This window comes from Arachis ipaensis, chromosome B6 (genome assembly GCF_059453495.1).
Source record: "Arachis ipaensis isolate K30076 ecotype BB chromosome B6, ASM5945349v1, whole genome shotgun sequence".
Lineage (NCBI taxonomy): Eukaryota > Viridiplantae > Streptophyta > Magnoliopsida > Fabales > Fabaceae > Arachis > Arachis ipaensis.
In genome coordinates this window covers 109,702,554-109,774,642 of record NC_142441.1, presented here as the reverse complement: position 1 = coordinate 109,774,642, position 72,089 = coordinate 109,702,554, and the positions used below count along the sequence as shown (strand labels likewise).

Below are 72,089 nucleotides of genomic sequence, written 5' to 3'. Positions count from 1 at the left end.
CCATTATCAAGAGCAACCTAAATACAAAACATTTAGTCACACAAAGAGGTGCTGGGCACCAATGTCTCAAGAAGAAATGTGAACTAAAATGCCTGGAGTGGATATGTGTAGTGCACTGATAAGAAAAAGAAAATGCCAAAGGCTGGTGCAACACATGACACTAAGCAAACAAGGAGCAAAGAAGCTCTAAGAAAAAGAAAAGAAAAACAAAGAAGAGAAAAGTGCCAAGGACATAAGAGTAACAAGAGGCCATAGCAGTGTTTGATGGATGCAATGAAAAAGTGATAATCTTACCTGATAAGAATGAAAAAGTGATGCTGCAACTTTCTGCATAAAACCCTTCTGATGAACTTAAAGTGCTTACTAATATAGCCAATGGGATTGCTTTCTGTTCATGCTTTTTTTTTCTCTCAAATAACTCAGGACTTGCTTAGGGACAAGCAAGTATTAAGTTTGGTGTTGTGATGCCAAGGCATCTTAGGCTAGTTTCACTAGCATTTTTCTGTTAGTTTTAGTGGTTTTATGCATTTTCTTGAGCTTAAAGTAACCAAGAATGGTTAAATGAATAACAAAGCAATGAACCATCCAAACAGTATGATTTTGATGCAAATTCCATGAGTTTTTAGTTATATTACTTGAATGCTATGAATGGAAGATTTCTCATGAAATTTTGCAAGACTTTGATGCAATTGTTTGGATGATTTCAGGGAAGAAGAGGCTAGGCAAAGAAGCAACAAAATCAATAAAGGAAGCTTGAATATCACATGTGGAGTTTAAGTTCCAGTTTAAGCTTAAACTGGAACTTAAACTACCAAGCCATATAATGCTGGAAATGGCGTTTAAGTTCCAGTTTAAGCCTAAACTGGAGCTTAAACGCCAGAATCATGAAGGCTAAGAAATGCTGGAATTGAAGTTTAACCTCCAGTTTAACCTTAAACTGGAGGTTAAACGCCAGAATGAAAGTCTCACCAAAGAAGCATTTCCACGTTTAACCTCCAGTTTAACCTTAAACTGGAGGTTAAACGCCAAAAATGGGAAATGCACCAGGGAGCCATTTCCACGTTTAAGCTCCAGTTTGACCTTAAACTGGAGCTTAAACGTGTTCGACCAAGTTTTCTCCTCCAGGGTTGCTTTCTCCATTTCCACGTTTAAGCTCCAGTTTAACCTTAAACTGGAGCTTAAACGTGTTCGACACCTCCAGGGCTACCTTTCTCCTCTTCCACGTTTAAGCTCCAGTTTAACCTTAAACTGGAGCTTAAACGTGTTCGACCTCCAGGGCTGCCTTTCCTATCTCCACGTTTAAGCTTCAGTTTAACCTTAAACTGAAGCTTAAACGTGTTCGACTGAGTGACCCTCCTGGGCTGCCTTCTTCCATTTCCACGTTTAAGCTTCAGTTTAACCTTAAACTGAAGCTTAAACGTGCTTCCACAAAAGGCATCACTGGAAGTGTCTGGCGTTTAAGCTACAGTTTAAGCTTAAACTGGAGCTTAAACGCCACTATTGGAAAAGGTTTCTGGGCCAAAAATATTGCAGTTTAAGTTAGCTTTTGAGCACAAACATTAACTTAAACTTACTCTGGTATGAAACCCAATTGAATATTATGGTTTATGGGATTGGGCCTGAAGGATTGATGAGTCTGGAATTTCAATTTGTTGAGTCATGTGTCAGTACTTGATTATCACTAAGTTGGCTCAATGAATGTTACAGAATGTGGATCAGCAGCCTCATCAAGATTATGGATCATAAACCTAAAGCAAAAGGAAAGCAGGGAGAGGCCTCAAAGCCCAAGAAACACAACAGAAGCTCAATATAGAAAGTGTATAAATAGGATAGAATTGAAGTTAGGAGTACTTTTTTTACCTTTCATTTTTGGCTAGTTTTCATACCTTTGTAATTGAATTCAGAGCTATGACTCACTAAACCCCCTTTCATTGGGTTAGGGAGCTCTATTGTAATTCAATGAATCAATAATAGTTTATCTTCTTCTTCAATCTTTTCTCTTGAATTTTGTTAGAAAGCTTCTCGATCTAATTCCATTGGGTAGTTGTCTTGGGAAAGAAATTACCCATAATTGGAATCCTTCGGAACCTTGGGAAAGGAATGGAGGATTCATGCTAGAGAAGCTTTCTCACAGTGAATTGGATTGGGGTTTGGATGGATATTGTGACATGTAATCCTACCAAATTGTGGTTCATGAAACTGTGTGGTATAATCAGTGATCGAGCATCATCTCTTCTTATGAACATTTAAACCAAGGGATTGGGAATTTGTTTGTTTTTAGAGAGAATTGGTGAGCAAAGGGATTGGGATCCAATCATATAAGATTGCCAAGCAAAATTCAATGAACGCATTGGTTGAGGAAGAGATAAACATGTTTTGATTCGGAGATCTCAATATCTCCTATAACCCAATGAATTCCCCATTTCTGATTTCCACTTTCTCTTTACATTCTGCAACTCAATTCATTGCAATCACCCCCATTCCCTTTTAATTTCAGCAATTTAGCTTCTGCTCTTTGATTCACGCAATTTAAGATTCCGCCATTTCAATTTCTTGCCATTTACGTTTCCCGCCAATTTTACATTCCGCAATTCTCATCTAATTCTTGATTCCGCTCAACTAGACTCACTTCTAATCCGAATTGCTCATTCAACCAATCCTTGTGGGATTCGACCTCACTCTATTGTGAGTTTTTACTTGACGATAACCGGTGCACTTGCCGGAAGGAATTTTGCCGATCGTGCAATTTCCTAAATCGTGGCATAACTAGTTTATGCGCATCAACATGCTAATGTTTAAGTGTGGGGAGTTTGATAAACCACTATTTTGTGGTTTATCTTGTGCTAATTTGTGTGGTTCTTATCAACTATTCACTCACTTATTCATACTATTTGTATGGTTTTACAATTCCTTTCTAGTTTTATGCTATGATTGAAAACCTGCTTCCTAAGCCTTTAAATTGTGTATTTTAATTTCTCCTTTATACCAGTCGATGCCGTGATCTATGTGTTAAGTGTTTCAGGATTTATAGGGAAGGAATGGCTTAGAGAATGGAGAGGAAGCTTGCAAAAATGGAAGGAGCACAAGAAATAAAGGAGACAACCAGCGAGAAGTGACGCGCACGCATGGCTCACGTGTGCGTGCGAAACAGATAAAATCACAGCGACGCGTGCGCGTTCCTGACGCGTACGCATGGAAGTGAATCTGCACAATGACGCGAGCACGTACCTGACGCGCACGCGTGGAAAGGAAATTCGGCCAGCGATGCGCACGCTGATGAGCGGATATTTTATACGCTTTTTGGGGTTAATTTCATATAATTTTTAGTATGTTTTAGTTAGTTTTTAGTTTATTTCCATTAGTTTTTAGGAAAAATTCATATTTCTGGACTTTACTATGAGTTGTGTGTTTTTCTGTAATTTCAGATATTTTTCTGGCTGAAATTGAGGGAGCTAAGCAAAAATCTGATTCAGGCTGAAAAAGGACTGCTGATGCTGTTGGATTCTGACCTCCCTGCATTCAAAGTGGATTTTCTGGAGCTACAGAAATCGAAATGGCAAGCTTCTAATTGCGTTGGAAAGTAGACATCCAGGGCTTTCCAGCAATATATAATAGTCCATACTTTGCTCAAGGATAGACGACGTAAACTGGTGTTCAACGCTAGTTCTCTGCCCAATTCTGGCGTCCAGCGCCAGAAAAGGATCAAAAGTTGGAGTTAAACGCCAGAAATGGATCCAAACCTGGCGTTGAACGCCCAAAACAGCCTTATGCACGTGAATTGCTTAAGTCTCAGCCCCAGCACACACCAAGTGGGCCCCAGAAGTGGATCTCTGCACCATCTATCATAGTTTACTCATTTTCTGTAAACCTAGGCTACTAGTTTAGTATTTAAACAACTTTTAGAGACTTATTTTGTATCTCATGACATTTTAGATCTGAACTTGGTACTCTGTGGCGGCATGAGTCTCTAAACTCCATTGTTGGGGGGTGAGGAGCTCTGCTGTGTCTCGATGAATTAATGCAAGTATTTCTGTTTTCCATTCAAACACGCTTGTTCCTATCTAAGATGTTCATTCGCGCTTAACTGTGATGAAGGTGATGCTCCGTGACACTCATCATCATTCTCAACCCATGAACGTGTGCCTGACAGCCACCTCCGTTCTATATCAGATTGAATGAGTATCTCTTAGATCTCTTAATCAGAATCTTCGTGGTATAAGTTAGAATTGATGGCGGCATTCATGAGAATCCGGAAAGTCTAAACCTTGTCTGTGGTATTCCGAGTAGGATTCGATGATCAAATGACTGTGACGAGCTTCAAACTCATGAAGGCTGGGCGTTAGTGACAGACGCAAAAGAATCAAGGGATTCTATTCCAACCGGATCGAGAACCAACCGGTGATTAGCCGTGCTGTGACAGAGCGCGTGAGCGTAGTTTTCACTGGAAGGATGGATGGTAGCCATTGACAATCGTGATCCACCAACACACAGCTTGCCATAGGAGGACGTGCGTGCGTGAACCAGAAAACAGAGGAAAGCAGAGATTCAGAAGACAAAGCATCTCCAAAACTCCAACATATTCTCCATTACTGCATAACAAGTAACCTTTAATCCATGCTCTCTTGTTTATTCGCAATTCAACTGATCAACACAATTGACTTCCTAACTAAGATTTACAAGATAACCATAGATTGCTTCAAACCAACAATCTCCGTGGGATTCGACCCTTACTCACGTAAGGTATTACTTGGACGACCCAGTGCACTTGCTGGTTAGTGGTACGAGTTGTGAAAAGTGTGATTCACAATTCGTGCACCAAGATTTTGGCGCCGTTGCCGGGGATTGTTCGTGTTTGAACAACTGACGGTTTATTTTGTTGCTTAGATTAGGAAAAATTTTTCTTTTTGGTTTAGAGTCTCTTATTATTGTTTTTGGTTAAAATTTTAGAATCCTTATTTTCTCTTTCAAAAATTCTTTTCGAAAATTATATATTGAATTTTTCTTGTTTGATCTTTAATTTTTCTTGTTTTGTTTCTTTTCTTGTTTTTCTTGTGCTTTTTCAAAACATTAGTTTTTAAAAAAAAAATTTCATTCTTAGTTATTAAAAATACTTCTTCAAAACAAGTGTTACATTCACTGCCCAGTTGGATAGAGCGTTGGTCTATGTTCTTGGTAATTGGGTATCTTCTTTTTAAAATCTTTTTCAAAAATAATTTTTCTTTGAATAAATCTTGTGCCAAACTTTAAGTTTGGTGTTTTCTTGTTGATTTTTCTTAAATTTTCGAAAATTTCTTGTGGTCTTCTAAAAGTTTTAAGTTTGGTGTTCTTTCTTCATGTTCTTGTGTTCTTGTGAGTCTTCAAAGTGTTCTTGAGTTTTCCTTGTGTCTTGATCTTAAAATTTTTAAGTTTGGTGTTCCTTGGTGTTTTCCCTCCAAATTTTCGAAAACAAGGAGTACTAGATCTAAAAATTTTAAATCTTGTGCTATCTTATTGTTTTTCTCTTTCCTCTTAAAATTCAAAAATATCTTTTCTCTCTATTTTAAAGCATTTTTTTCAAAATCTATTTCTAAAATTCAGATTTTTATTTCAAAAATTTAAAACCTTTTTCAAAAATCATCATATCCTTTTCAAAACTTCCTAACCACTTTCTCTCTCCTCAGTTTTTTTGAAAATATTCACCCATTTTTATTTATTTTATTTTAATTTATTTTATTTTCGAAATAAATAAATAATTAAAATAAATAAAAATATTTTTTCTATTTTACATCATCTCCCTTTCTCCATCATGGACCTAAGTGGAAATGAACAGTCCAGGAGGACTCTGGGGTCATATGCTAACCCCTCTACTGCTTCATATGGGAGTAGTATCTGCATACCCTCCATTGGAGTCAGTAGCTTTGAGTTGAATCCTCAGCTCATTATCATGGTGCAGCAAAGTTGCCAGTATTCCGGTCTTCCACAGGAAGAACCTACAGAGTTTCTGGCACAGTTTTTACAGATTGCTGACACAGTACATGATAAGGAAGTAGATCAAGATGTCTACAGATTATTACTGTTTCCATTTGCTGTAAAAGACCAAGCTAAGAGGTGGTTAAATAACCAACCTAAGGCCAGCATAAGGACATGGAGACAGCTGACAGAAAAATTCCTGAATCAATACTTTCCTCCAAAACGGATGACACAGCTAAGGCTGGACATCCAAGGCTTTAAACAAGGAGATAATGAATCTCTTTATGATGCCTGGGAGAGATACAGAGAGATGCTACGAAAATGCCCCTCTGAAATGTTTTCAGAGTGGGTTCAGTTAGACATCTTCTATTATGGGCTTACAGAAGGAGCTCAAATCTCTCTAGACTACTCAGCTGGTGGATCTATCCACATGAGAAAGACAATTGAAGAAGCTCAAGAGCTCATTGATACAGCTGCCAGAAATCAGCATCTGTACCTAAGCAGTGACCCTTCCATGAAAGAAGACGTTAAAACAGTAACTGCTGAGTTTAGTCGTGCTGAACAAGCTGCTGAATTCAATCAGCAATTGGACTTTCTAACACAGGAGTTAGCCGAACTTAAAGACAGACTACAAGAGACAAGGATGGCTAATATAAATATGGAAGAACAATTGAAGCAAACAAAGAAGCAGTTGTCAAAACAAATAACAGAAGAATGCCAAGCAGTTCAATTAAGAAGTGGGAAAACATTAAATATCCCACCTCAAGGCAGCAGGAAGCCAAGAAATGAGCAAACCACCCAAAATCCATCTGAGGACAGTAAGAGCCCGTGGAAAAATAATTATGGCGTTAAAACGCCAGAATTTGGGTGGAAGGCTGGCGTTGAATGCCCAGACCATGCTTAGAACTGGCGTTCAACGCCAAAAACAAGGCAGGACTGGCGTTCAACGCCAGAAATGGGCAAGGATATGGTGTTGAACACCCAAAATGGGCAGGATCTGGCATTGAACGCCCAAAATAGGCACAGTTCTGGTGTTCAGACGCCAGGAACAGACCAGGAGTTGGCATCTAACGTCACTCCAGTTTCTAACTCTGGCACTCAATTGCCAGTGAGGGATCAGACACACACAAATGCTGATAACAACCCCTCTAAAAAGGCTTCTTCAACCACTTCTGTAGGCAATAAACCTGCAGCAACTAAGGTTGAGGAATATAAAGCCAATATACCTTATCCTCAAAAACTCCGGAAAGAGGAGCAGGATAAGCAATTTGCTCGCTTTGCAGATTATCTCAGGACTTTTGAAATAAAGATTCCGTTTGCAGAGGCACTTGAGCAAATACCCTCTTATGCCAAGTTCATGAAAGATATCTTGAGTCATTAGAAGGATTGGAGAGAAACTGAAAGAGTTCTCCTCACTGAAGAATGCAGTGCAGTCATTCTGAAAAGCTTCCCAGAAAAGCTTAAAGATCCCGGGAGCTTTATGATACCATGCATATTAGAGGGTAACTGCACCAAGACAGCTCTATGTGATCTTGGGGCAAGCATCAACCTAATCCCTGCATCCACTATCAGAAAGCTTGGCTTGACTGAAGAGGTCAAACCAACCCGGATCTGTCTTCAACTTGCTAATGGCTCTATTAAATACCCATCAGGCATAATTGAGGACATGATTGTCAAGGTTGGGCCATTTGCCTTCCCTACTGACTTTGTAGTGCTGGAAATAGAGGAGCACAAGAGTACAACCCTCATTCTAGGAAGACCATTCCTAGCAACTGGACGAACCCTAATTAACGTCCAAAAAGGGGAGATAACCCTGAGAGTCAATGAGGATGAGTTTAAGTTGAATGTTGTCAAAGCTATGCAACATCCAGACACATCAGACGACTGCCTGGGCGTTGACATTATTGACTCCCTGGTGGAAGAGGTCCATATGACTGAGAGTCTCGAATCAGAGCTAGAGGACATTTTTAAAGATGTTCAGCCTGATCTGGAGGAACCAGAGGAAATAAAAGAACTTCTGAAAACTCCTGAGGAAGAGGAGAAACTTCCTAAACCTGAGCTCAAACCACTACCACCATCCCTGAAATATGCATTTCTGGGAGAAGGTGACACTTTTCCTGTAATCATAAGCTCTGCTTTAGGGCCACAGGAAGAGAAAGCACTAATTCAGGTGCTAAGGACACACAAGACAGCTCTTGGGTGGTCCATAAGTGATCTTAAGGGTATTAGCCCAGCCAGATGCATGCACAAGATCCTATTAGAGGATGATGCTAAGCCAGTAGTTCAACGACAGAGGCGGCTAAAACCCGCCATGAAGGAGGTGGTGCAGAAAGAGGTCACTAAGTTACTAGAGGCTGGGATTATCTATCTTATTTCTGATAGCCCCTGGGTGAGCCCTGTCCATGTTGTCCCTAAGAAGGGAGGAATGACAGTGGTTCATAATGAAAAGAATGAACTGGTTCCTACAAGAACAGTTACAGGGTGGCGTATGTGTATTGACTACAGAAGGCTCAATACAGCCACCAGGAAGGATCATTTTCCTTTACCATTCATCGACCAGATGCTAGAGAGACTAGCAGGTCATGAATATTACTGCTTTTTGGATGGCTATTCAGGTTACAACCAAATTGCAGTGGATCCTCAGGACCAAGAGAAAACAGCATTCACATGTCCTTCTGGAGTGTTTGCCTACAGAAGGATGCCTTTTGGTCTGTGTAATGCACCTGCAACCTTTCAGAGGTGCATGCTCTCTATCTTCTCTGATATGGTAGAGGAGTTTCTGAAAGTCTTCATGGATGATTTTTCAGTATTTGGAGACTCATTCGGCTCCTGCCTTAACCATTTAGCACTTGTTCTGAAAAGATGCCAAGAGACCAACCTAGTTTTAAACTGGGAAAAATGTCACTTTATGGTGACTGAAGGGATTGTCCTTGGGCATAAAATTTCAAACAAGGGAATAGAGGTGGATCAAGCTAAAGTTGAAGTAATTGAAAAATTACCACCACCTGCCAATGTTAAGGCAATCAGAAGCTTTCTGGGGCATGCAGGATTCTATAGGAGGTTTATAAAGGATTTTTCAAAAATTGCAAAATCTCTGAGCAATCTGCTAGCTGCTGACACGCCATTTGTGTTTGACACAAAGTGTCTGTAGGCGTTTGAGACCCTGAAAGCTAAGCTGGTCACAGCACCAGTTATTTCTGCACCAGACTGGACATCACCATTCGAACTAATGTGTGATGCCAGTGACCATACCATTGGTGCAGTACTAGGACAGAGGCATGACAAGCTTCTGCATGTCATTTATTATGCTAGCAGTGTTTTAAATGATGCCCAGAAAAATTACACAACCACAGAAAAAGAATTACTTGCAGTGGTTTATGCCATTGACAAGTTTAGATCCTACTTAGTAGGATCAAAAGTGATTGTGTACACTGACCATGCTGCTCTTAAATATCTACTCACAAAGCAGGATTCAAAGCCCAGGCTCATAAGATGGGTGTTGCTTCTGCAAGAGTTTGATATAGAAATAAGAGACAGAAAAGGGACAGAGAATCAAGTAGCTGATCACCTGTCCCGGATAGAACTAGTAGCAGGAGCATCCCTCCCTCCTACTGAGATCTCTGAAACCTTTCCGGATGAGCAATTGTTTGCTATTCAGGAAGCTCTGTGGTTTGAAGACATTGCAAACCATAAGACACAAGGTTCTCCTTCTGTAACCATGGAGAGGAAGCATGAAAAGCTTCTCTCACTGCAGAGTCAACCAAAGCCCCCACAGTCAAACTCTAAGTTTGGTGTTGGGAGGCCACAGTCAAACTCTAAGTTTGGTGTTGGGAGGTCCCAACATTGCTCTGATTATCTGTGAGGCTCCATGAGAGCTCACTGTCAAGCTATTGATATTAAAGAAGCGCTTGTTGGGAGGCAACCCAATGTTATTACATCTATTTATTTTCCATTGCTATTTTATGTTTTCTTTAGGTTGATGATCATGTGAAGTCACAAAAACAAATGGAAAATCAAAAACAAAATGAAAAACAGCACACCCTAGAGGAAGATCATTCTAGCATTTAGACGCCAGAAACAAGCATCTGTCTGGCGTTTAACGCCAGAAACAAGCATCAGTCTGGCGTTGAACGCCAGAAACAGGCTACATTTGGGCGTTTAACGCCAGAAACAGGCAGCAGTCTGGCGTTAAACGCCAGGATTGCACAGTAAGTGCATTTTGTATGCCTAATTAGAGCAGGGATGCTAAATCTTTGACCCGACTGGATCTGTGGACCCCACAGGATCCCCACCTACCTCACCATTCAAATTCAAACCATCTCCCTCCCAAACCCACCCATTCACACACTTCCATCTCCTCCATCCTCTTCACTTCTTTCTTCTTTTGCTCGAGGACGCGCAAACCTTTTAATTTTGGTGTGGTAAAATCATTGCTTTTGTTTTTCCATAATTTAGTGGTAGAGCAATTGACTGCAGATCAAAGAGCTATGAGGAAGAGACATAGAGGAGATCAAGAGCACCATTGGTTCTTCAAGAAGAGGAAGATGCCATCCTCATTAAGGTGGACCCATTCCTTAATCTCCTTGTTCTTATCTTCCTGTTTTTCGTTTACTATACTTCATGTTTAATTATGTTTGTGCCTTTACTATATGATCACTAGTATCTATTTTGATTTTATCTCCAATTAAGTTATAGTCTATTTTTCTCATCATCAGCAAACATGAATAAAATAGTAGATCTTTTGAATAAGAGGCAATAAATTTCGAGTTTTTAATAAGAAAAATTCTAATTAGTTACATGTGGTGGCAATGCTTTCTGTCTTCTGAATGAATGCTTGAACAGTGCATATGTCTTTTGAATTTGTTGTTTAAGACTGTTAAATATGTTGGCTCTTGAAAGAATGATGAACATGATACATGTTATTGATAATCTGAAAAATCATAAAAATGATTCTTGAAGCAAGAAAAAGCAGCAAAGAACAAAGCTTGCAGAAAAAAAAAAGCGAGAAAGCAAGCAGAAAAAGCCAAAGCTCTTAAAACTAAAAAGGCAAGAGCAAAAAGCCAGTAGCCCTTAAAACCAAAAGGCAAGGGTAATAAAAAGGATCCCAAGGCTTTGAGCATCAGTGGATAGGAGGGCCTAAGGGAATAAAATCCTGGCCTAAGCGGCTAAACCAAGCTGTCCCTAACCATGTGCTTGTGGCGTGAAGGTGTCAAGTGAAAACTTGAGACTGAGCGGTTAAAGTCAAGGTCCAAAGCAAAAAGAAGAGTGTGCTTAAGAACTCTGGACACCTCTAATTGGGGACTTTAGCAAAGCTGAGTCACAATCTAAAAGGTTCACCCAACTATGTGTCTGTGGCATTTATGTATCCGGTGGTAATACTGGAAAACAAAGTGCTTAGGGCCACGTCCAAGACTCATGAAATAGCTGTGTTCAAGAATCATCATACTGAAATAGGAGAATCAATAACATTATCTGAATTCTAAGTTCCTATAGATGCCAATCACTCTGAGCTTCAATGGATAAAGTGAGATGCCAAAACTGTTCGGAAGCAAAAAGCTACTAGTCCCGCTCATCTAATTAGAATCTGAGCTTCACTCAAAAACTCTGAGATATTATTGATTTTCAACCTATTAGTCTTCTATTTTATTTGTCTAGTTGCTTGAGGACAAGCAACAGTTTAAGTTTGGTGTTGTGATGAGCGAATATTTTATACGCTTTTTGGGGTTAATTTCATATAATTTTTAGTATATTTTAGTTAGTTTTTAGTTTATTTCCATTAGTTTTTAAAAAAAATTCATATTTCTGGACTTTACTATGAGTTGTGTGTTTTTCTGTAATTTCAGGTATTTTTCTGGCTGAAATTGAGGGAGCTAAGCAAAAATCTGATTCAGGCTGAAAAAGGACTGCTGATGCTGTTGGATTCTGACCTCCCTGCACTCAAAGTAGATTTTCTGGAGCTACAGAACTGAAAATGGCGCGCTTCCAATTGCGTTGGAAAGTAGATATCCAGAGATTTCTAGAAATATTTAATAGTCCATACTTTGCTCAAGGATAGACGACGTAAACTGGCGTTCAACGCCAGTTCTTTGCCCAATTCTGGCGTCCAACGCCAGAAAAGGATCAAAAGTTGGAGTTAAACGCCAGAAATGGATCCAAACCTGGCGTTGAACGCCCAAAACAGCCTTATGCACGTGAATTGCTTAAGTCTCAGCCCCAGCACACACCAAGTGGGCCCCAGAAGTGGATCTCTGCACCATCTATCATAGTTTACTCATTTTCTGTAAACCTAGGCTACTAGTTTAGTATTTAAACAACTTTTAGAGACTTATTTTGTATCTCATGACATTTTAGATCTGAACTTGGTACTCTGTGGCGGCATGAGTCTCTAAACTCCATTGTTGGGGGGTGAGGAGCTCTGCTGTGTCTCGATGAATTAATGCAAGTATTTCTGTTTTCCATTCAAACACGCTTGTTCCTATCTAAGATGTTCATTCGCGCTTAACTGTGATGAAGGTGATGCTCCGTGACACTCATCACCATTCTCAACCCATGAACGTGTGCCTGACAACCACCTCCGTTCTATATCAGATTGAATGAGTATCTCTTAGATCTCTTAATCAGAATCTTCGTGGTATAAGCTAGAATTGATGGCGGCATTCATGAGAATCCGGAAAGTCTAAACCTTGTCTGTGGTATTCCGAGTAGGATTCGATGATCGAATGACTGTGACGAGCTTCAAACTCATGAAGGCTGGGCGTTTGTGACAGACGCAAAAGAATCAAGGGATTCTATTCCAACCAGATCGAGAACCAACCGGTGATTAGCCGTGCTGTGACAGAGCGCGTGAGCGTAGTTTTCACTGGAAGGATGGATGGTAGCCATTGACAACGGTGATCCACCAACACACAGCTTGCCATAGGAGGATGTGCGTGCGTGAACCAGAAAACAGAGGAAAGCAGAGATTCAGAAGACAAAGCATCTCCAAAACTCCAACATATTCTCCATTACTGCATAACAAGTAACCTTTAATCCATGCTCTCTTGTTTATTCGCAATTCAACTGATCAACACAATTGACTTCCTAACTAAGATTTACAAGATAACCATAGATTACTTCAAACCAACAATCTCCGTGGGATTCGACCCTTACTCACGTAAGGTATTACTTGGACGACCCAGTGCACTTGCTGGTTAGTGGTACGAGTTGTGAAAAGTGTGATTCACAATTCGTGCACCACACGCGTGACCGACGCGTATGCGTGACATGCGCGATCTACAGAAAATTCAGAAAATATTGGGGGCAATTTCGGGCCGTGTTTTGACCCAGTTTTCAACCCAGAAACACAGATTAGAGCTAGGAAACATGCAGAGACTCAGTGGACATTCAAACATTTTCATTACGCATAGTTTTAGTTTAGTTTTGGAATCTTAGAGAGAATACTACTCCTTCCTCTAGGTTTCCTTTGCATTCATAGTTTAGAGTTTCATGCTATTGCTTTTGGATACTGAGAAGACTTATTACCTCCGTGGATGTTTCATTGTTCTAGTTTGTTTTCTTACTCTTCTACCTTTTATTGCCATTAACCCTATTTGGATAAGTATGTTGCCTTTTAGGATTTATTAATATAAGAACCTATTTTATTTTTAATTGCTTTTTAATTATTGTTTATCATGTCTTTCTTATATTCCCTTTTTAATTCTGTGAAGTTTACAATCATGATAATGGAGTAGTTCCCCAACTTGATTGGGAGTTGATTAAAAGGAGAACCTTTAGTTGGAATACTCAAGTGTTAATCCTCGCGCATAGTTGATGACTGACAACTCTAATCTCTAACTCTAATCCTTCCTAAGGAGAGGATTAGGACCTGAGGATATAGCTTGTTAGTTAGTTACTTGACTTTTCCTTATTCATTAAGGGATGACCAGGTAGATCAACAATGTTTTAGGATTATACTTGAGGAAATCCAACAAGGATAGAAATTCCAATTAATCATCTCCCGGTCAAGGCTTTTAATTGAATTAAATAAATTCTATAGTTAATTTCCACTGCTTAATTTTATAATCATTTATTTTCCTGCTTTTCAAACTCAAAATTTCTGGGAAAACCTCTAACCAATAAGCTGCACTCTTTTGTCAACTCGTTGGGAGACGACTTGGGATTCATACTCCCAGTATTTTTAATTCTAATTTTGTGACAACCCTTTTAAATTGATAAGTGGATTTTAGCTGGTTAAAAACTGTACTTGCAACACATTTCTTTTATTAATTTCTTAACTGGTCAATTTCTGCCTGCATCATGAGCCCCTTAATGCTCACCAACACGTTCTCAGCAATTCCAACCACTGTAATAATGCTTTTATCTGCTAACACAAAACGAGCTACCAACCTTTTTAAGGGAGGGAGCCTCAAAGCATCATATATAGACAAAGGCATAATACTCACGCACGCTCCTAAATCGCACATGCAGTCAGAAAATATTATACCCCCAATGGTACAGTTAACCATGCATGGACCTGGGTCACTACATTTTTCAGGTATGCCCCCCATTAAAGCAGATATGGAACTACCTAAAGGAATAGTTTCTAATTCATTAATCTTGTCCTTATGTATGCACAGATCTTTTAGGAATTTTGCATATTTAGGTACTTACAGAATAACATCAAAAAGAGGAACATTTACCTCAACCTTTTTGAAGATTTCTACCATTTTGAGATTAAGTTCCATCTGCTTTCTGGACTTCCTTGCAAGGTGTGGAAATGGGATATGGATGGCATCTCCTACAGCTTCTGCGTCTCTTGCAGCTTCTGCGTCTCTTGTAGCTTCTGCGTTCCTTGGTGCTCCATTCCTGGGGTGAGCTACTTCTTCTTCAACCAAGTCTTGTACTTCATCTTCTTCTTCAACCTCCTCCACTTCAACCATATCCTCCATTGAGGCGTGTTCTTGTGAGCTTGGCTCCTCAGGATTCCTCTCTTGCAGTGTGGTTCCGGACCTCAAAGTGATGGCATTGATGCCACCCTTGGGGTTGGGTAATGGTTGAGAAGGAATTCCACTGAAGCTTGAAGGCTGGTTGTTGGAGTTATTCATTGATCCAATCTGTGAGGCAAGAGCTTGTACAGCAGAGGTCAGACCGTTTAAGGTGAAGCTAAGCGAGCTCTCCATGGCCTTTTGCCTTTGCTCAATAGATTGAAGTAGTTTATCATGAGAAGAAGAAGGGGGATAGGTGATCTGAGCGGCCTGCTGTTGGTTGTGTGGTGCCCGAAATTGTGATGTCCAGGCTCGAATAATCCCTGGCAACGTGAGCAACTTGGTACGCGTAATCGTGATTACACTTTAATTATGTAAAATTCATGGCTCTTTCTTTCCCTGGCAATGGCGCCAAGAACATGGTGCCAATACCATGGTTCACAACTTCGATACAACTAACCAGCAAGTGCACTGGGTCGTCCAAGTAATACCTTACGTGAGTAAGGGTCGAATCCCACGGAGATTGTTGGTATGAAGCAAGCTATGGTCACCTTACAAATCTCAGTTAGGCTGATATAAATTGATAATGGTGTTTTCGAATAATAATTAATAGAATAGGGATAGAAATACTTATGTAAATCATTGGTAGGAATTTCAGATAAGCGAATGGAGATGCTTTTCGTTCCTCTGAACCTCTGCTTTCCTGCTATCTTCATCCAATCAGTCTTACTCCTTTCCATGGCTGGCTTTATGCAAGGGCATCACCGTTGTCAGTAGCTACATCCCCTCCTCTCAGTGAATAATATGCTCATGCACCCTGTCACGGCACGGCTATTCATCTGTCGGTTCTCGATCATGCTGGAATAGGATTCACCCTCCTTTTGCGTCTGTCACTAACGCCCAATAATCGCGAGTTTGAAGCTCATCACAGTCATTCAATCATTGAATCCTACTCGGAATACCACAGACAAGGTTTAGACTTTCCGGATTCTCTTGAATGCCGCCATCATTCTAGCGTACGCCACGAAGATTCTGATTAAGAGATCTAAGAGATATTCATTCTAGCTTATTTCATGTAGAACGGAAGTGTTTATCAGGCACGTGTTCAAAGGGGAGAATGGTGATGAGCGTCACACATAATCATCACCTTCATCACGTTCTTGGGTGCGAATGGATATCTTAGAAGCGAAATAAGATGAATTGAATAGAAAACAGTAGTACTTTGCATTAATCTTTGAGGAACAGCAGAGCTCCACACCTTAATCTATGGAGTGTAGAAACTCTACCGTTGAAAATACATAAGTGAAAGGTCCAGGCATGGCCGAGATGGCCAGCCCCCAAAACGTGATCACAGGATCAAAATACAATCTAGGATGCCTAAAACAATAGTAAAAGGTCCTATTTATAATAAACTAGTCACTAGGGTTTACATGAGTAAGTAATTGATGCATAAATCTACTTTCGGAGCCCACTTGGTGTGTGCTTGGGCTGGGCTTGAGTGTTGCACGTGTAGAGGTCCTTCTTGGAGTTGAACGCCAGCTTTTGTGCCAGTTTGGGCGTTCAACTCTGGTTTTGGCTCCTTTTCTGGCGCTGGACGCCAGATTTGGGCAGAAAGCTGGCGTTGAACGCCAGTTTACGTCATCTATTCTTGGCCAAAGTATGGACTATTATATATTTCTGGAAAGCCCTGGATGTCCACTTTCCAACGCAATTGGAAGCGCACCATTTCGAGTTCTGTAGCTCCAGAAAATCCACTTTGAGTGCAGGGAGGTCAGAATCCAACAGCATCAGCAGTCCTTCTTCAACCTCTGAATCTGATTTCTGCTCAAGTCCCTCAATTTCAGCCAGAAAATACCTGAAATCACAGAAAAACACACAAACTTATAGTAAAGTCCAGAAATGTGAATTTAACATAAAATCTATTAAAAACATCCCTAAAAGTAACTAGATTCTACTAAAAATATACTAAAAACAATGCCAAAAAGCGTATAAAATATCCGCTCATCACAACACCAAACTTAAATTGTTGCTTGTCCCCAAGCAACTGAAAATCAAAATAGGTTAAAAAGAATAGAATATACTATAAATTCCAAACTATCAATGAAACATAGCTCCAATCAAATGAGCGGGACTTATAGCTTTTTGCCTCTTGAATAGTTTTGGCATCTCACTTTATCCATTGAGGTTCAGAATGATTGGCATCTATAGGAACTCAGATTTCAGATAGTGTTATTGATTCTCCTAGTTCAGTATGATGATTCCTGAACACAGCTATTTTATGAGTCTTGGCCGTGGCCCTAAGCACTTTGTTTTCCAGTATTACCACCGGATACATAAATGCCACAGACACATAATTGGGTGAACCTTTTCAGATTGTGACTCAGCTTTGCGAAAGTCCCCAATTAGAGGTGTCCAGGGTTCTTAAGCACACTCTTTTTTTGCTTTGGACCTTGACTTTAACCGCTCAGTCTCAAGTTTTCACTTGACACCTACACGCCACAAGCACATGGTTAGGGACAGCTTGGTTTAGCCACTTAGACCAGGATTTTATTCCTTTAGGCCCTCCTATCCACTGATGCTCAAAGCCTTGGGATCCTTTTTATTTGCCCTTGCCTTTTGGTTTTAAGGGTTATTGGCTTTTTGCTCTTGCCTCTTGGTTTTAAGAGCTTTTGGCTTTTTCTGCTTGCTTTTTCTTTTTTTTTTTTCTATTTTTTTTCGCCTATATTTTTTTTTTGCAAGCTTTGTTCTTTGCTGCTTTTTCTTGCTTCAAGAATCATTTTTATGATTTTTCAGATTATCAAATAACATGTTTCCTAGTCATCATTCTTTCAAGAGCCAACATATTTAACATTCTTAAACAACAACTTCAAAAGACATATGCACTGTTCAAGCATACATTCAGAAAACAAGAAGCATTGTCACCACATCAATATAATTAAGCTAAGTTCAAGGATAAATTGGAAACTCATGTACTTCTTGTTCTTTTGAATTAAAACATTTTTCATTTAAGAGAGGTGATGGATTCATAGGACATTCATAACTTTAAGACATAGTTACTAACTACTAATGATCATGTAATGAAGACACAAATACAGATAAGCGCATAACATAGAAAACGAAAAACAGAAGAAATAATGACAAGGAATGAATCCACCTTAGTGATGGTGGCGTTTCCTTCTTGAGGAACCAATAATGTCCTTGAGCTCTTCTATGTCTCTTCCTTGTCTTTGTTGCTCCTCCCTCATTGCTTTTTGATCTTCTCTTATTTCATGGAGCATGATGGAGTGCTCTTGATGTTCCACCTTTAGTTGCTTCCAATAATTGTGTGGAAGAAAATGTATCCCCTGAGGTATCTCAGGGATCTCTTGATTTGCAGTCAATTGTTCTACCACTGAGCTATAGACCCGTGATGGAAGCTTTTGTCTTCCCTTTCCTCTTTCTAGAGGTTTCTCTAGCCTTAGGTGCCATCAATGGTTATGGAAAAAACAAAAAAGCTATGCTTTTACCACACCAAACTTAGAATGTTGCTCGCCCTCGAGCAAAAGAAGAAAGAATAGAAGAAGAAGAAGAAGATATGGAGGAGATGGATGGGTGTGTGTATTCGGCCATATGGGTGGGATTGGGTGGTAGAGAGATGTTGAATTTTGAAGGTAGAGGGTGTATGGATGTGAGTGGTAAATGGAAAACAAAAGGGATGATCATGAATGGAAAGAGAGATGATGAGGTAGGTGGGCATCCTATGGGGTCCACAGGTCCTGAGATGATCCTGTGGGGTCCACAGATCCTGAGGTGTCAAGGCATTTACATCCCTGCACCAAATTAGGCATGTAAAATGCCTTTGCACACAACTCTGGGCGTTCAGCGCCAGGTTGGTGCCCATTTTGGGCGTTCAACGCCCATTTGCTGCCATTTCTGGTGTTGAACGCCAGAACCATGCTTGTTCTGGGCGTTCAGTGCCAGGATGCTGCCCATTCTGGGCGTTCAGCGCCAGAACCATGCTCTGTTCTGGCGTTTGAACGCCAGACAGATGCTCCTCCAGGGTGTGATTTTTCTTCTGCTGTTTTTGATTCCGTTTTCAATTTTTTTATTTATTTTGTGACTCCACATGATCATGAACCTATAAAGACATATAACTAAGAAAAACATAGTTAGATAAATAAAAATTGGGTTGCCTCCCAACAAGCGCTTCTTTAATGTCAATAGCTTGACAGTGGGCTCTCAATGAGCCTCACAGATGTGCAGAGCTTTGTTGAGACTCTCCAACACCAAACTTAGAGTTTGGATATGGGAGTTCAACACCAAACTTAGAGTTTGGTTGTGGCCTCCCAACACCAAACTTAGAGTTTGACTGTGGGGGCTCTGGTTCACTCTGCCTTAAGAGAAGCTTTTTCTGCTTCCTCTTCATGGTTGCAGAGGGAGATCCTTGAGTTTTAAACACAAGGGAGTCCTCATTCCATTGAAGGACTATTTTACCTCTGTTAACATCAATCACAGCTCTTGCTGTGGCCAGGAAAGGTCTTCCTAGGATGATGGATTCATCCTCTTCCTTTCCAGTATCCAGGACTATGAAATCAGCAGGGATGTAAAGGCCTTCAACCTTTACTAACACGTCCTCTACTTGTTCATAAGCCTGTTCTCTTGAACTGTCTGCCATCTCTAATAAGATTTTAGCAGCTTGCACCCCATAGATTCCCAGTTTCTCTATTACAGAGAGGGGCATGAGGTTTATTCCTGAACCAAGGTCACATAGAGCCTTAAAGATCATGGTGCCTATGGTATAGGGTATTATGAACTTTCCAGGATCCTGTCTCTTCTGAGGCAATGTCAGTTGATCCAGATCACTTAGTTCATTGATGAACAAGGGAGGTTCAACTTCCCAAGTATCAATGCCAAATAATTTGGCATTCAGCTTCATGATTGCACCAAGAAACTTGGCAGTTTGCTCTTCAGTAACATCCTCATTCTCTTCAGAAGAGGAATACTCATCAGAGCTCATGAAGGGTATAAGGAGGTTCAATGGAATCTCTATGGTCTCTAGATGAGCCTCAGAATCCTTTGGTTCCTCAGAGGGAAGCTCCTTATTGACCATTGGACGTCCCAGGAGGTCTTCCTCCTTGGGATTCACGTCCTCTCATCTCCTCAAAGGTTCGGCCATGATGCTTATGTCAATGGCCTTGCACTCTTGATGCCAAGGCATCATAGGCTAGTTTCACTAGCATTTTTCTGTTAGTTTTAGTTGTTTTATGCATTTTCTTGAGCTTAAAGTAACCAAAAATGGTTAAATGAAGAACAAAGCAATGAACCATCCAAACAATATGATTTTGATGCATATTCCATGAGTTTTAGTTATATTACTTAAATGCTATGAATGAAAGATTTCTCATGAAATTTTGCAAGACTTTGATGCAATTGTTTGGATGATTTCAGGGAAGAAGAGGCTAAGTAAGGAAGCAACAAAATCAATAAAGGAAGCTTGAATATCACATGTGGAGTTTAAGTTCCAGTTTAAGCCTAAACTGGAGCTTAAACGTCAAAATCATGAAGGATAAGAAATGCTGGAATTGAAGTTTAACCTCCAGTTTGACCTTAAACTGGAGGTTAAACGCCAGAATGAAAAGCCTCACTAAAGAAGCATTCCACGTTTAACCTCCAGTTTGACCTCAAACTGGAGGTTAAACGCCAGAAGTAGGAAGAGTACCAGGGAGCCATTCCACGTTTAAGCTCCAGTTTGACCTCAAACTGGAGCTTAAACGTGTTCGACAGCTTTTCTCCTCCAGGGTTGCTCTCTCCATTTCCACGTTTAACCTCCAGTTTGACCTCAAACTGGAGGTTAAACGTGTTCGACACCTCCAGGGCTACCATTCTAAGCTTCCACGTTTAACCTCCAGTTTGACCTCAAACTGGAGGTTAAACGTGTTCGACCTCCAGTATGCCTCCACCCTTTTCCACGTTTAACCTCCAGTTTAACCTTAAACTGGAGGTTAAACGTGTTCGACCTCCAGGGCTGCCCTTCCTATTTCCACGTTTAAGCTTCAGTTTAACCTTAAACTGAAGCTTAAACGTGTTCGACTACATGACTCTCCAGGGCTACCTTCTTCCATTTCCACGTTTAAGCTTCAGTTTAACCTTAAACTGAAGCTTAAACGTGCTTCTACAAAAGGCCTCACTGGAAGTATCTGGCATTTAAGCTGCAGTTTAAGCTTAAACTGCAACTTAAACGCCACTCTTGGAAAAAGGTTTCTGGGCCAATAATCTTGCGGTTTAAGTTACTCTTTGAGCACAAACAATAACTTAAACTTACTCTAGTATGAAACCCAATTGAATATCATGGTTTATGGGATTGGGCCTGAAGGATTCATGAGTTTGAAATCTCAATTTATTGAGTCATGTGTCATTATTTGATTATCACTAAGTTGGCTCAATGAATGTTACAGAATTTGGATCAATAGCCTCATCAAGATTATGGATCATAAACCCAAGGCAAAAAGAAAGCAAGGAGAGGCCTCAAAGCCCAAGAAGCACAACTGAAGCTCAATATAGAAAGTGTATAAATAGGATAGAAGTTAAGTTAGAGAGGACTTTTACTTTCACTTTTAGCTAGTTTTCCTTTTCTTTGTAATTGAATTCAGAGCTATGATTCACTAAACCCCCTTTCATTGGGTTAGGGAGCTCTATTGTAATTCAATGAATCAATAATAGTTTATCTTCTTCTTCAATCTTTTCTCTTGAATTTTGTTAGAAAGCTTCTCGATCTAATTCCATTGAGTAGTTGTCTTGGGAAAGAAACTACCCATACTTGGAATCCTTCGGAACCTTGGGAAAGGAATGGAGGATTCATGCTAGAGAAGCTTTCTCACAGTGAATTGGATTGGGGTTTGGATGGATATTGTGACATGTAATCCTACCAAATTGTGGTTCATGAAACTGTGTGGTATAATCAGTGATCAAGCATCATCTCTTCTTATGAACATTTAAACCAAGGGATTGGGAATTTGTTTGTTTTTAGAGAGAATTGGTGAGCCAAGGGATTGGGATCCAATCATATAAGATTGCCAAGCAAAATTCAATGAACGCATTGCTTGAGGAAGAGATAAACGTGTTTTGATTCGGAGATCTCAATATCTCCTATAACCCAATGAATCCCCCATTTCTGATTTCCATCTTCTCTTTACATTCTGCAACTCAATTCATGCAACCACCCCCATTCCCTTTTAATTTCAGCAATTTAGTTTCTGCTCTTTAATTCATTGCAATTTAAGATTCCGCCATTTCAATTTCTTGTCATTTACTTTTCCTGCCAATTTTACATTCCGCAATTTCTCATCTCAATCTTGATTCCGCTCAACTAGAACACACTTCTAATCCGAATTGCTCACTCAACCAATCCTTGTGGGATTCGACCTCACTCTATTGTGAATTTTTACTTGACGATAACCGGTGCACTTGCCGGAAGGAATTTTGCCGATCGTGCAATTTTCTAAATCGTAGCATAACTAGTTTATGTGCATCAAGTTTATGGCGCCGTTGCCGGGGATTGGTTTTCGATTGACAATTCTCAAATTGGAAGCTAACTAGATTGAGCAATTTTCTCTTGCTTTGTTAATTCTGTTCAAGATACTTGTTGAACTTTAATTTCTGCACTCGGTTACATGCTTTCCTTCTTTATGCCTTTAAATTCATGCAACTAACTCACTGACTCACTAACTGTTTGAATTAATTCCTCAATTGATCTAACCATACTCTTCCATTAACCAAGAGTATTTCACTTGTTTGTGTTTGAGCTGTGTTCTTGTATGACAGGTAGGAGAGGAGAGACATCAACTCCTCCATATACCGAACCAGAGAGGACCTATCATAGACTTAGAAGGGAAGCAAGAGGGAAGAGAGTAGCGGGAGAAGAGGAATCTGAAGGAGAATCTGAGGACAATTTTGAGGAAGCTTTAGATCTCAACATGGATAGAGAAGTTCACAACCATGAGAGAGCTGATGGAAACGATGCCATTCCTGAGAGGAGGGTTCTTAGTTCATACATAAACCCAACCTCTGGGAATTGTGGTAGTAGCATCCAGAAACCACCCATTCAGGCCAACAATTTTGAGCTCAAGCCACAGCTAATATCACTAGTGGAGAATCATTGTTCCTTTGGAGGAAGTGCTAATGAAGACCCAAACCAACATCTCACAAAATTCCTGAGAATTTATGACACTGTGAAGTTCAATGGAGTCCAGGAAGATGCCTATAAACTGCTTTTGTTCCCATTTTCACTTAGGGACAAAGCAGCTAAGTGGCTGGAATCATTCCCAAGGGGGAGTCTAACAACATGGGATGAGGTGGAAAGCAAGTTTCTGGCACGTTTCTACCCTCCACAAAAGGTCAATAGGCTTCGATCTGAGGTTCAGACTTTTAGACAACAAGATGGTGAAACTCTCTACGAGGCATGGGAGAGATTCAAGGACTTGACAAGGAAATGCCCACCAAACATGTTCCATGATTGGGTGCAATTGCACATCTTCTATGATGGGCTCTCTTATGAATCAAGGAAGGCTGTAGACCATTCATCAGGAGGTTCATTGAACAGGAAAAAGACTGTGGAAGAAGCCATTGAAGTGATCGAGACAGTGGCTGAGAATGAGTACTACTATGCATCAGAGAGGCACAACACTAAGGGAGTCATGGAGCTGAACCATGTTGATACAATTCTAGCCCAAAACAAGGTGTTTGCCAAGCAACTAGCAGAGCTTACCAGGCAATTAGAAACAAAGCAAGTGGCTGCAATACACACACAAGATCAAGAGGAAGTAAGCATTGAAGGAGGTGATTGGGATGAGGCCAACTATGTGGGAAACCAACAAAGGCAATCATATGATCCACATTCCAACACTTACAACCCGGGCTGGAGAAACCACCCAAACTTTGGGTGGGGAAACCAACAAACCCAACCACAAAACCACAAACCTTACAACCACAACCAACATAACAATTCCACATACCAAAACTCCAACCAAAGATCATACCAAGCCACACAAAACACTTACCCACAACCATCATATCATGGCCAAAATAATCAACATACCCAACCTAATCCGAACCAACAATTTCAAGATCAATTAAACCGGATAGAAGGAATGATGGCAACCATGAGTCAAGACATAATTGAATTGAAGAGCTTCAGGGATGATGTGAGAACTACCTTAAGAAACCATGGTAAAAAACTCAAGAGGATGGAATCTCAAGTAGGAGAGCTATCTCAACAGGCACCCAAATCAACTGCAGTGTTCCCTAGTGACACAGAAAAGAATCCTAAAGGGGAACAAAAGAGAGTAAGATGGGAAGAATGCAAGGCCATCACCATATTGAAGGAAGTCTCAGAAGAAGAAGGAATCAGGCCCTCAGAGCAGGAACCAGAAATCTTGAAGGAAGGTGTGGAAGAAGTTAAGCAGGAAGGTGGAACTGAGCAAGCCAAGGAACTGCAAAAAGGCATGATGGAAATATACCAACCAAAAGCACCATTTCCTGAGAGGTTAGGAGGAGGTGAAAAAAGGAAAACCTATTCAAGGTTTCTAGAGACATTTAACTCTCTTCATGTCAATATTCCCTTTCTTGAGATTCTTCATCAAATGCCCACACACATCAAGTATTTAAAGGAATTGTTAAGCAAGAAAAGAGTTTTGAAGGGAGGACAAATGGTAACAATGAACAAAGAATGCAGTGCTCTCATCAAGAAGGACACACTCTCTAAGAAAACGGACCCAGGAAGTTTTCATATCCCTTGCATCATAGGGGAAACAAAAATTGACAGAGGATTCTGTGATCTAGGAGCTAGCATAAATGTGATGCCTCTAACTCTTATGAAGAGGCTACAACTGAATGAGGTGAGATCCACTGATGTAATCATACAACTGGCTGACAAAACTCAAAAGCAAGCTGAAGGGGTAGTTGAAAATGTGCTGGTGAAAGTGGGGGATTATTATTTCCCCACAGACTTTGTCATTGTGGACATGGAGGAAAGCTACTTACACCCTATAATTCTGGGCAGACCATTTCTAGCCACTACTAGAGCGCTCATAGATGTAGAACAAGGAGAGCTAATTCTGAGAATACATGATGAACAGCTCATTTTCAAAGTTTTCAAAACTGCATCTGAGCCTGAACCAGAACCTGAAAAGCTTAAGGATGATAGTAGCCATCTGTGTCTGGAGGAAAGTAATCCAGCAGCTGAAACTCTAAAACAGTTCTTGGAAGGCAAACAAGAGCTGCAAGAGTTAAAGCCACAAGAATCAGTGGAAACAGATCAGAAGGATCCTCCTGACATAAGGGTCAATGAAGAAATCCTCAAGAGAAAGGGAAGAGTGATAGGGAGATTGCCAAGAGGGTGGAGAAACAAGAAAATTCCCACTGAAGGTTTTTCTCCGGGAGATAAAGTGATATCAAGTCATTATCTGGAAATTCCACCTGACCTCAAAACCATTCCTTCCCAGCTCCCTCAAGTGTTCACAATCAGGAAAGTTCTTTCTATGGAACATTTAGAGGTCATGAATGAATCAAGTGGGGACGTCTTCATAGTAAGAGGAGAAGACGTCAAGCACTACAATCCACCCTAACAAGGGACAACCGTCAAGCTAGTGACGTTAAAGAAGCGCTTCATGGGAGGCAACCCATGTTTTAATATCCTTATATTTTTTTTTTGTTTTGTTGTGCATCTAATAAAGCATGGTTTCTTATGCATGAACTTGTATCCTCAGGACAACTTCTTAAAGAGTGCACTGACATTTTGCATATAAAATAAGTTTGGTGTGCCTGAAAGCACCCCAAATTTTATTCAAAATGCATTCAATTTTTAGTGCACAACCAAAGATTTAAGTTTGGTGTTCCTCTTTGAACACGGTTTATGAAAAGCAAGAAGTTCCTCTGGATTTCAAAATTCATGACAAGTATACCATTCACTTGTTTTAATACTTTGGTTTCAATTACTTAGGGTAGTAACTTTGTTTAGAATCAAAGAGCCAAGGTGACTATGATTTATTAGAATTATGCACACTCATTAAGGACAACCAATATGGATTTCATGTCATTAGGAGACTTTACCAAACACTAAGTTTGGTGTCCAAATAATAAGTGTGCATACATGTAGAAGTCACGGCTATAAGCTCATAAAGACAATCATTGATTTACATGTGCAAGTACTATTCATAATTCACATGGACCGAAACATGATAGCAAACTTGTTTGTTGTGCAGGTACAAAAGAAAAGACAAAAATGGAGGAAAAAGACAAAGGGAGGTACGTGCTTGGTCAAAAAGAAAATTCACAAATCTTTGAAACTAACACATGGGAAAAGGAAGTTCTGCAAGAAAAGAAAGCTACATGTACAACCTAATGCACCCAGAATACTTCCAAGAAAATGAAAAGCAAATCGTCCTTCTCCACAATTCATATATTTACCATCAAGCCACCCTTCACAAACCACCCTAGCCGTCCATTTTTCACTCATGGGCACTATAAAGAATCACTTGGGGAACGAGTCTCACACCACCAATTCTCCTTCATACACATTTTCCTTCATCATAGCATAACTATCTCTTGCCGAAAACAACCTTACCACACTTCCAACAACACTTCTTGCTTTACCTTGTCAACTTTAGCTTGTCACTTACCAAAACTAAAGAACCAATGGCAGCTTCATCTAGCCACAAAAGAAGAAAAGACAAGCAGCCAATGGAGGAAAACAGGGAATTCGATGCATGGAGATACAGATCAGTTTTCCATGAGATTCAAGCCGAATGGATGAGACCTAAAACGGTACTAGCTGAGGTTCCCTTTGACCTTGAAAAGGATGAGTTCCCAGGTGTTTGGGAAAAGATCAAAAAGAGGAAGTGGGAGCTCCTGACTAAGCCAATCACTAAAATCAACATCAACTTGGTGAAAGAGTTTTATGCAAATGCAGTAAGGGAGGATCCAACCAAGAAACCCACATACAAAAGCTATGTGAGAGGGGTGGAAGTTGACTTCAGTCCCAAAGCAATCATGAAAACTCTTGGCCTGAAAAACATACATTTCAGCCAAGCAAGTTATGAAGAAAGGATGATAGGAGAACCTGACTATGCAACTATTGCTGAAGACCTTTGTGCCATCAGAGCTGAATGGGTGAGAAAAACAAGAGGGGCTCCAAGAGTCTTGAGAAGGGGAGACCTAACACCTGAAGCTAAAGGGTGGTATGCAATAGTTAGGAGATCCATCCTACCCACTGCAAACTCTTCAGAAATAGTCCCTAAAAGAGCCATCTTGCTACATTGCATTATGGTTGGAGGGGAGATCAAAGTTCATAAACTCATTGCTGAACAGATACAAGAGTTTAGTGAGAAAAGTGACCCTGAATCCTGGCTCCACTTCCCTAGCACTATCATTAGACTATGCATCGATGCCCAAGTACCACTTGAGGATGAAAGACCTAATTGGTTATATCCTGGATTGGCCATAACTGCGCACAGAATGACTCTTGGCCCAACCCCTCCAAGACATACAAGAAGAAGAAATGAAGAAGGGCAACAAGTGGAACCCGAGCAAGAAGCAGAACAAGAAGGACAAGAAGGAGAAGACAGAGAAGAAGAGCAAGAAGAGCAAGCAATTCCAGAAAGAAGACAAAGAATTCCCAGAGACCCCATGGATATGAGCAGAATGCAGGAAATCATGGAAGGAATGTCTCAACAATACATGAGGTCTCAGGAGAGACAAGAGGACTTTCACCTAAAAATGATGGATATGCAAAGGAACTTTGAATCAAGATTCTTCGATCTGCAAAGGGAACAAAATTTACACTTACAGGAATCCTTCAGCCACATATGCCAACACCAAGATGCCAATGTCTTGGCAATCAAGGAAGCCACCACTTTACAGAATGCAAGATACTCAGTCCAAGCTGATTACAACATCAGTTCGCAAATCAAGCTTAACTACATAGGGGAACATCTACATAAGATGGACCCAGCATTCCCAGCTTTTGATGAGTATTTCAAAGGGAGGAAAGAAGGAGAAATAAACAAGGCAATGATCCTTGAAAAAGGAGTGGAAGAAACGATGAAAAAGGCTGGATTCTGGAAAAAGCTCATGAGAAAAGACAAAGGAAGCACAAGTGGTCAAAAAGAGGCAGGAAGCAAGAAGAAGCAGGATCCTAAGAATTAAGAAGAACCAAGCAATAAATAAGAGGTGGTCTCGTTCCTTAATAATCAAATGATAATTGGTGAATTGTCTTTATGAGCTTTCTTTCATTATGAGTCATTTAAGTTTTAATGTGAAGTTTCTAGTATGTGTGTTTGTTATTTGCTTTGAATAAAGTGAATGCCTGGATGTTTGGATATAACTTCACCTTCTTAAACAAGTGCGTGCCATGCTTGTTCTGTGTCCAAAAATAAAAGAAAAGTTTGAACAAAAGTAACTTGGCTAAATTAGTGACAAATCAAGTAGAATTAAGTGGTGGTATGCATGCTTGATTGTTTAGTCAGATCACTGGAATTAGAGTGTAGAATTATCATTTTTTTTATGTAGAAAGTGAAAATTGTCTATGGATCTTGATGAATAAATGTCTTTGGCCATGAAAAAGAAAGAAAAAGAAGAAGAAAAAGCCAAAGGGCAACCAAAAAGCAAAAAAATTGAGAAAATAAGCTAGGTACCAATGGTTTGAACTTCTGAGACAAATGCCTGTGGTGTTTATGTATTAAGGATATGCTTGGATGAATAGGTTCTGAGGAGTGTTTCAACACTTGGTAACTTGGGTTAACTAACCCGGGATTATCAACCAAAAGTCCATTATCAAGAGCAACCTAAATACAAAACATTTAGTCACACAAAGAGGTGCTGGGCACCAATGTCTCAAGAAGAAATGTGAACTAAAATGCCTAAAGTGGATATGTGTAGTGCACTGATAAGAAAAAGAAAATGCCAAAGGCTTGTGCAACACATGACACTAAGCAAACAAGGAGCAAGGAGCTCTAAGAAAAAAGAAAAGAAAACAAAGAAGAGAAAAGTGCCAAAGACATAAGAATAACAAGAGGCCATAGCAATGTTTGATGGATGCAATGAAAAAGTGATAATCCTACCTGATAAGTATGAAAAAGTGATGCTGCAACTTTCTGCATAAAACCCTTCTGATGAACTTCAAATGCTTGCTAATATAGCCAATGTAATTGCTTTCTGTTTCATACTTTCTTCTCAAATAACTCAGGACTTGCTTAGGGACAAGCAAGTATTAAGTTTGGTGTTGTGATGCCAAGGCATCATAGGCTAGTTTCACTAGCATTTTTCTGTTAGTTTTAGTTGTTTTATGCATTTTCTTGAGCTTAAAGTAACCAAAAATGGTTAAATGAAGAACAAAGCAATGAACCATCCAAACAATATGATTTTGATGCATATTCCATGAGTTTTAGTTATATTACTTAAATGCTATGAATGGAAGATTTCTCATGAAATTTTGCAAGACTTTGATGCAATTGTTTGGATGATTTCAGGGAAGAAGAGGCTAAGTAAGGAAGCAACAAAATCAATAAAGGAAGCTTGAATATCACATGTGGAGTTTAAGTTCCAGTTTAAGCCTAAACTGGAGCTTAAACGTCAAAATCATGAAGGATAAGAAATGCTGGAATTGAAGTTTAACCTCCAGTTTGACCTTAAACTGGAGGTTAAACGCCAGAATGAAAAGCCTCACTAAAGAAGCATTCCACGTTTAACCTCCAGTTTGACCTCAAACTGGAGGTTAAACGCCAGAATGATAATGCCACTCAGGAAGGAGTTCCACGTTTAACCTCCAGTTTGACCTCAAACTGGAGGTTAAACGCCAGAAGTAGGAAGAGTACCAGGGAGCCATTCCACGTTTAAGCTCCAGTTTGACCTCAAACTGGAGGTTAAACGTGTTCGACCTCCAGTATGCCTCCACCCTTTTCCACGTTTAACCTCCAGTTTAACCTTAAACTGGAGGTTAAACGTGTTCGACCTCCAGGGCTGCCCTTCCTATTTCCACGTTTAAGCTTCAGTTTAACCTTAAACTGAAGCTTAAACGTGTTCGACTACATGACTCTCCAGGGCTACCTTCTTCCATTTCCACGTTTAAGCTTCAGTTTAACCTTAAACTGAAGCTTAAACGTGCTTCTACAAAAGGCCTCACTGGAAGTATCTGGCATTTAAGCTGCAGTTTAAGCTTAAACTGCAACTTAAACGCCACTCTTGGAAAAAGGTTTCTGGGCCAATAATCTTGCGGTTTAAGTTACTCTTTGAGCACAAACAATAACTTAAACTTACTCTAGTATGAAACCCAATTGAATATCATGGTTTATGGGATTGGGCCTGAAGGATTCATGAGTTTGAAATCTCAATTTATTGAGTCATGTGTCATTATTTGATTATCACTAAGTTGGCTCAATGAATGTTACAGAATTTGGATCAATAGCCTCATCAAGATTATGGATCATAAACCCAAGGCAAAAGGAAAGCAAGGAGAGGCCTCAAAGCCCAAGAAGCACAACTGAAGCTCAATATAGAAAGTGTATAAATAGGATAGAAGTTAAGTTAGAGAGGACTTTTACTTTCACTTTTAGCTAGTTTTCCTTTTCTTTGTAATTGAATTCAGAGCTATGATTCACTAAACCCCCTTTCATTGGGTTAGGGAGCTCTATTGTAATTCAATGAATCAATAATAGTTTATCTTCTTCTTCAATCTTTTCTCTTGAATTTTGTTAGAAAGCTTCTCGATCTAATTCCATTGAGTAGTTGTCTTGGGAAAGAAACTACCCATACTTGGAATCCTTCGGAACCTTGGGAAAGGAATGGAGGATTCATGCTAGAGAAGCTTTCTCACAGTGAATTGGATTGGGGTTTGGATGGATATTGTGACATGTAATCCTACCAAATTGTGGTTCATGAAACTGTGTGGTATAATCAGTGATCAAGCATCATCTCTTCTTATGAACATTTAAACCAAGGGATTGGGAATTTGTTTGTTTTTAGAGAGAATTGGTGAGCCAAGGGATTGGGATCCAATCATATAAGATTGCCAAGCAAAATTCAATGAACGCATTGCTTGAGGAAGAGATAAACGTGTTTTGATTCGGAGATCTCAATATCTCCTATAACCCAATGAATCCCCCATTTCTGATTTCCATCTTCTCTTTACATTCTGCAACTCAATTCATGCAACCACCCCCATTCCCTTTTAATTTCAGCAATTTAGTTTCTGCTCTTTAATTCATTGCAATTTAAGATTCCGCCATTTCAATTTCTTGTCATTTACTTTTCCCGCCAATTTTACATTCCGCAATTTCTCATCTCAATCTTGATTCCAGTCAACTAGAACACACTTCTAATCCGAATTGCTCACTCAACCAATCCTTGTGGGATTCGACCTCACTCTATTGTGAGTTTTTACTTGACGATAACCGGTGCACTTGTCGGAAGGAATTTTGCCGATCGTGCAATTTCCTAAATCGTAGCATAACTAGTTTATGTGCATCAACTCTCCTTTTGGATTCTCTTCTGTATTGCTTGGGAGTGTACTTGGAGGGATTTCAGTGATCCTTTTACTCAGCTGGCCCACTTGTGCTTCCAAATTTCTAATGGAAGACCTGGTTTCATTCATGAAACTCACAGTGGCCTTAGATAGATCAGAGACTAGATTTGCTAAATTAGAAGTATTTTGTTCAGAGTTCTCTGTCTGTTGCTGAGTGGATGATGGAAAAGGTTTATTATTGTTAAACCTATTTCTTCCACCATTATTAAAGCCTTGTTGAGGCTTTTGATCCTTCCATGAGAAATTGGGGTGATTTCTCCATGATGAGTTATAGGTGTTTCCATAAGGTTCACCTAAGTAATTTACCTCTGCTATTGCATGGTTCTCAGGATTATATGCTTCTTCTGCATAAGAAGCCTCTTGAGTACTGTTGGATGCAGCTTGCATTCCATGCAGACTCTGAGAGATCATATTGACTTGCTGAGTCAATATTTTATTCTGAGCCAATATGGCATTCAGAGTATAAACTTCAAGAACTCCCTTCTTCATAGGCGTCCCATTATGCACAGGATTCCTTTCAGAAGTGTACATGAACTGGTTATTAGCAACCATGTCAATGAGTTCTTGAGCTTCTGCAGGCGTTTTCTTTAGGTGAATGGATCCACCTGCAGAAGTGTCCAGTGACATCTTTGATAGCTCAGATAAACCATCATAGAATATATCCAGGATGGTCCATTCTGAAAGCATGTCAGAAGGACACTTTTTGGTCAACTGTTTGTATCTTTCCCAAGCTTCATAGAGGGATTCACCTTCTTTCTGTCTGAAGGTTTGAACATCAGCTCTAAGCTTGCTCAGCTTTTGAGGAGGAAAGTACTTGGCTAAGAAAGCCGTGACCAGCTTATCCCAAGAGTTCAGGCTGTCTTTGGGTTGAGAATCTAACCATAATCTAGCTCTGTCTCTTACAGCAAAAGGGAAAAGCATGAGCCTGTAGACTTCAGGATCTATTCCATTAGTCTTAACAGTATCACATATCTGCAAGAATTCAGTTAAGAACTGAAAAGGATCTTCAGATGGAAGTCCATGAAACTTGCAGTTCTGCTGCATCAGAGAAACTAATTGAGGTTTCAGCTCAAAGTTGTTTGCTCCAATGGCAGGAATGGAGATGCTTCTTCCATGTAAATTGGAATTAGGTGCAGTAAAGTCACCAAGCATCTTCCTTACATTATTATTATTTTCGGCTGCCATCTCCTCTTCTTATTCGAAAATTTCTGAAAAGTTATCTCTGGATTGTTGTATTTTAGCTTCTCTTAATTTTCTCTTCAGAGTCCTTTCAGGTTCTGGATCTGCTTCCACAAGAATGTTCTTATCCTTGCTCCTGCTCATATGACAAAGAAGAGGGCACAAAAAAATAATAATAATAATAGAGATCCTTTATACCACAGTATAGGGATCCCTGTGTGAGTGGAAGAAGAGGGGGAGACAAAGAATGTAATATAATGGAAGAAACACAACTGTGAGGATGGCAGAGATGTGAGATGAGATGTTAGGATATGAATGAATAAATAGAATAGGATGGGGGAGGGATAATTTTCGAAAATTATTTTGAAAAAGAGTTAGTGATTTTCGAAAATGGTTTTTGAAAATTGTTAGTATTTTTTTCGAAAATTTTTTTTTAATTTAAAAATAAAAATAAGAATAATTATTTAATTAAAGAGAAATTTTTGAAAAAGAGGGAAGATATTTTCGAAAATTAGAGAGAGAGAGAGTTAGTTAGGTAGTTTTGAAAGAGTTAAGAAACAAACAAAAAGTTAGTTAGTTAGTTGAAACAAATTTTGAAAAGATAAGAAGTTAGGAAGTTAGAAAAGATATTTTGAAAAGATATTTTTGAAAAAGATAAGATAAGAAGATATTTTTGAAAAGATATGATTGAAATTAGTTTTGAAAAAGATTTGATTTTTTAAAATCACAATTAATGACTTGATTCATAAGAAATCACAAGATATGATTCTAGAACTTAAAGTTTGAATCTTTCTTAACAAGCAAGTAACAAACTTCAAATTTTTGAATCAAAACATTTATTGATTATGTTATTTTCGAAAATTTGGTATAAAAATAAGAAGAAGATTTTTGAAAAATATTTTTGAAATTTTCGAAAATAACTAAGAATTTTGAAAAAGATTTGATTTTTGAAAAAGATTTTGAAAAAGATAAGATTTTCAAATTGAAAATTTGATTTGACTCATGAGAAACAATTTGATTTTAAAAGTTTTTGAAAAAGTCAATCCAAATTTTCGAATTTGATGAGAGAAAAAGGGAAAGATATATTTTTTTTTATTTTTGAATTTTTATGATGAGAGAGAAAAACACTAAAAAGATGCAATGCATGAGATTTTTAGATCAAAATATGTGATGCATGCAAGAATGCTATGAATGTCAAGATGAACACCAAGAACACTTTGAATGTTAAGATGAACATCATAGACACAATTTTAAAAAATTTTTAATGCAAAGAAAACATGCAAGACACCAAACTTAGAATTCTTTAATGCTTACGCACTAAGAATTCAAGAATGCATATGATAAACATGAAAAGACACAAAACAAAAAATCATCAAGATCAAACAAGAAGACTTACCAAGAACAACTTGAAGATCATGAAGAACACTATGAATGCATGATATTTTCGAAAAAATGCAAGATGCATATGCAATTGACACCAAACTTATAATATGACTCAAGAATCAAACAAGAAACACAAAAATATTTTTGATTTTTATGATTTTCTAATTTTTTGGATTTTTATTTTATATTTTTCGAAAAATTATTTTGAAAAAGAAAATAAGGATTCCAAAATTTTTAATATGAATTCCAGGAATCTTATGCTCTAAAGCTCCAATCAAAGGGTCAGGTATGGCTTAATAGCCAGCCAAGCTTTAGTATATAACTCAGACATGACACGCCTGACATACTCATTCCCAAAGGAATTAGACATGGCTTTACAGCCAGCCAGGATTCACATGCTTCATGAAACACTAGAATTCATTCTTAAAAATTTTGAATAAAAATATATTTTTTCGAAAACAGGTGAGAAAATTTTGAAATATTTTTGAAAAATTTTTGAAAAGATAACAAAAAGAAAATTACCTAATCTGAGCAACAGGATGAACCGTCAGTTGTCCAAACTCAAACAATCCCCGGCAACGGCGCCAAAAACTTGGTGTTGTTGCCGGGATTGGGATCTCAGACGATTCTTGGCGCCAAACAGGAACAATTAAGTCCCCGGCAACGGCGCCAAAAACTTGGTGCACGAAATTGTGATGTCCAAGCTCGAATAATCCCTGGCAACGTGAGCAACTTGGTACGTATAATCGTGATTACACTTTAATTATGTAAAATTCATGGCTCTTTCTTTCCTTGGCAATGGCGCCAAGAACATGGTGCCAATACCATGGTTCACAACTTCGATACGACTAACCAGCAAGTGCACTGGGTCGTCCAAGTAATACCTTATGTGAGTAAGGGGTCGAATCCCACGGAGATTGTTGGTATGAAGCAAGCTATGGTCACCTTGCAAATCTCAGTTAGGCAGATATAAATTGATAATGGTGTTTTCGAATAATAATTAATAGAATAGGGATAGAAATACTTATGTGAATCATTGGTAGGAATTTTAGATAAGCGAATGGAGATGCTTTTCGTTCCTCTGAACCTCTGCTTTCCTGCTATCTTCATCCAATCAGTCTTACTCCTTTCCATGGCTGGCTTTATGCAAGGGCATCACCGTTGTTAGTGGCTACATCCCCTCCTCTCAGTGAATAATATGCTCACGCACCCTGTCACGGCACGGCTATTCATCTGTCGGTTCTCGATCATGCTGGAATAGGATTCACCCTCCTTTTGCGTCTGTCACTAACGCCCAACAATCGCGAGTTTGAAGCTCGTCACAGTCATTCAATCATTGAATCCTACTCGGAATACCACAGACAAGGTTTAGACTTTCTGGATTCTCTTGAATGCTGCCATCATTCTAGCGTACGCCACGAAGATTCTGATTAAGAGATCTAAGGGATATTCATTCTAGCTTATTTCATGTAGAACGGAAGTGTTTGTCAGGCACGTGTTCATAGGGGAGAATGGTGATGAGCGTCACACATAATCATCACCTTCATCACGTTCTTGGGTGCGAATGGATATCTTAGAAGCGAAATAAGATGAATTGAATAGAAAACAGTAGTACTTTGCATTAATCTTTGAGGAACAGCAGAGCTCCACACCTTAATCTATGGAGTGTAGAAACTCTACCGTTGAAAATACATAAGTGAAAGGTCCAGGCATGGCCGAGATGGCCAGCCCCCAAAACGTGATCACAGGATCAAAATACAATCCAGGATGCCTAATACAATAGTAAAAGGTCCTATTTATAATAAACTAGTCACTAGGGTTTACATGAGTAAGTAATTGATGCATAAATCCACTTCCGGGGCCCACTTGGTGTGTGCTTGGGCTGGGCTTGAGTGTTGCACGTGTAGAGGTCCTTCTTGGAGTTGAACGCCAGCTTTTGTGCCAGTTTGGGCGTTCAACTCTGGTTTTGGCTCCTTTTCTGGCGCTAGACGCCAGATTTGGGCAGAAAGCTGGCGTTGAACGCCCGTTTACGTCATCTATTCTTGGCCAAAGCTTAAACTATTATATATTGCTGGAAAGCCCTGGATGTCTACTTTCCAACTCAATTGGAAGCGCGCCATTTCGAGTTCGGTAGCTCCAGAAAATCCACTTTGAGTGCAGGGAGGTCAGAATCCAACAGCATCAGCAGTCCTTCTTCAACCTCTGAATCTGATTTCTGCTCAAGTCCCTCAATTTCAGCCAGAAAATACCTGAAATCACAGAAAAACACACAAACTCATAGTAAAGTCCATAAATGTGAATTTAACATAAAATCTATTAAAAACATCCCTAAAAGTAACTAGATTCTACTAAAAATATACTAAAAACAATGCCAAAAAGCGTATAAATTATCCGCTCATTATTGTGCTGAGGTCCTTGAGACTACCTTAGATGAGGTGCTCTGTAAGGCTGGTTCTGGTTTTACTGATACCGGTTATTCTGATTATTGTTATTATTCCACCGCTGATTTCCCTAGTTGTCTCTGTCTATTCTGTTATGGTTGTCCCTCCAGCTCTGGTTAGAATTATCTCTCCACCCCTGGTTGGAGTGGTCTTGCTAGCCTTGGTTATAGTTCGCACCCTGGTTATAGTTGCCGCCTTGTTGATGATATCCTTGATTTGGGAGGTCATAGAAATTGTGAGTGGTTGCCAAGGTGTTGTCCTCGTGTTGGAGCTGTGGACACTCATTAGTGTAGTGACTATAATCAGCACATATTCCGCATACTCTTTGAAGAACCAGTTGTTGACTATGTTATGGTGAGGGAGGTTGAGATTGTTGTTGATTCAGATTTATCTGCTTTAGTAGGTTGGTCATCTCACATATACTCTGTGTGAGAGCAATAGTCTCAATGCTAGAGCAAACCTCTGCAACAGTCTTTGAGTGGTTGTTCCTGTGCCTGTGATTTCTAGTGAACTCAGCTAAGTCGCTGATCAGTTGCCACGCCTCATCTGCTGTCTTGTACTTTTTTAGAGACCAATTACTAGCACCATCCAACGTGGTCTTATCCTGAGGCTTCATCCCTTGTGTGAAGTAGCTGATCAATACCAACTTATCAATCATGTGGTGGGGCATGCATCCAGCAGACTCTTGAAGCGCTCCTAGTACTCACAAAGGGTTTCTGATTCACCTTGGATGATGCAAGAAATCTCCTTCCTTAGTTTGTTTATAACTTCAGTCGGAAAGTATTTTTCCAAGAATTCCCTCCTGAGCGTGTCCCAGTTGGAAACAGTTGCTTCAGGTTGGGAGTAATACCACTCCCTCGCCTTTCCCTCAAAAGAAAACGGGAAAGCGATTAGCAGAACAGAAGTTTTATCTGCACCATGACACCGAACAGTAGAACAGGCTGTCTGAAAATCCCTAAGGTGCTTTATAGGTTCTTGAGCGAGTAAGCCATGAAACATGGGTATTATGTGGATTAGCGCAGTCTTTAGTTCAAAATCTGCAGCCAGATTTGGGTGACGCGCTTGATACGGTTGCAGAGTAAAGTCTGGGGCTCCTACCTCCTGGAGTGTAATCCTCCTAGGTGCTGCCATGTTACCTGCACGTAAATCAACTGAATCAGTAGTAGAGGAGCTTGTTTCTTCCTCAAATGGCGGTTCAGATTCGCTCTCAGATAAGACTGGTGAATTGGCAACAACTACTTCACCACCCTCAAAGGCTAACTGACGCCGAGCTCGCCTAATACGTGAAAGAGTTCTTTCAATTTCAGGATCAAATGTGGCTAAGATCGGATCAGGCAGTGAACGCGTCATTCAACAAAAGAAACATATAGCTCATGGTAATAAAAAAAATAAAATAAAAATGCAAATAAATAAATTCCAACCAATAAATTAGCACACTATTGCAACTCTCCGGCAACGGCGCCAAAAATTGACGTGGCAGAAACTGGCCGATTAAGAAATTAATAATAAAAATGCATTGCAAGTACAGTTCTTAACCAGCAAAAATTCGCTTGTCAATTTTTAAGAGTTATCACAAATTTTAGAATAAGATTACTGGGAGTATTAATCCCAGGTCGTCTCCCAACGAGTTGACAAAAGAGTGCAGCTTATTGGTTAGAAGTTTTCCCAGAATTTTTGAGTTTGAAAAATAGGAAAATAAGTAATTGTAAAATTAAACAACGGAAATTAATGAGAGAATTTATATAATTAAATTAAAAACCTTGATCGGGAGAAGATTAATTGGAATTTCAATCCTTGTTGGAATTTCCCAAGTTTAATAATAAAAGGTTGTTACTCTACTTGGTCATCCCTTAATTAATAAGGAAAAGTTCAGTAACTAACTAACCAACTATGTCACAGGTCCTAATCCTTTCCTAAGAAGGGATTAGAGTAAGAGACTAGAGTTGTCAGTCATCAACTACCCATTAGAATTAACACTTGAGTATCCCAACTCAAGGTTCTCCTTTCAATCAATTCCCAATCAAGTTAAGGAACTACTCCATTATCATGAATAAAAACTTCACAGAATTAAAAGGGCGATAAAAGGAAAATATGATAGACAATAATTAAAAATCAATTAAAAGTAAAAAGGTTCTTGTATTAATAAATCCCAAAATGCAACATACTTATCCAAACAGGGTCAATGGGCAGTAAAAAGTAAAGGAATTAAGAAAACAAACTAGAATAATGAAACTTCCACGGAGGTAATGATCCTTCTTAGTATCCAAAAGCAAAAGCATGAAACTCTGAAACTATGAATGTGAAGAACTGGTGCACGAAATTGTGATCTCCAGGCTCGAACAAATCCTGGTAATGGCTCCAAAGCTTGGTGCTCTGATCTTAATTCATGATTGTCACAACTTCGATACAACTAACCAGCAAGTGCACTGGGTCGTCCAAGTAATACCTTACGTGAGTAAGGGTCGAATCCCACGGAGATTGTTGGTATGAAGCAAGCTATGGTCACCTTGCAAATCTCAGTCAGGCAGATATAAAGTGATAATGGTGTTTTCGAATATTATATAATAAAATAGGGATAGAGATATTTATGTAATTCATTGGTAGGAATTTCAGATAAGCGAATGGAGATGCTTTTCGTCCCTCTGAACCTCTGCTTTCCTGCAATCTTCACCCAGTCAGTCTTACTCCTTTCCATGGCTGGCTTTATGTGATACATCACCACTGTCAATGGCTACTTTCGGTCATCTCTCGGGAAAATGATCCAATGCCCTGTCACGGCACGGCTAATCGTCTGGAGGCATCACCCTTGTCAATGGCTTCATCTTATCCTCTCAGTGAATAATATGCTCACGCACCCTGTCACGGCACGGCTATTCATCTGTCGGTTCTCGATCATGCTGGAATAGGATTTACTATCCTTTTGCGTCTGTCACTAACGCCCTGCAATCGCGAGTTAGGAGCTCGTCACAGTCATCCAATCATTGAATCCTACTCGGAATACCACAGACAAGGTTTAGACTTTCTGGATTCTCTTGAATGCCGCCATCATTCTAGCTTACGCCACGAAGATTCTGGTTAGGAGATCTAAGAGATATTCATTCTAGCTTATATCATGTAGAACGAAAGTGTTTGTCAGGCACGTGTTCATAGGGGAGAATGGTGATGAGCGTCACACATAATCATCACCTTCCTCACGTTCTTGGGTGTGAATGGATATCTTAGAAGCGAAATAAGATGAATTGAATAGAAAACAGAAGTACTTTGCATTAATCTTTGAGGAACAGCAGAGCTCCACACTTTAATCTATGGAGTGTAGAAACTCTACCGTTGAAAATACATAAGTGAAAGGTCCAGGCATGGTCGAGATGGCCAACCCCCAAAACGTGATCATAGGATCAAAATACAATCCAAGATGCCTAATACAATAGTAAGAGGTCCTATTTATAATAAACTAGCTACTAGGGTTTACATGAGTAAGTATTTGATGTATAAATCCACTTCCGGGGCCCACTTGGTGTGTGTTTGGGCTGAGCTTAAGTGTTGCACGTGCAGAGGCCATTTGTGGAGTTGAACGCCAGTTTTTGTGCCAGTTTGGGCGTTCAACTCTGGTTTTGGATCCTTTTCTGGCGCTGGACGCCAGATTTGGGTAGAAATCTGGCGTTGAACGCCAGTTTACGTCGTCAATTCTTGGCCAAAGTATGGACTATTATATATTTCTGGAAAGCCCTGGATGTCTACTTTCCAACGCAATTGGAAGCGCGCCATTTTGAGTTTTGTAGCTCCAGAAAATCCACTTTGAGTGCAGGGAGGTCAGAATCCAACAGCATCAGCAGTCCTTTTTCAACCTCTGAATCTGATTTCTGCTCAAGTCCCTCAATTTCAGCCAGAAAATACCTGAAATCACAGAAAAATACACAAACTCATAGTAAAGTCCAGAAATGTGAATTTAACACAAAATCTATTAAAAACATCCCTAAAAGTAACTAGATTCTACTAAAAACATACTAAAAACAATGCCAAAAAGCGTATAAATTATCCGCTCATCACAACACCAAACTTAAATTGTTGCTTGTCCCCAAGCAACTGAAAATCAAAATAGGATAAAAAGAATAGAACATACTATAAATTCCAAACTATCAATGAAACATAGCTTCAATCATATGAGCGGGACATATAGCTTTTTGCCTCTTGAATAGTTTTGGCATCTCACTTTATCCATTGAGGTTTAGAATGATTGGCATCTATAGGAACTCAGAGTTCAGATGGTGTTATTGATTCTCCTAGTTCAGTATGATGATTCTTGAACACAGCTATTTTATGAGTCTTGGCCGTGGCCCTAAGCACTTTGTTTTCCAGTATTACCACCGGATACATAAATGCCACAGACACATAATCGGGTGAACCTTTTCAGATTGTGACTCAGCTTTGCTAAAGTCCCCAATTAGAGGTGTCAAGGGTTCTTAAGCACACTCTTCTTTTGCTTTGGACCTTGACTTTAACCGCTCAGTCTCAAGTTTTCACTTGACACCTTCACGCCACAAGCACATGGTTAGGGACAGCTTGGTTTAGCCGCTTAGACCAGGCTTTTATTCCTTTAGGTCCTCCTATCCACTGATGCTCAAAGCCTTGGGATCCTTTTTATTTGCCCTTGCCTTTTGGTTTTAAGGGTTATTGGCTTTTTGCTCTTGCCTCTTGGTTTTAAGAGCTTTTGGCTTTTTCTGCTTGCTTTTTCTTTTTCTTCTAAATTTTTTTTCGCCTACTTTTTTTTTTTCGGCAAGCTTTGTTCTTTGCTGCTTTTTCTTGCTTCAAGAATCATTTTTATGATTTTTCAGATTATCAAATAACATGTCTCCTAGTCATCATTCTTTCAAGAGCCAACATATTTAACATTCTTAAACAACAACTTCAAAAGATATATGCACTGTTCAAGCATACATTCAGAAAACAAGAAGCATTGTCACCACATCAATATAATTAAGCTAAGTTCAAGGATAAATTCGAAACTCATGTACTTCTTATTCTTTTGAATTAAAACATTTTTTCATTTAAGAGAGGTGATGGATTCATAGGACATTCATAACTTTAAGACATAGTTACTAACTACTAATGATCATGTAATGAAGACACAAACATAGATAAGCACATAACATAGAAAACGAAAACAGAAGAAATAAGAACAAGGAATGAATCCACCTTAGTGATGGAGGCGTTTCCTTCTTGAGGAACCAATGATGTCCTTAAGCTCTTCTATGTCTCTTCCTTGTCTTTGTTGCTCCTCCTTCATTGCTTTTAGATCTTCGCTGATTTCATGAAGGATGATGGAGTGCTCTTAATGTTCCACCCTTAGTTGCTTCCAATAATTGTGTGGAAGAAAATGTATCCCCTGAGGTATCTCAGGGATCTCTTGATTTGCAGTCAAATGTTCTACCACTGAGCTATAGACAATTGATGGAAGCTTTTGTCTTCCCTTTCCTCTTTCTAGAGGTTTCTCTAGCCTTAGGTGCCATCAATGGTTATGGAAAAAACAAAAAAACTATGCTTTTACCACACCAAACTTAGAATGTTGCTCGCCCTCGAGCAAAAGAAGAAAGAATAGAAGAATAAGAAGAAGATATGGAGGAGATGGATGGGAGTGTGTATTCGGCCATATGGGTGGGATTGGGTGGGAGAGAGATGTTGAATTTTGAAGGTAGTGGGTGTATGGATGTGAGTGGTAAATGGAAAGTAGAAGGGATGATCATGAATGGGAAGAGAGATGATGAGGTAGGTGGGGATACTGTGGGGTCCACAGATCCTGAGATGATCCTGTGGGGTCCACAGATCTTGAGGTGTCAAGGCATTTATATCCCTGCACCAATTTAGTCATGTAAAATGCCCTTGCACACAACTCTGGGCGTTCAGCGCCAGGTTGGTGCCCATTTTGGGCGTTCAACGCCCCTTTGCTGCCATTTCTGGCGTTGAACGCCAGAACCATGCTTGTTCTGGGCGTTCAGCGCCAGGATGCTCCCATTCTGGGCGTTCAGCGCCAGAACTATGCTCTGTTCTGGCGTTTGAATGCCAAACAGATGCTCCTCCAGGGTGTGATTTTTCTTCTGCTGTTTTTGATTCCGTTTTCAATTTTTATATTTATTTTGTGACTCCTCATGATCATGAACCTATAAAGACATATAACTAAGAAAAACATAGTTAGATAAATAAAAAATTGGGTTGCCTCCCAACAAGCGCTTCTTTAATGTCAATAGCTTGACAGTGGGCTCTCAATGAGCCTCACAGATGTGCAGAGCTTTGTTGAGACTCTCCAACACCAAACTTAGAGTTTGGATATGGGAGTTCAACACCAACCTTAGAGTTTGGTTGTGGCGTCCCAACACCAAACTTAGAGTTTGACTGTGGGGGCTCTGGTTGACTCTGCTTTGAGAGAAGCTTTTTCTGCTTCCTCTCCATGGTTGCAGAGGGAAATCCTTGAGTTTTAAACACAAGGGAGTCCTCATTCCATTGAAGGACTATTTCACCTCTGTCAACATCAATCACAGCTCTTGCTGTGGCCAGGAAAGGTCTTCCTAGGATGATGGATTCATCCTCTTCCTTTCCAGTATCCAGGACTATGAAATCAGCAGGGATGTAAAGGCCTTCAACCTTTACTAATACGTCCTCTACTTGTCCATAAGCCTGTTTTCTAGAGCTGTCTGCCATCTCTAATGAGATTTTAGTAGCTTGCACCCCATAGATTCCCAGTTTCTCTATTACAGAGAGGGGCATGAGGTTTATTCCTGAACCAAGGTCACACAGAGCCTTAAAGATCATGGTGCCTATGGTACAGGGTATTATGAACTTTCCAGGATCCTGTCTCTTCTGAGGCAATGTCAGTTGATCCAGATCACTTAGTTCATTGATGAACAAGGGAGGTTTAACTTCCCAAGTATCAATGCCAAATAATTTGGCATTCAGCTTCATGATTACACCAAGAAACTTGGAAGTTTGCTCTTCAGTAACATCCTCATTCTCTTCAGAAGAGGAGTACTCATCAGAGCTCATGAAGGGCATAAGGAGGTTCAATGGAATCTCTATGGTCTCTAGATGAGCCTCAGAGTCCTTTGGTTCCTCAGAGGGAAGCTCCTTATTGATCACTGGACGTCCCAGGAGGTCTTCCTCCTTGGGATTCACGTCCTCTCCTCTCCTCACAGGTTCGGCCATGGCGCTTATGTCAATGGCCTTGCACTCTCCTTTTTGATTCTCTTTTGTATTGCTTGGGAGAGTACTAGGAGGGATTTCAGTGATCCTTTTACTCAGCTGGCCCACTTGTGCTTCCAGATTTCTAATGGAAGACCTTGTTTCATTCATGAAACTTACAGTGGCCTTAGATAGATTAGAGACTAGATTTGCTAAATTAGAAGCATTTTGTTCAGAGTTCTCTGTCTGTTGCTGAGTTGATGATGAAAAAGGCTTGCTATTGCTAAACCTGTTTCTTTCACCATTATTAAAGCCTTGTTGGGGCTTTTGATCCTTCCATGAGAAATTTGGATGATTTCTCCATGTTGAGTTATAGGTGTTTCCATAAGGTTCACCTAAGTAATTTACCTCTGCTATTGCAGGGTTCTCAGGATCATAGGCTTCTTCTTTAGAAGATGCCTCTTGAGTACTGTTGGATGCAGCTTGCATTCCATGCAGACTCTGAGAAATCATATTGACTTGCTGAGTCAATATTTTGTTCTGAGCCAATATGGCATTCAGAGTATCAACTTCAAGAACTCCCTTCTTTATAGGCGTCCCATTACTCACAGGATTCCTTTCAGAAGTGTACATGAACTGGTTATTAGCAACCATGTCAATGAGTTCTTGAGCTTCTGCAGGCGTTTTCTTTAGGTGAATGGATCCACCTGCAGAAGTGTCCAGTGACATTTTTGATAGCTCAGATAAACCATCATAGAATATATCCAGGATGGTCCATTCTGAAAGCATGTCAGAAGGACACTTTTTGGTCAACTGTTTGTATCTTTCCCAAGCTTCATAGAGGGATTCACCTTCTTTCTGTCTGAAGGTTTGAACATCAGCTCTAAGCTTGCTCAGCTTTTGAGGAGGAAAGTACTTGGCTAAGAAAGCCGTGACCAGCTTATCCCAAGAGTTCAGGCTGTCTTTGGGTTGAGAATCCAACCATAATCTAGCTCTGTCTCTTACAGCAAAAGGGAAAAGCATGAGCCTGTAGACTTCAGGATCTACTCCATTAGTCTCAACAGTATCACATATCTGCAAGAATTCAGTTAAGAACTGAAAAGGATCTTCAGATGGAAGTCCATGAAACTTGCAGTTCTGCTGCATCAGAGAAACTAATTGAGGTTTCAGCTCAAAGTTGTTTGCTCCAATGGCAGGAATGGAGATGCTTCTTCCATGTAAATTGGAATTAGGTGCAGTAAAGTCACCAAGCATCTTCCTTACATTATTATTATTTTCGGCTGCCATCTCCTCTTCCTGTTCGAAAATTTCTGAAAGGTTATCTCTGGATTGTTGTATTTTAGCTTCTCTTAATTTTCTCTTCAGAGTCCTTTCAGGTTCTGGATCTGCTTCCACAAGAATGTTCTTATCCTTGCTCCTGCTCATATGACAAAGAAGAGGGTACAGAAAAATAATAATAGTAATAGAGATCCTTTATACCACAGTATAGGGATCCCTGTGTGAGTAGAAGAAGAGGGGGAGACAAAGAATGTACTATAATGGAAGAAACACAACTGTGAGGATGGCAGAGATGTGAGATGAGATGTTAGGATATGAATGAATAAATAGAATAAGATGGGGAGGGATAATTTTCAAAAATTATTTTGAAAAAGAGTTAGTGATTTTCGAAAATGGTTTTTGAAAATTGTTAGTATTTTTTTTTGAAATTTTTTTTAAATTAAAAATAAAAATAATTAGTTAATTAAAAAGAAATTTTTGAAAAAGAGGGAAGATATTTTCGAAAATTAGAGAGAGAGAGTTAGTTAGGTAGTTTTGAAAAAGTTAAGAAACAAACAAAAAGTTAGTTAGTTAGTTGAAACAAATTTTGAAAAGATAAGAAGTTAGGAAGTTAGAAATGATATTTTGAAAAGATATTTTTGAAAAAGATAAGATAAGAAGATATTTTTGAAAAGATATGATTGAAATTAGTTTTGAAAAAGATTTGATTTTTAAAATCTCAATTAATGACTTGATTCATAAAAAATCACAAGATATGATTCTAGAACTTAAAGTTTGAATCTTTCTTAACAAGCAAGTAACAAACTTCAAATCTTTGAATCAAAACATTAATTGATTATGTTATTTTCGAAAATTTGGTATAAAAATAAGAAAAAGATTTTTGAAAAATATTTTTGAAATTTTCGAAAATAACTAAGAATTTTGAAAAAGATTTGATTTTTGAAAAAGATTTTGAAAAAGATAAGATTTTCAAATTGAAAATTTGATTTGACTCATGAGAAACAACTTGATTTTAAAAAATTTTTGAAAAAGTCAACTCAATTTTCGAATTTGATGAGAGAAAAAGGGAAAGATATTTATTATTTTTTTTTATTTTTGAATTTTTATGATGAGAGACAAAAACACTAAAAAGATGCAATGCATGAAATTTTTAGATCAAAACATGTGATGCATGCAAGAATGCTATGAATGTCAAGATGAACACCAAGAACACTATGAATGTCAAGATGAACATCATAGACACAATTTTGAAAAACTTTTAATGCAAAGAAAACATGCAAGACACCAAACTTAGAATTCTTTAATGCTTACGCACTAAGAATTCAAGAATGCATATGATAAACATGAAAAGACACAAAACAAAAAATCATCAAGATCAAACAAGAAGACTTACCAAGAACAACTTGAAGATCATGAAGAACACTATGAATGCATGATATTTTCGAAAAAATGCAAGATGCATATGCAAGTGACACCAAACTTATGATATGACTCAAGACTCAAACAAGAAACATGAAACATTTTTTATTTTTGTGATTTTCTAAATTTTTTTTGGATTTTTATTTTATATTTTTCGAAAAATTATTTTGAAAAAGAAAAATAAGGATTCCAAAATTTTTAATATGAATTCCAGGAATCTTATGCTCTAAAGCTCCAATAAAAGGGTCAGGCATGGCTTAATAGCCAGCCAAGCTTTAGCATATAATTACATGGACTGGAGTGATTAGTTGAATACCAATCCCAAAGCAGTTTGGGTATGGCTTTACAGCCAGATAGGATTCAACATGTTTCATGAAACACTAGAATTCATTCTTAAAAATCTTGAAGCCATAGAATAATTTATTTTTGAAAACATTATTTTTATTATTTTATTTTATTTATTTATTTTTTTTCAAAAACAAAAGAAAAATTTTTGAAAGCTTTTTGAAAAATTTTTGAAAACAAAACAAAAAGAAAATTACCTAATCTGAGCAACAAGATGAACCGTCAGTTGTCCAAACTCAAACAATCCCCGGCAACGGCGCCAAAAACTTGGTGCACGAAATTGTGATCTCCAGGCTCGAACAAATCCTGGTAATGGCTCCAAAGCTTGGTGCTCTGATCTTAATTCATGATTGTCACAACTTCGATACAACTAACCAGCAAGTGCACTGGGTCGTCCAAGTAATACCTTACGTGAGTATGGGTCGAATCCCACGGAGATTGTTGGTATGAAGCAAGCTATGGTCACCTTGCAAATCTCAGTCAGGCAGATATAAAGTGATAATGGTGTTTTCGAATATTATATAATAAAATAGGGATAGAGATACTTATGTAATTCATTGGTAGGAATTTCAGATAAGCAAATGGAGATGCTTTTCGTCCCTCTGAACCTCTGCTTTCCTGCTATCTTCACCCAGTCAGTCTTACTCCTTTCCATGGCTGGCTTTATGTGATACATCACCACTGTCAATGGCTATTTTCGGTCATCTCTCGGGAAAATGATCCAATGCCCTGTCACGGCACGGCTAATCGTCTGGAGGCATCACCCTTGTCAATGGCTTCATCTTATCCTCTCAGTGAATAATATGCTCACGCACCCTGTCACGGCACGGCTATTCATCTGTCGGTTCTCGATCATGCTGGAATAGGATTTACTATCCTTTTGCGTCTGTCACTAATGCCCTGCAATCGCGAGTTAGGAGCTCGTCACAGTCATCCAATCATTGAATCCTACTCGGAATACCACAGACAAGGTTTAGACTTTCTGGATTCTCTTGAATGCCGCCATCATTCTAGCTTACGCCACGAAGATTCTGGTTAGGAGATCTAAGAGATATTCATTCTAGCTTATATCATGTAGAACGAAAGTGTTTGTCAGGCACGTGTTCATAGGGGAGAATGGTGATGAGCGTCACACATAATCATCACCTTCCTCACGTTCTTGGGTGCGAATGGATATCTTAGAAGAGAAATAAGATGAATTGAATAGAAAACAGAAGTACTTTGCATTAATCTTTGAGGAACAGCAGAGCTCCACACCTTAATCTATGGAGTGTAGAAACTCTACCGTTGAAAATACATAAGTGAAAGGTCCAGGCATGGCCGAGATGGCCAGCCCCCAAAACGTGATCACAGGATCAAAATACAATCCAGGATGCCTAATACAATAGTAAGAGGTCCTATTTATAATAAACTAGCTACTAGGGTTTACATGAGTAAGTATTTGATGTATAAATCCACTTCCGGGGCCCACTTGGTGTGTGTTTGGGCTGAGCTTAAGTGTTGCACGTGCAGAGGCCATTTGTGGAGTTGAACGCCAGTTTTTGTGCCAGTTTGGGCGTTCAACTCTGGTTTTGGATCCTTTTCTGGCGCTGGACGCCAGATTTAGGTAGAAAGCTGGCATTGAACGCCAGTTTACGTCGTCAATTCTTTGCCAAAGTATGGACTATTATATATTGCTGGAAAGCCCTGGATGTCTACTTTCCAACGCAATTGAAAGCGCGCCATTTCGAGTTTTGTAGCTCCAGAAAATCCACTTTGAGTGCAGGGAGGTCAGAATCCAACAGCATCAGCAGTCCTTTTTCAACCTCTGAATCTGATTTCTGCTCAAGTCCCTCAATTTCAGCCAGAAAATACCTGAAATCACAGAAAAACACACAAACTCATAGTAAAATCCAGAAATGTGAATTTAACACAAAATCTATTAAAAACATCCCTAAAAGTAACTAGATTCTACTAAAAACATACTAAAAACAATGCCAAAAAGCGTATAAATTATCCGCTCATCAAGAACCCTAGAGGAAGGAGTAGAATTCTCTCTAGGATTTGAAAACTAAACTAAAACTATGTGTAATGAGAGTGTGTGAACATCTGTTGAGTCTCTGCATGTTCCCTGGCTCAAATTCTGTGTTTTTGGGCCAAAAATTGGGTCAAAACTCAGCCCGAGATCGCCCCCAGCATTTTCTGTTATTTCTGCAGATCGCGCATGTCACGCGTATGCGTCAGTCACGTGTGCGCGTCGCTTGACGATTTTCCTTGCCACGCGTGCATGCTCACGTCGTTGTGCGAACTTCAGTCCACGCGTACGCGTCAAGTACGCGCACGCGTCACTGTGAATTTCTCCAAATCGCGTGCTCGCGTGAGCTATGCGTGGGCGTCGATGCCGCTGGTTATCTCGTTGGTTTCTTTTGTTCCTTCCATTTTTGCAAGCTTCCTCTCCATTCTCTAAGCCATTCCTGCCCTATAAAGCCTGAAACACTTAACACATGGATTACGGCATCGAATGGTATAAAGGAGAATTAATTTTTTGGTAATTTAAAGGCTTGGGAAGCAAGTTTTTAATTATAGAACAAAATTAGGAAGGGATTGTGAAATCATGCAAATCATATGAATAAGTGGGTGAAGAGTTGATAAACACCACTCAAATTAGCACAAGATAAACCATAAAATAGTGGTTTATCAAGTACATGAAGGGGTAGCAAGGCCAATTCAACTGGGGAGAAATGAAAAGCTAGCTTTACACAGTGATGGAGCAACAGCAAATCCAGCAAGGGAATCTTGTTGAGTTCAGAGCCCTTTTTGAAGCCAGAACCATAGCAAGAAGGCAATATGACTGCTATGCACAAGCAAAGCTGAACCACTTGTGCAATGCAGTAGCCGATATGAACCCCAAATATCCACCATACATGCAAAAGATGGAAGAACTCTGTGCAAGGCAAGAAGAGACAGTAGACAAACATATAGAGGCTAAGAGGACCTACATGAGAAGGTTGGGATTTTGGAAGCCTGAGGACACCAAGGCACAAGAAGGATCCTCAAAGAAAAATGGTGATGACTCCTCCTCTAAGAAGAAAGACAAAGGAAAAGGGCCAATGAATTGAAGATGCTCCAAGAATCAAAGGTTGTTGAGTCTCATGGTTGATAATCTCAAGTTTTTAAATTCTGAATTTCTGTTAGTAGTTGATAGTAGTTGCAATAGTTGTTGCTTTAATTTCTTTGTGCTTAAAGTGTCTTATGAGTCCTTTATGCTTTCATTTAAAGGAAGAAAATTCAATGTTGTTTAAGTCTCATGATCATCAAATAAAAGAATAGTTTGTTTCCATAAGAGTCTATGGTGAGTTGTGCAAAAACAAGAGTAAAAAAGACTAAGACCAAGTGATACTATTTAAAACTAAGAGAGAAAGACTTAAGTATGAGACCTTGAATGAATTTGAAAGAAAATAAGCTATGATGAGCAACTAGACTTGAGGGATATGACAAGTAGAGGCCAAGGATGTCCCTTGAATATCCATAGAACCAAGAAGTAGTAAGCAAAAAGACCCAAGACTCTGAGCATCAACTACTAGGATGGAAGGAAACACCAACATCTCAAAAGAGTTAGAGATCCTAGTAGATGCTTGTGGTGAAGATGTGTCAAGAAGAGAGACCTGGGCAAGTAAATTCTTAGGGGTGTTTCAACACCTAGTACCCTAAAACCAACTGGTTTGGGAGTGTTAATTGAAAGCCTAACTAAAGGGTCATCTTAAGACAAAACATTTAGAGTCGTGGTCAATGGAAAAAGAGAAGTAAAAAAGGAAAGAACTATCAAAGAAAAAGAAACAATTCTTGCTACTTCATGGTGACAATCAATAGAAAGGGGTCCTAAGGCAAATACTTGGAAGAATCCTCAAGAGTCTAGGAGTCCATTATGACATTAAATCAATAAGATTCATGCATGAGTTAACACGTAGCCCTATCTTTGGTAATGAATGCATCTCTCTAAAGTCAAATCTCAATTCAATTAAGAATGACTCACATTGATTTGCTTGGGACAAGCAAAGCTTAAGTTTAGTGTTGTGATGACTTGTATCATTTACCCTTTTTTCTTATCTAAAAAGGACCATAAAAGATCATAATTTCATTAAATCATAGCAATTCATGAACTAATTGATAAATATTATGGTACATTGCTTTGAAATGGGTTTGTGCTGAATTTCAGGTGAAAAGAGCAACAAAAAGGGAAGAAAACAATAAAATAAAGATGGGCGTGTGAAACTGGGCGTGCCACTTGGAACAAACTCCATGAAAGTATATGGGCATGGCACGCCAGGAGCCAGGCGTGGCACGCCAGTTGTATTTTCCAGAAAGGGTTCTCAAAGTTTTAAAATGGGCGTGGCACGCCAGTTACATTCTCCAGAGAGCAAAGTGAAGGCCACAAAGGGGGCGTGGCATGCCAGGTTGGGCATGGCACGCCAACCCCATTGTACACCATTGGGCGTGCCACTTGAACTTATGGGCGTGGTACGCCAGAAGAGGATACACACTGGGCGTGCCACTTGGTGTCGAAGACGTGGCACGCCAACTCTAATCCAACACTTGGGCGTGCTACTTGAAGACCTAGCCATGGCATGCCAAGCTTCAAGGAGACACACCAATATGGGCGTGCCACTTGAACATCAGGGTGTGTGGTGCACGAAATTGTGATCATCAACAATGGCGCCAAAGGACTTGGAGCTCTCAAACGTGAATCACACTTTGTTACAATTCCGCACAACTAACCAGCAAGTGCACTGGGTCGTCCAAGTAATACCTTACGTGAGTAAGGGTCGATCCCACGGAGACTGTCGGCTTGAAGCAAGCTATGGTCATCTTGTAAATCTCAGTCAGGAAGATTCAAATGGTTATGGAGGATTGATAATTAAAGATAAATAAAACATAAAATAAAGATAGAGATAGAGATACTTATGTAATTCATTTGTAGCAATTTCAGATAAGCGTATGGAGATGCTTTGTTTCTCCTGAACCTCTGCTTTTCTATTGCCTTCTTCTAATCATTCATACTCCTTTCCGTGGCAAGCTTTATGTTGGGCATCACCGTTGTCAATGGCTACTTCCCGTCCTCTCAGTGAAAATGTTTTACACACGCTGTCACCGCACGGCTAATCATCTGTCGGTTCTCGATCATGTTGGAATAGGATCATTGATCCTTTTGCGTCTGTCACACGCCCAACAATCGCGAGTTTGAAGCTCGTCATAGTCATCCCTTCTCAGATCCTACTCAGAATACCACAGACAAGATTTAGACATTCCGGATCTCAGGAATGGCCGCCAATAATTCTATCCTATACCAAGAAGGTTCCAATCTTAGATTAAAAACCCAAGAGATACACATTCAAGCTTGTTTGCATGTAGAACGGAAGCGGTTGTCAGTCACGCGTTCATAGGTGAGAATGGTCATGAGTGTCACATAATCATCACATTCATCATGTTCTTGGGTGCGAATGAATATCTTGGAGAAGAAATAGACTTGAGTTGAATAGAAAAACAATAGTACTTTGCATTAATTCATGAAGAACAGCAGAGCTCCACATCTTAATCTATGGGGTGTAGAAACTCTACCGTTGGAAATACATAAGAACAAAAGGTCTAGGCATGGCCGAATGGCCAGCCTCCCAAACGTGAAAAGGTCTATGAAAGTGTGTAAATACAATAGCAAAAGGTCCTATTTATAGAGAACTAGTAGCCTAGGGTTTACAGAAATAAGTAATTAATGCAGAAATCTTCTTATGGGCCCACTTGGTGTGTGCTTGGGCTGAGCATTGAAGCTTTCATGTGTAGAGACTTTTGTTGAAGTTAAACGCCAGCTTTTGTGCCAGTTTGGGCGTTTAACTCCAGCTTTTGTGCCAGTTCTGGCGTTAAACGCCAGAATTCTTGAGCTGACTTGGAATGCCTGTTTGGGCCATCAGATCTCAGAAAAAGTATGGAATATTATATATTTCTGGAAAGCTCAGGATGTCTACTTTCCAACTCAATTGAGAGCGCACCTATTGGGTTTTTGTAGCTCCAGAAAATCTACTTCGAGTGCAGGGAGGTCAGAATCCAACAGCATCTGCAGTCCTTTTTCAGCCTCTGAATCAGATTTTTGCTCAGGTCCCTCAATTTCAGCCAGAAAATACCTGAAATCACAGAACAACACACAAACTCATAGTAAAGTCCAGAAAAATGATTTTTAAATAAAAACTAATAAAAACATAATCAAAACTAACTAAAATATACTAAAAATAATGCCAAAAAGTGTATAAATTATCCGCTCATCACAACACCAAACTTAAATTGGTGCTTGTCCCCAAGCAACTGAAAATCATATAGGATAAAAAGAATAGAATATACAATAAATTCCAAAAACATCTATGAAGATCAGTATTAATTAGATGAGCGGGGTTTTTAGCTTTTTGCTTCTGAACAGTTTTGGCATCTCACTTTATTCTTTGAAGTTCAGAATGATTGGCATCTATAGGAACTCAGAATTTAGATAGTGTTATTGATTCTCCTAGTCAAGTATGTTGATTGTTGAACACAGCTACTTTATGAGTCTTGGCCGTGACCCAAAGCATTTTGTTTTCCAGTATTACCACTGGATACATAAATGCCACAGACACATAACTGGGTGAACCTTTTCAGATTGTGACTCAGCTTTGCTGGAGTCCCCAATTAGAGGTGTCCAGATCTCTTAAGCACACTCTTTTTGCTTTTGGACCACGACTTTAACCGCTCAGTCTCAAGTTTTCACTTGACACCTTCACGCCATAAGCACATGGTTAGGGACAGCTTGGTTTAGCCGCTTAGGCCAGGATTTTATTCCTGTGGGCCCTCCTATCCACTGATGCTCAAATCCTTGGATCCTTTTTATTTTACCCTTGCCTTTTGGTTTAAAGGGTTATTGACTTTTTCTGCAAGCTTTTCACTGCTTTTTCTTGCTTCAAGAATCAATTTTATGATTTTTCAGATTATCAAATAACATTTCTCCTTTTCCATCATTCTTTCAAGAGCCAACAATTTTAACATTCATGAACAACAAATTCAAAAAATATGCACTATTCATGCATTCATTCAGAAAGATAAAAGTATTGCCACCACATCAAAATAACTAAACTGTTTTAAAATTCGAAATTCATGCACTTCTTTTTCTTTTTCAATTAAAAACATTTTTCATTTAAGAAAGGTGATGGATTCATTTTCATTGCTTTAAGGCATAGACACTTAGATGTTAGTGATCATGTAATAAAGACACAAACATAAATAAACATAAGCATAAAAATTCGAAAAACAGGAAAATAAAAAGCAAGGAAATTAACGAACGGGTCCACCTTAGTGATGGCGGCTTGTTCTTCCTCTTGAAGATCTTATGGAGTGCTTGAGCGCCTCAATGTCTCTTCCTTGCCTTTGTTGCTCCTCTCTCATGACTCTTTGGTCTTCTCTAATTTCATGGAAGAGGATTGAATGCTCTTGGTGCTCCACCCTTAGTTGTCCCATATTGGAACTCAATTCACCTAGGGAGGTGTTGATTTGCTTCCAATAGTTTTGTGGAGGAAAATGCATCCCTTGAGGCATCTCAGGGATTTCATGATGAGGATTTTCCTCATGCTCTTGTCCATGAGTGGGATCTCTTGTTTGCTCCATCCTTTTCTTAGTGATGGACTTGTCCTCATCCATGAGGATGTCTCCCTCTATGTCAATTCCAACTGAATTACAGAGGTGACAAATGAGGTGAGGGAAGGCTAACCTTGCCAAAGTAGAAGACTTATCCACCACCTTGTAGAGTTCTTGGGATATAACCTCATGAACTTCTACTTCCTCTCCAATCATGATGCTATGGATCATGATGGCTCGGTCTATAGTAACTTCAGACCGGTTGCTAGTGGAAATGATTGAGCATTGGATGAACTCCAACCATCCCCTAGCCACGGGCTTGAGGTCATGCCTTCTTAGTTAAACCGGCTTCCCTCTTGAATCTCTCTTCCATTGAGCACCCTCTTCACAGATATCAATGAGGAGGTGATCCATGCATTAGCATAGAACTCTTGAACCATTAAGATTCTGACTTGTTGAATGAGGTTGGTGAGAACTTCCCAACCTCTTCTTCGAATCTCATGTCGGATCTCCGGATATTCACCCTTTTTGAGTTTGAAAGGGACCTCAGGGATCACCTTCTTCTTGGCCACAACTTCATAGAAGTGGTCTTGGTGCACCCTTGAGATGAATCTCTCCATCTCCCACGACTCGAAGGTGGAAGCTTTTGCCTTCCCTTTTGATGTGTGGAAAACGATCCAACACAAAACTCACCGGCAAGTGTACCGGGTCGCATCAAGTAATAATAACTCACATGAGTGAGGTCGATCCCACAGGGATTGAAGGATTGAACAATTTTAGTTTAGTGGTTGATTTAGTCAAGTAAATCAAGATTTGGTTGAGTGATTTGTAATTTGCAGAAACTAAATTGCATGAAAAGTAAAGGGGAAGGGGAGATTTGCAGTAAACTAAAGAGCAGGAAGGTAAAAGTGTTGAATCTTAAAGTGCACGTAATATAAAATGTAGAAACTTAGATTGCAAGTAATGTAAATGGCTGAAGCTTAAAGTGTAAGAAATATAAATTGCTTGAATCATAAAAGGAATTGGGAATTGGGATTGCAAAATTTAAACAAGCAAAAGTAAATTGCATCAAACAGCAAAGCAAAAGATGAATTGAATTGGAATGGATCTCAAACAAAAGAGTAAAAATGCTTTAAGAATTGTAAAGACAGAAGGCAGTGCTTAATTTGCAGCAATGTAAAAGAGGTTGAAGATCTCAGGAGTGGAAGAGACTAGATAACAAGTCTAGATCTCAAATCCTTCCTTGATCTAACAAGAACAATTGCAAAAGAAAGAAAGAAAAGTAAATTGCAGAGAGAGTAGAAGATGAAGCAGTAAATGGAAATTGGAATTCAATTATGCAGAAAATTAAACAAGATCTCAAGGTGAGATTGAAACAGAAGTTCTTCAATTCTCTACTCAAGATCCAAAGCAAGAAAATTAAAGAGTGCTCAAGCAAGAACCAAGAAGAAGAGAGATCAATTCTCCTTCCAAGTTCACAGAAAAATAAATTCAAAGTAAAAAAAAGCTCAAAATTGAAATGAAAGCTAAAAAGGAAAATTCAAAGTAAAGTCTCCGGATCCTAATTACATCAAACTAACTCCTATTTATACACTTTCTATTCTTGGATATTGGAATTTGGATGGGCTTTTGATTTGGTGAAGATTTGAATTTAATTGGATTTTTGATTGATTTTTCAGCCCATGAGTAATTTGCCTCCAGGGGGATGCTCAGCTCACAAAGCGAGCTGAGCTTTGAGACTTGGTGTGGGGAGGCCTTGCGTGTTGTTGCTTGGGGGAGGCATCAGGGGAAAGCTCAGCTCACTTTGTGAGCTGAGCATTGGTGCCTTGGTGCACAAAATTGTTGCGCGCTGTGTGTTCCTGGACCGTGTCATATGTTGCGCACTCCACTCCCTCTGGCCGTGTCATATGTTGCGTGAAATGCACCAAGGGTAGCGCTCAGCTCTCCAAGTGAGCTGAGCTTTGGTGCTCACAAGGAGAGCTCCTTGGTTCAAAACTTGAGGGAAGCATGCGCTGCCCATTTCTTTGGTTGCCTTGCTTCCTTGCTTCCTCAAGGTGTGGAGTTCGAACCTTGGGGATGCATTTGGCCATTTTTGGCTTATTTTTCCTTGTGAGTAGCGCTCTCCCCATCCCCTTTGGTCATGGGTTCAAGTCTTGGAGCATGCACTTGCAACTTATTTTCTTTGAATTATTTCTTGGGTGCTCTCGATAATGCTCACTTTGTGAGCTGAGCTTGGTCTTTTCTTTCCTTGTTTCTTGGCCTCATGTTGTGCTTAGCTCACAAAGTGAGCTGAGCTTTGTGCCTTGGTCCCTTGAGAGTAAGTGTAGCGCTCACTTGGTGAGCTTGGTGCTCTTGGAGAGAGCTTCATGGTTTGTTGCGCCACACTTCCTCCTTTCTTGGCCATACTTTTTCTTCCTTGGGCCACACTTCTTAGGCTACGTTTTCTTCTTTTCTTCTTTTCTTCACCTACAATTAATCAGAACAACTAATCAAAGTATCTCCAAATTCACAAGGTTTATAAATCATTAGAAATCAATTAAATTTGACTTAAACCTCATGATTTAGCATCAATTACATGGTGGTTGTTTGATTCAAAGAAGTCATGCTTTTTCATTCCAAATTACTTACTCAGGATGCAAGAAAGTGCATAAAACCAAATAAAAATAAAGAAAAAGGCTAGTAAAACTAGGCTAAGATGACTTGTCATCACAACACCAAACTTAAAACTTGCTTGTCCCCAAGCAAGCATCAAACATAAGAGAAGATAGAATGAAATAGATAAGTATATATGTTCTTATTAGGCAGATAGTTGAATTTGGTCTATGGGGTTTTATACAGATCAAAAGTAGCTCATTTATTACTTGCTGTCAAAACAACAATGTTTCTTTAAGAGTTCACTAAGGTTGCTGCTATGACTCCTCACTTTTTGCTCATTTCCCTTGTTAGCTTTTCTTCTTTCTTTTGCATTACAGAGCTTATTTCTTATTGAAGTCTTGGTGGCAAATGTTGCAGTGGCCTTTGGCTTAATTTCACTCAACATTTCTTCACCACAGACACATGGCTCACCTTTTTCTTCCTAGGATCATTGATGCCCAGTATCTCTTTGGATCACTAAATGTTTTGTAGCTAGGTTGCTCTTTATTGTGGACTTTCAGTTGACAATCCCAAATCAGTTGATTTAAGTTGCCAAGTTTTAAAATACTCCTTAGAACCTACTTGTCCAAGCATATCCTAGTACATAAACACCACAGGCATATGTCCTAGGGTCCAAGCTATTGGTGTCTAGCCTTATTATTTGTTTCTTTGCCAACTTTTGGCTTTTCTTCTTCTTTTTCTTTCTGTTTTGGTTTATTTCCAAGGGACTTTCAAGAATTGAGAGGTCATAGCAGCAAACTAGCTTAGGCTTCAAGCAACAAGTCATTTTGCAGCTTTTATTCTATGAGCTAACAATTAAATCAAACATATATACCACCACTAACTTTCATTCTAACTTTTGCAACATTGAACAATTACTTTCCTAAACCAAACATTTCCCTTTTATTCAAACAGCAAGGGAAAACAAAACAAGGTATTCAAGTTAATGAGTGATAACAATTATTATGCAGATAGTTTATTCTTAGCTAACTACTAATGCAAACAAAAGGAATAGTAGAACATAAAGTAATTGGAGGCATGTCATGTTTCAGATATGCATCTTCCTTATTTAAGTACGAAGAAGAAGAGAAGCTTCACCACCTCTATTTGTCAGACATTTCCATTCTTTTGGATTTGCTGGATTCTCCCTTCTTCTTCTTCCTCTTCTGTCCATAATCTTGAGCTTCTTCACGAGGACATCTTCTGTCCCAAATAGAATCTGTGAAACCTGAAAGCCCAACTTCTTCTAATCTTCGGTATGCTACCTGGTTATTAAGCTTAGACTTTGCTGTTTGGCGGTCTCTAAGTTCTTGGCATTGATCAAATGATTTGATTTGTGGATTGATTGCTGGCATGCAACGGTTTAAGTACTCCAACCTTGCTTGCACATCTTCATTACAATCTGATTGTTGCACATGTCTAACCTCTCCAATAGTGTGGTGAATATTCTTCCACTGATACAGGTTGTAAGTATACTCCCATACTTGGCTTGGGTCAGGAACATCTTGTCATATGACTCTTGAAGTCCTGTTGTTAGTTCCCTTTGTCCCTCAAGAATCTTGGCTTGAAATTCTTGTTGTTGGGCCATTGATTGTTGCTGCCAGCTTTCCAATCTTTCCTCCATTCTGTGCTGCCAAGCTTCATTTTGCTCCCTGTCTTTCAAGTATTGCTCCTGGTGCTCTAGATATTGTTCTTGGCATCTTGAGTACTGCTCTTGTGCTATCACATTTTGCTGTGATATTTCTTCAAGAACTCTTTGTAGTTGACTCATATCTATGGCACTGTGAGCTTGTTCTCCTCCTTCCTCTGATCTTCTTCTTCTTTGGGGCCCTTCTTCTTGATCATCATCCTCAGCAATTCCTTCCATGGTTTTCCTTGTAATTCCTGCTCCTCTTCTTACTTTCTCTGTGTCCTCATCTTTAAAGATCACTCCGGCTCTAGTACACAACCTTAGAATTGTGCTCGGATGGCCAAGCCTAGTGGATTTATTTGTGCTCTCAGCTATCTTTTGAATACTATCATCTATGAGTTGTGTAATGTTGATTTCTCTTCCATGTAAGATACAGTATATCAAGAGTGCTCGCTTGATTGTGACCGCTGAGGTGTTTCCTGTGGGGAGTATGGATCTCCTTATTATCTCATACCATCCCTTGGCTTCAGGAATGAGATTTATTCTTTTCAATCGGCTTGGGACTCCTTGCGAATCTCTTTCCCATTCTGTGCCTTCCAAGCATATCCCCTGGAGAATTTCATCAGGATCATTCTTGTTCTGCAATCTGGCCTCATAACTGGGTTCTTCAAAAGTTCTGGTTCTCAACTTCAAGGCCCTTGTAATAGATGCTGGACTGAAATCCACTTCGGTTCCTCTAACATAGCTTTTGTAAGAGGGGCTGCCTTCACTTTCCTTCACGGCATTTGCATAGAACTCCCTGATCATGAGTGCACTAATTTTGGGGAGGGGATCACATAGCAGGTCCCACCTTCTTTCCCTAGCAATTTATTTCATTATGGGGTATTCTTCTTCTTTCAGTGCAAAATACCTTTCATAGATGATGAGCTTTGTTTTCATGAACCTATGATATTTTCCTTCATGAAACTGAGATCTAAATCTCTTTGTATCATAGGTAGGAGGTTCGGTCACCATTGGTTCCTTGCCTGGCCTTCTCCTTGAGCTTGATGAAGCCATGAGTGCAATCAAGAAGACAAAACAAGGGTGGCTTTGAGGTACGGTTTTGTGGTGTTAAGAGGGTGAGGAAGGGAATGTTGTTGTTATGAGAAAGGTGGTGTATAGGTATAGAATTGCACAAGGTAGAGGTAGAGATTTATGTTTGTAGAGAGGGTTTGTAGGGACATGTGATGCAAGAGATGTCTCACTATTTTATAGGCAAGGAAACAAAAGAGTTGGCCGAAGACCACACTTGGGGAATGATTCTGTTATGGCTTGTGAAAGGTGGAGATTAAGTTGAACAACTTAGTAACTTTATGATATGAACGGTTTGCATGTCTTGATGCACGGAAAACTTGTCTATCAACAAATCTCCCTTCGGCAAGTGTACCGAATTTGTCGTCAAGTAAAAACTCACAATAGAGTGAGGTCGAATCCCACAGGGATTGATTGATCAAGCAACTTTAATTAGAAGAATGTTCTAGTTGAGCGAATCTAGAATTTGGGTTGAGAGTTGCAGAAAATAAAATGACGAGAATGTAAATAACAGAAAAGTAAATGCTAGAATTAAAGGACTGGAAGTAAATGACTGAAAATAGATTGCAGAATTGTAAATGGGAATGGGGGATTTGCTCATAAAAGTAAATGGTAGAAATTAAAGAGAATGGGTAAGATCAGAGATGGGGAGTTCATTGGGCTTAGGAGATGTTGCAATTCTCCGGATCAAGTTCATTTTCATCTCTTCCTCAATCAATGCACTCATTGATCTCCTTGGCAATCTTAAGTGATTGAATTACAATTTCTTGCAATTCAATCTCTCAAATCTTGATCAATAGCCAATTCCTTGGTCAATTGCTCATGAGAAGAGATGAAGTATGGTCACTGATTATACCACATGCATTTCCCAAATCAAGTGTTGAGAGGGTTATAGTCACATACCCATCCAAACCCAATTTGGTCCAGCATGAGAAAGCATTTCTAGCTTGATCTCTTCATTCCTCTTTCAAGGTTCAAAAGAGATCCAAGTTTGAATAGCTTCTCTTCCAAGATAACAACTCAATTGGATGAAGATCGAATGCTTTCAAGTAAAATCAAGAGGAAAGATAGAAGAAGAATAATGAAAATTAGTATTGATCCATCAAATTACAACAGAGCTCCCTAACCCAATGAAAGGGGTTTAGTTGTTCATAGCTCTTGAAAATGAAAATAAAGATGGAGAATACATCCTAAAACTAGAAATTGCAAGAAAGTAAAATACAGAAAGTAGTTCTCTTTTTCCCAGCCTCCAGAACTTTCTTCTCAATTCAAAGCTACTCCTATATATACTACTCTTCTCAGCTTCTAGTGTGATTCTTCAAGTCTTGGGCCTTTGGATCTTGAGTTTGAAGCAGTTCCTTTCTTTATTTGGGCTTGGCTTTACTTGCAGAGAGAAAGTGCAAAGTGGGCGGAGACTTTAGTTCAGGACGTCAGGGGTGTTAATATTTAGTGAGAATATAAGTTCGAGAACGTTAGTGACACTTAACATTGTCACTAACGTTCCAATGCACCCCTTTGCCTCACGTTAAAACCCACGTTAACTAGGTTAACGTGGCTTTTAACGTTGCCTTGTTAACCTTCGAGAACGTTAGTGACACTCAACATTGTCACTAACGTTCCAGTGTGCCCCTTCTTGCTTCACGTTAAAGCCCACGTTAACTAGGTTAACGTGGCTTCTAACGTGGCCCTTGCCATCCTTCGAGAACGTTAGTGACATTCAACATTGTCACTAAGGTTCCAATGTGCCCCTAGGTCTCACGTTAGAGTCCACGTTAACTAGGTTAACGTGGCTTCTAACGTGGCCATCTTTAGCCATCCCAACGTTAGTGACAATGTTGAGTGTCACTAACGTTGGCTCATCCTTCATTCCTCATCGCTAGCTTCCACGTTAACCAAGTTAACGTGGAAGTTAACGTGACTCTTGGGGGTTGTGTGGTTGCTTCAACGTTAGTGACAATGTTGAGTGTCACTAACGTTGTCGACAACTCTTCATCCCTTACGTTAGTTCCCACGTTAACCAAGTTAACATGGGAGTAAACGTGGTACTTTACACCATAGGCCAACGTTAGTGACAATGTTGAGTGTCACTAACGTTGGCTTCCCTTCCCCCCTTAACGTTAGAGGCCACGTTAACCTAACGTGGCTTCTAATGTGGCCACTTATGAGTAATTGCTAACGTTAGTGACATTGTTAAGTGTCACTAATGTTGGCTCAACTTCTCTTCTCCACGTTAGAGTTCACGTTAACTTAGTTAACGTGACTCTCTAACGTGGGCATTGATGGCTTTTTGAGAGTGTTATTGGCAATCACTTTTCTCATTAATCTTGCAAGTTACCTCCCCTTTTCTTGCTTCCTTTTGGTCCTGAAATCAAGCAATAAAGTGCATCAAAGCTATAGTCCAAGTCATGAGTAATGCAACATAATATTTGTCACTAAACTTATGCAAAATCCTCATGAAATTATGTAAAATGCACAATGTATGCTTGAATCAAGGCATAAGTGAATATCTACCCAAAACTAGCTTATTTCCTAAAGAAATGCATGAAAATAACCTAAAAACAGTAAAGAAAAGGTCAGTGAAACTGGCCAAGATGCCCTGGCATCACAACACCAAACTTAAAGCTTGCTTGTCCCTAAGCAAGTACTGGAACAAGAGAATGATGAATGGAATATCCAGAGGAATGAGTCATTCTTGTGGAAGTTATGTTACTGATTTTATTGTGGTTTCATGCATAGCAACTTAGGTTCATTCCATTACTGGCTTTCAGACCTTTATCATGTCCTAAAATACCCACCTTGTTTATATCCCATGAGACCTTTATTCATTGATTCTTTTATTGTTATTTCAAGGGTTGTTTGTGTTATTTAGGCTAAGTGCTCTGTAAGGGGGCAACTCTTTAAGATAAGCTTTCAGCCAACACTCCTGAACCAGTTGGTTCAAGGTGCTAGGTGTTGAGACACCCCTAAGGACTTACTCCCTCAAGTCTATCCCCTATACATACACACTACAGGCATTTAGTTTATTTATTTTCTCTTCTTGAGACCTTGGTGTCCAGCACCTCTTTGGGTTACTAAATGTTCTGTAGTGAAGGTTACTCTTGATAGTGGACTTTCAGCTGATAATCCCGAGTTAGTTAACCCAAGTTACCAAGTGCTAAGGCACCCCTAAGAGCTTATTCATCCAAGTAGATCCCTCACACAGGAGCACCACAGACACTTGTCTCAAGATTAAAACCATTGATGCCTAGCCTTATTGCTTACTCTTTTTCTTTTGTTTTTCACTTCCATTGTTCTTTCCCTTTTCTCTTATTAGGATCTTGTTATTAACTTAGTCTCATGAGTGTATCCAAAGCAAAGTATTCAGGCCAGATAATTGTCATCCCAGCCTTGTGGTTGAACCAACTTAGCTAACTTATGACTACCCCAAAGATTCATGAATGCACTTCCACATCATGAACTCTACTCTAGTCTTTTAAAAAACATAATCATTCTCTTCTTCAATTTGATTTAAAATGGACAAGCTTACAAGTAAATAAGGGAATGATGCAGTGACATTTAAACCAGAAATCATGGACCTATTCAGAAGGAAAACTTAAAAGACAGAATTTTAAAAAGTTTAAACATAACATGGAAGCAGGTTCTATTTCATACAAGATCTTCCTTATTTAAAGCATAGAAAACGATGGACTAAAAAGAACTCCACCACCTTTTATTTATGTGGATGTCCATGCTCCCATCCTTGTTTGTCCTCATTGTGTCTCTCTTGAGTGCTTGTACTTCCACTTCCCTTGCCTTTTCCAAGCAGCTTCCTCCAGAAACCACTATCTTCCATCTTCTTCTTGAGTGTCTCCTTTTGCTGTTTCACTTTCCTCTCTTCTTGTTCTACAAATTCTTTTTGGACCTCATCATATGTTGGGATGGCATAGTGTAGCTGATGCATATTACTGGTCATGTAGTTCAACTCGGCTTGAGTGTTTACATAGAACTCCTCCCTATGTAGTTGCCTTCCTTCATTGAGTACACTGAACTCATTGAAAGTTTTCATTTGGGCTATCTGCCGCTGGTTGAGTTCTTGCAAGTGCTTCTCTTGAATCTCTTGCCTCTCATTCACTTGGTTGATGGCTTGAGTAAGCTGGGAGTATTGTTCCTGCTGCTGCTCCATTTGTTGTTTTTGCCATGCTTCCTGTTGGCTCAGCCGGTTCAGTATTTGCTCTTGTCCTTCCATATGTCTCTGTCCCAAATATTCAATGGCTCTTAGAAGGTGAGTCATATTCAAGTTGGCTGGGTCATGATGCTCTTCTTGTTGATATTCTTCCTGATGATATTCCTCTTGATGAGCTTCTTCCTAGGCTCTTTGCCTTCCTATATGTGGCCTTCTTAGTTGCTGAGCAGGTGTGGTATAGACCATTCGCTCGAGTGTGACTGGCCTCCCTGGGTTCACCCAGTCTGGGCTGCTGTCCTCAAATATTACCTTGGCCTTGTTGCACAAGCAGAGAATGGTGCTGGGGTACCAAAGTCTGGCACCTGAGTCAGCTTTCTCAGCTGACTCTTGAATCCCTTCGGCAATGAGCTCATGCACTTTGATTTCCCCACCTTGTACTAAGCATTGTACCATAGTGGCTCGATTGATGTTAACCTCTGAATTATTAGTAGCTGGTAGGATGGACCTCCTTACAAGCTCAAACCACCCTTTGGCTTCAGGGTGAAGGTCTCCCCTTTTTATGAATTTTGGTCTCCCATCTGAGTACCTCTCCCAGTCAGCGGCTATGACACAGATATCTGATGCTATCTCTGAGAGCTCATCCTTATCGGGGCTTCTACTTATCCTTGCCTGATAACTCTCCTCATCAAAATGAGGTGATTTCAAGTGAAGAGCTTTTGTTATGGCACTTGGGCTGAAGTCCACCTCCCTTCCTCTCACATAGCTTTTGAAGGTTGGGGCTTTGGTCTTATCCTCTCTAACTGCATTTGCATAGAATTCTTTGATGAGGTTTCTATTGATCTTCCCCTCTGGACTGGTGAGCAATTGCCACCCCCTCTGTTCGATTTTTCTCTAAATCTGTGGTGATTCATTGGCATTGATTTGGAAGATTAACTCTGGCAATATCCTTCTGGCCCTTATCCGCTCAAATTCATGCTCATGAAAGGTAGTCTTGAATCTCTTGTCATCAAAAGGAGCACTCTCCATAGGTTCCTTCCTCTTTTGCCTCTTTGAGCTTGATGATGCCATGACTTGAGTTGTTGTTTGAGGGGGGTTTGAGGCTTCAGATAGATGAAGAGTGGGTTGGTTAAAGCAATGTGTGATGAAGGGTTTAGTGTGCCAATAGAAGTGTGGAGAGTGGGGATTTGAATGTGAGGAGTGAGCATGCAGTAAGGTTCACTTATATAAGAAAATCATGAGTGAATGAAGGGTGTGGATTGCATGAATGTTTACTAGATGGATGGATGGGGTTGTGTATGAAGGAAAGACAAGGATCATCACTTAATGAGAGTGATTGATTCGGTCTTCAAGGGTCTTCTTTCTCCAATGTTGCATGGCAGCGTTTTCCCATGCGTTCCCTCTTGAGACATGTGTGTAGTGCTCTTCATTAAGTGGTGAAATCTCCCCCATTTAATTGTCCAATCAATCCTTTTTCATGCTTCTTTTCCTTTCCTATAAAGATTTGAAATAAGGAAATTAATATCATAAAAAAAAATTTTAACTCTATGGCTAGAATAAAATGAAAGAAAGGATTTGATTGTTTATTTATGAATTCCAACTAACTAACTGACTATTGGTGGGTCCTTATATGCATTTTGGTGGCACCATGAGGTGACACCAAACTTAGTTTGGATCACTGTGATGGACGTTTTGTGTTCAAAGCTCCCAAGACTAGTATGCATCTTGGTTTGCTTTGAACACCAAACTTGTTCCTCACTATATTCTGCATAAGAAGATTTTCACCAATTGTTTGTCAAGTTTGGATTGAAGCTCATACAGATTGACTTATTCATTATCATCTGAAAGCATATAAAACATGGGTTGCCTCCCATGAAGCGCTTCTTTAGCGCCACTAGCTTGACGTTTTTCCTTCATCATGGTGGTTGGTAGTGCTTAAAGTCCTCCCCTCTTGCTGTGGACTTGTATCCATTGGTTGGATCAATGATCTCCACATGTTCCAGGGAAAGAACTCTGTTGATAGTGAAGACCTTAGGTAATTGAGATGGCACAGTAGGGAGATTAGGGGGAATATCTGGGAAGTAAGCTGAGACAACTCTATCCCCTGGAGAGAAGTCTTCCGTAGGGATCTTCTTGTTCCTCCATCTCCTTGGTACCTTCTTCTTTGTTTCTTTTGAGGTTGCCTTCCCCTTGGTGACCTCTTTTCTCCAAGGAGTTGTGATGCTGTCTTCACCTGCCTCTAGAGGTTTGGGTTCCTCTAACTTTTCCTTGAGCTGTGGCAATTGCTGTTTTCCTTGTTTGTCAGTTAAGGGGGTCTCAGAATGAGCTGGCTGTGCTTCAGTGCTTCTTTTTTCTTTCAGTATCTCATTATCATCTGTGCTTAGTTCCTTGTCCTCTTGATCTATTTCTTGTGAGAGTTTGAAGATATTAAAGCTAAGTCGTTCATCATGGATTCTCAATATTAGCTCCCCTTTCTCTACATCGATAAGTGCTCTGGCTGTAGCTAGGAATGGTCTTTCTAATATGATTGGGTGAGTGTGACTTTCTTCCATATCCAGAATGACAAAGTCTGTTGGGAGAAAGTACTTCCCAACCTTTAGCAACACATTTTCCACTACTCCTATTGCTTGCTTTTGAGTTTTGTCAGCCAGTCTGACAATGACATCTGTGGGCATTATCTCATTGATCTGCAGCCTCTTCACCAGGGATAAGGGTAGTAAGTTGATGCTGGCCCCCAAATCACATAGTGCTCTGTCGAACATATTTTCACCTATGGCACAAGGGATATGAAAACTTTCTGGGTCTCTTCTTTTTGTAGGCAACTCAGGTTGAATAAGGGCACTACATCCCTTGTTCATCACTATAGTTTGCCCTCCCTTGAGTGAGCTTTTCCTGGGAAGAAGTTCCTTCATATACTTGATGAATGCAGGCATTTGTTGAATTACCTTGATGAATGGTATGTTCCCATGTAGAGATGCAAACAAGTCTAGGAACCTTGAGTATATTCTCTTTTCCACAGCACCATTGAGCAGTTGAGGAAAGGGTGCATAGAGCTTCAGCAACTCTTGTTGTGACATTTCTGGTTCTTTGTGATCTCTATCCTCCTCCTTTATTGAGTTGTCTTCAGGTTGTTCGAGAAGTTTGCCTTGCATGTCTTCAGTCTCTTGATCACTTGTAGTGACCATTTTGCAATCTTCCCATCTTACTTTCTTTGCTTCTCCTTTGGGGTTTTTCTCCGTGTCACTTGGGAAGCTATCTGTAGGTTTGGGAATCTTCTCAGCTAAATATCCCACCTGGAATTCCAGCTTCCTAATGGTCTCTCCCTGGTTCTTAATATTGGCTCGCACCTCCTCTTTGAACACCTTATTTTCTTGAATCTCTTGGCATATTCCTTCAAGTAAGGCTTCAATCTTAGAGAGCTTGTCATCAATTGATGAGTGGTTCGGAGCAGATGTGATGTTTTGGTTTTGATAAGTGTGTGGAGAAGTGTTGTTGTGGGGGTGTTGAGATGTCCTCTAGGTGAATTGCTGGTGAGCTGCATTGTTGTTGGAGTTGTAACGTCTCTGGTCTTGGTTTTGATCTTGTTCACTTCCCCACCCAAAGTTTGGGTGGTTTCTCCATCCAGGGTTGTAAGTCTTGGAGTATGGATCATAGTTTTTCCTTGGTGAATTCCCAATGTAGTTGGCTTGCTCCTGACTCCCCTCTGCTTCTTCATTCACTCCTTCTTGGATTGTTGATAAAGATGAGATTGCTGCTACTTGGTTCCTCTCCATCTTCTTGGTGAGGTCAGCTAGCTGCTGGGTAATGAGCTTGTTTTGGGCCAACAGAGCATCTACATTATTTAGCTCCATCACTCCTCTTGTGTTCCCTCTTTCGGAAGCATAGAAGTAGTCGTTTTCTGCTACTGTTTCAATAACATCTATGGCTTCCTCAATGGTCTTTTTCTTGTTCAAAGATCCTCCAGATGAATGGTCTACGGCCTTCTTTGACTCATAAGAGAGCCCTTCATAGAAAATGTGCAGCTGCACCCATTCGTTGAACATGTCAAGTGGACACCTCCTTGTTAAGTCCTTGAACCTCTCCCATGCTTCATACAGAGTCTCACCATCTTGTTGCCTGAAAGTTTGAACCTCAGCTCTCAGCCTATTAATTCGTTGAGGAGGGTAGAATCTTGCTAAGAATTTATTCACCACATCCTCCCAAGTTGTCAAGCTCTCCCTTGGGAAGGATTCCAGCCACTTGGCTGCCTTGTCCCTGAGTGAAAAAGGAAATAAGAGCAGTCTATAGGCGTCAGGATGAACACCATTAGATTTCACTGTGTCACATATTCTCAGGAAGGTGGTCAAATGTTGATTGGGGTCTTCTTGAACACCTCCTCCAAACAAACAGTTGTTCTGAACAAGGGTGATGAGCTGTGATTTAAGTTCAAAGTTGTTGGCATGGATTGTTGGCTTTTGGATGCTACTTCCACAATTGCCTAGGTTTGGATTGATGTAAGAGCCCAAAACTCTTCTATCCTCCCCAGCATGATTTGCTCCACCTCCTCTGCCATGGTTGTGAGTCTCTTCTTCATGATGATTTTCCATGTTTTCTTCCATGTTTGGTTCAAAGTATTCCTCAAAGTGTTCCTCCTCTTCTTCAGCACCAACTACACGTTTTTCTTTTGCCTCCCTCCTTAGTCTAAGGAAGGTTCTCTCAGGTTCAGAATCAAAGGAAGTTGAAGCTCCGCTTCTTCTCCCTATCATACAACCAACAAGTACAAGCAAAGAAAATAGGTGCAGACAGTATTTGTGTCAGAATTATTGTTAGTTGTGAGTGATGCAATATATCAAGCAGTTAGTGGGTTAGCAAACAGAATTGAAAATAACAAAGAAAAACAAAAGAGTAGAGGGGGAAGGGAAGAAGTTTAACTAAAACAAAAAGTAAATCACTCAAACAGAAAATGAAATTCACAAAATAAAAATGCTCAATCTAGTGATCTTCCAATTTAATCATTGTTGATGCACAATCAATCCCCGGCAACGGTGCCATAAACTTGATGCACGAAAAACTTGTCTATCAACAAATCTCCCTTCGGCAAGTGTACCGAATTTATCGTCAAGTAAAAACTCACAATAGAGTGAGGTCGAATCCCACAGGGATTGATTGATCAAGCAACTTTAAATAGAAGAATGTTCTAGTTGAGCGAATCCAGAATTTGGGTTGAGAGTTGCAGAAAATAAAATGGCGAGAATGTAAATAACAGAAAAGTAAATGCTAGAATTAAAGGACTGGAAGTAAATGACTGAAAATAAATTGCAGAATTGTAAATGGGAATGAGGGATTTGCTCATAAAAGTAAATGGCAGAAATTAAAGAGAATGGGTAAGATCAGAGATGGGGAGTTCATTGGGCTTAGGAGATGTTGCAATTCTTCGGATCAAGTTCATTTTCATCTCTTCCTCAATCAATGCACTCATTGATCTCCTTGGCAATCTTAAGTGATTGAATTACAATTTCTTGCAATTCAATCTCTCAAATCTTGATCAATAGCCAATTCCTTGGTCAATTGCTCATGAGAAGAGATGAAGTATGGTCACTGATTATACCACATGCATTTCCCAAATCAAGTGTTGAGAGGGTTATAGTCACATACCCATCCAAACCCAATTTGGTCCAGCATGAGAAAGCATTTCTAGCTTGATCTCTTCATTCCTCTTTCAAGGTTCAAAAGAGATCCAAGTTTGAATAGCTTCTCTTCCAAGATAACTACTCAATTTGATGAAGATCGAAAGCTTTCAAGTAAAATCAAGAGGAAAGATAGAAGAAGAATAATGAAAATTAGTATTGATCCATCAAATTACAACAGAGCTCCCTAACCCAATGAAAGGGGTTTAGTTGTTCATAGCTCTTGAAAATGAAAACAAAGATGGAGAATACATCCTAAAACTAGAAATTGCAAGAAAGTAAAATACAGAGAGTAGTTCTCTTTTTCCCAGCCTCCAGAACTTTCTTCTCAATTCAAAGCTACTCCTATATATACTACTCTTCTCAGCTTCTAGTGTGATTCTTCAAGTCTTGGGCCTTTGGATCTTAAGTTTGAAGCAGTTCCTTTCTTTATTTGGGCTTGGCTTTACTTGCAGAGAGAAAGTGCGAAGTGGGCGGAGACTTTAGTTCAGGACGTCAGGGGTGTTAATATTTAGTGAGAATATAAGTTCGAGAACGTTAGTGACACTTAACATTGTCACTAACGTTCCAATGCACCCCTTTGCCTCACGTTAAAACCCACGTTAACTAGGTTAACGTGGCTTTTAACGTTGCCTTGTTAACCTTCGAGAACGTTAGTGACACTCAACATTGTCACTAACGTTCCAGTGTGCCCCTTCTTGCTTCACATTAAAGCCCACGTTAACTAGGTTAACGTGGCTTCTAACGTGGCCCTTGCCATCCTTCGAGAACGTTAGTGACATTCAAAATTGTCACTAACGTTCCAATGTGCCCCTAGGTCTCATGTTAGAGTCCACGTTAACTAGGTTAACGTGGCTTCTAACGTGGCCATCTTTAGCCATCCCAACGTTAGTGACAATGTTGAGTGTCACTAACATTGGCTCATCCTTCATTCCTCATCGTTAGCTTCCACGTTAACCAAGTTAACGTGGAAGTTAACATGACTCTTGGGGGTTGTGTGGTTGCTTCAACGTTAGTGACAATGTTGAGTGTCACTAACATTGGCTCATCCTTCATTCCTCATCGTTAGCTTCCACGTTAACCAAGTTAACGTGGAAGTTAACATGACTCTTGGGGGTTGTGTGGTTGCTTCAACGTTAGTGACAATGTTGAGTGTCACTAACGTTGTCGACAACTCTTCATCCCTTACGTTAGTTCCCACGTTAACCAAGTTAACGTGGGAGTTAACATGGTACTTTGCACCATAGGCCAACGTTAGTGACAATGTTGAGTGTCACTAACGTTGGCTTCTCTTCCCCCCTTAATGTTAGAGGCCACGTTAACTAGGTTAACGTGGCTTCTAACGTGGCCACTTATGAGTAATTGCCAACGTTAGTGACAATGTTAAGTGTCACTAACATTAGCTCAACTTCTCTTCTCCACGTTAGAGTTCACGTTAACTTAGTTAACGTGACTCTCTAACGTGGGCATTGATGGCTTTTTGAGAGTGTTATTGGCAATCACTTTTCTCATTAATCTTGCAAGTTACCTCCCCTTTTCTTGCTTCCTTTTGGTCCTGAAATCAAGCAATAAAGTGCATCAAAGCTCTAGTCCAAGTCATGAGTAATGCAACATAATATTTGTCACTAAACTTATGCAAAATCCTCATGAAATTATGTAAAATGCACAATGTATGCTTGAATCAAGGCATAAGTGAATATCTACCCAAAACTAGCTTATTTCCTAAAGAAATACATGAAACTAACCTAAAAACAGTAAAGAAAAGGTCAGTGAAACTGGCCAAGATGTCCTGGCATCATGTCTTCTAGAGGATTGACAAGGATTCTCTTACTATTGGTTGCATGGGGTCCGTCCCTCAAGGTGACTAGCATGCAGAATTTTTTTGTTTTCCAAAGTTGGCGCACCTCTCTAGGCACATGTGACCCCTCTCTTGACTTGTCATAGCTATTCCCTTACCTTGTCCTTACTTCAGCCTTCTTTTCCTAATTAAACACAAATGATATGCTTTAGGATACAATTGAAGCACGGTGGTGAAAGGAGTGATTGCATTATTTATTTATTTATTTATTTATTTATTTTTTATTGTGAAAGATCAATTGTGTGGTGAACACCAAACTTGTCTCTTGTTAAAGAATTGATGTCAAAAACAAGCATTTGTCACAATTGATACTTTCATCATAAATTCTAATTCATAAATTCCTAAAATAAAACAATGCATGATTCATCTCTGCATGATTTTGATTGTCTCTTTTCTTTACTGTACAAAAGTTGATCTTTCTATAATTGATAGATATGCAGACACCAAACTTAAGGTTTAGCCATATACTTCATCGAAATGACTAAGCATATGATCTGAAGATGCTTGAAAATTAGCTTTTGTGTGCTGTCAAGCACACCAAAATTAGAAGTCTGGCATATGTTCCAAAACACTGTACGTATCTGTCTAGTATATTCAAAATCATGCTAAGGTGATCATACTTTATTGAATTTAAAAGCAAGCAAGAATATTGAATCATGGGTTGCCTCCCATGAAGCACTCTTTTATTGTCATTAGCTTGACATTGAACCCTTCTTTTATGGTGGTTGATGATTGTAGTGCCTCAACTTGTCCCCTCTGACTGTGG

At 39.5% G+C, this 72,089-nt stretch overlaps 4 non-coding genes across 4 annotated transcripts; 3 read left to right on the top strand and 1 right to left on the bottom strand.

The window, feature by feature from the left end:
- Window positions 1-23,290: 23,290 nt before the first annotated feature.
- Window positions 23,291-23,394, bottom strand: LOC148562280 (small nucleolar RNA R71). The gene has a single exon (XR_015886503.1). It is a non-coding gene; the product is annotated as a small nucleolar RNA R71 (small nucleolar RNA).
- An 8,751-nt stretch (window positions 23,395-32,145) lies between these two features.
- LOC148562279 (small nucleolar RNA R71) lies at window positions 32,146-32,253 on the top strand. The gene has a single exon (XR_015887392.1). It is a non-coding gene; the product is annotated as a small nucleolar RNA R71 (small nucleolar RNA).
- Window positions 32,254-44,420: 12,167 nt separating this feature from the next.
- Window positions 44,421-44,528, top strand: LOC148562278 (small nucleolar RNA R71). The gene has a single exon (XR_015887390.1). It is a non-coding gene; the product is annotated as a small nucleolar RNA R71 (small nucleolar RNA).
- A 23,312-nt stretch (window positions 44,529-67,840) lies between these two features.
- LOC148562277 (small nucleolar RNA R71) lies at window positions 67,841-67,944 on the top strand. The gene has a single exon (XR_015886350.1). It is a non-coding gene; the product is annotated as a small nucleolar RNA R71 (small nucleolar RNA).
- The last annotated feature ends 4,145 nt before the right edge of the window (window positions 67,945-72,089 follow it).